Here is a 51,568-nt window from a genome sequence, read left to right on the forward strand (position 1 = left end):
TTACCCGGAACTGAAATCAGGAGCGATGCTTCCCTTCAGTATTTTTCTGAAAATGATCTAATCCGAGAAGACCAAAGTGAAGACAGATTGGAACCAGATTGGGAATTAAGGAAGAAATAATGGAACAAACAGAAGCCGATACTCTAGCTGATGAGTTGGTTCCTGCAGTTTCTCCTCCACCTCAGCAGCACCAACAACCGACTTCTGTCATGTCAGAGCAGGATCTCGAATTTTTAAACTCTGATAATGTCTGTAGTAAGTTCAAAATTTTCAAAATAATCTACTTTAATGATCCAAATTGTTTTATAAAGAAGTCATGTTGTTTCCTTCAACTGCAGGCCATAAATCACCTACATTAGAGATCCATTCAACTCCACCACCTCAGCAAACAATGCCGGAGCAAAGGATCCAAAGTCATCATTATGATCACATAACAATATTAAGCAACAGGTATTGTCCATGTTTTTCTTTCAAAATAGTTGAAAACAGTCCTTTTAATTCTTTTTTTGGTTTTGTTTTATGTGTTTCAGGCTTATGAAGAAGAGGATTATTGATTGTAATGGCATACTCCGTACCAAAAAGGAACGCCCCCGAGATGCTCTTGCCAGCTGGAGGTTGAACAAGAGGCTAAAAAAAGATGCAATCTTTTTTGAACCTTTGTTGACTGGTGGCTCCCTTTTTTTAGTTTCTTCACTTAAATTTGTTGGGCATCTTTTAATTAGATCTCTAAATGGATGTCTTCTGGTCCTGATGCTCCAGAGCTGAGGAATTCTGATGATGGAGTAAGTTTATAACTTTTGCTAATTTGTTCCTACTGCAGCTTTAGCGTTTTTGATCTTGAATTCGGAGTTGAATTCTCTCAATTTCAAAATTCATAATTAATGTAGGTAACAAAACTAAATATATAGAGGGCTTTGGAGAGCCATGCAGGGTAACAATATCTATATAGGTCAATTATATGTGATCCATTAAGATTTAGATTTGCAAAATGTAAATTGGTTATATTGAGTTTTGTGACCTGCATTTTCATTATCCCGGTATTTTTTTGAAGTGATTTTTATATATTTTTCTCCTGATTCGGATATTCTTTTTTTTGGTAGGATTTATCTTTTCTGGCTCAAGATAATAACAATTCAACTGGTAGGCTGATTAGTATTTTGGTTAATGTTGTTACATAATATCACTTTGTTACTTAGACAGTGTTACACATATTCAAACAGGGCTGCAGGAAAGTACTCCAGACTGTTTTTTACACGAAAAATCTGGAAAATCCGAAGTAGAACCCTTATCTGCAAGGACAAGGTAACATAGTAAAATAAAAAACCCTTTCGCCATTATAATATTTCCATTTTTTTATTTACTTTCCTGTGTTTGAACTGGTCTGTTGTCTTCATGGAATGAGTGCAGAGCTGTGGCTAAATTTCTTAAAAATAGATCGTCCACCACTCCCGTTGTAGAAAGCCACCAGTCAATAAATATCAGCTTGAATGCGATCTTGGAAAAAAAAAGAAGAAGAGTATGTGCTCGAATGGTCTTTGAGACACTTGTAAGTCATTGTGCTTTGAAGTCAACTACTTATCAGTTAATTGATTTGGTAATCGTTGGGAATTATGAGTTTCAAGTATTAATTTTAATGTTTCGTAACCAGGTCAGTATCTTACAGAAGTTGTTGGAAGTCCTTATTATGTTGCGCCTGAGGTGTTGCATAAATATTATGGACCTGAAGTTGATGTATGGAGTGCTGGCGTTATTCTATATATTTTACTATGTGGAGTTCCTCCTTTCTAGGCAGGTATTAGGAGTTAAAAGTATCACATGTTGAGCTTAAGAGTTTTTACCTGTGTGTAGTAATTGTGGCAGTTGATGATATTCCTCTTTGTTCGTATAATTTTTGGCAGAAACCGACTCTGGAATCTTCAGAGCGATTTTGAAAGGAAATATAGATTTTAAATCTGAACCATGGCCATCGATTTCAGACGGTGCAAAAGATCTAATAAGGAAGATGCTTGACAGGTCTCCTAAACAGAGAATAACTGCTCACGAAGTCTTATGTGAGCCATTGATATGCTTGATAGTTAGTATACTTTCGTGAGATTTATGTAGAAACTCTTTGTATTGATGTGATTTATGAACTTGCAATTGAATTCTATTGCAGATAATGGTAGCTTATGTTTATATTGCATTGTTTGGTATTTTTTTTGTTTGTAAATGTAATTGGTTCATTGGATGTGAACAGTATCAGGATGGCATGCAATATACAAAATATTAACATCACATTGGTAAATATAAAACGATGTAAAAAATATAAGTTAGACATCAGGTAAAATAATATTAAATGAAAAAGAACTAAAAAAATTGATGTGAAATAGTCATTTGACATCGGTTCTGAAAAGAAACTCAATGTATTTTAAGTCAAATAACATCGGTTAGAGAAACTGAATGATGTTAAACAAAAAGATTTAACATCGGTTTCGTGAAGAACACCCATGTCTTATCCATCATTTCACATCGGGGGCTAATTTAACCGATGTCTGATTAAACATTTCACATCGACCAACTTATCTAACCGATGTCTGATCTAGCATTTCACATCGGTTTGTTCGAAAGAATTTTAATAAATGGCTTTTAGAGCTTGTAGGTTTCATGTTTTAATGGATAAATACCTCATTATACTCATATTCACCTTAAAATAATGTAATATAAGATGAAATTTGTTGCAAAGACATCATATTTAATCTTAAAACCGATGTATAGCACTGTAATAGACATCGGCTATTAACTGATGTCAAAAGCTAATGACATTTAACATCACACGCGAAGACATCGGTTCAGATTTTTTTTAACATCGGTTCTGAACCGATGTCTGATCCCGTTTTTTAGTAGTGGTGGTTTTGTTTTTATTACCGAGAGGGACAAGAAGTAGGGGATCAAATTTTCCAGTAAGATTCATTTGAGAATCTGTTTGGAGGGTGGTTATCATGTTCCGGATGGATCTACGCATTATAGTAGCGATCTTAGACCGACTGCAAAACAGGTGTGGAAGTCCACTATCGGGATTCTTGAGGTGGGAACTTTGAATGTGCAGGGACTATCACCAATGAAAACAAAAGATGGCAGAGCAACAACTGATGCTTATTGTGTTGCCAAGTACGGGCAGAAGTGGGTTCGCACAAGGATAATCATAGGTACTTTTGTAATGTCAAGGTCATTCCGGTAGATATTTGTGTACTTGGTCCAGCTCAGTCGTCTACCAAGGCTCCACAGCATGAATAACAGCTCAATCATAGATATTTGCTTCTTTGTATAAACACGCAAAGAAGAAGAAAATGCATTAGACAACATATAGGAAGCAAAATAACATTATGTCTCCGCCTCCCAGGAAAGTATACCAGCGTCATCTTGTCCACCACCACCTCCACCTCCTTCCATCTTCCATAAGTTGTTCCGAAAAGCAACTAGAGCAAAGCGTATTCACTCTGAAGCTTCCGGACGCTGGATTGATTTTATGAATGATATAAGACTATGGATTTGAAGTTTGTGGAGTCCGTTTGGTGGGTTTTCTCCCGGTTGCATAAGAAAGGGCTTGTTTATCGCGGGTTTAAGGTGTGTTTTGTTAGTAAGGTTTTATACAAACATGTTGTACTGATGTATTGATGAAAACTAAATCAGCAGCTTGATGAATTACACAGAGGAGGAAGGGGGCTGCGTGAGTGAGGGAAGGGAAGGGAAGGGGTGGGGTGGGGGGTTTGGTCTAAAAGTTTTATAATTTCTTTTTGCTTTGATTCAACATGTTTTCTAAAATATAAATTCTAACCATAGGATTGTTGTTTCAGTGGTTTTGGTGTTTGAATCTGCTCCGTCAAATTTAATTGACGCGGATCCATGATATGGCACTAATTCAATTGTATTAGGTTGAATTTAGGAGTGTTAATTTTTTAACTTCCAAAATTTCATGTTACAAAAATTGAAATACTTTATAATTTCTACGACATAAATAGTATAATTATTTAATCCTTTTCTTAAAATATTCTAAATTTATATATTTTTTTAACAACTCATTATAAATTTAAAATAGTATAATTATTTGACTAATCTATCTTTACTATATTATAATAGACGAAATATTAAAAGTTTGGTAGTTGTCGGTCGGTACTTTCTGAAATTACTTAAATAGCCTTACTTAATTATTCTAATTCTAATTATTCGGTCGATCAATTCTAATTGATATTGAAGTGAACTTCCTCTATTATTTTACCAATTTTAATTCTATTTTATATCGAACTCTATATCATTATAATTTGTATTAAATTCAACTTCTTCTACCAATTTAAATTTTAATTCATATCGAATTCTATATTTTTCTAATCTGTTACTTCGGGCTAAATTAAATTTAAGCAAACTAAATATAATTATTAAGATTTAGTTGATATAATGTGACATGGGATAAGATTCGACTAACAAAAACAAAATCATTTATTCTAATTATTCATTCTAAATCAAAATTATCTGATTGATCCAGATTTTTTTAAAAAAATAAACTAAAAATAAGTAGTTTTATTTGGTCGGTGATTGAGCATCGGGCTAAAAAAAATAATGTAAACCATTTATCGGAGATAAATCAAATTGATATAAAACTAAGTATAATTCGTATCCTATTGATGAGAACTTAAAAATCAAATTTTTATTAAAACATAAATATTATTTTTTAAAAATATACATAGAATTATCGATAAAATTATATCTTTCAATCGATAATAAAGTCAAGCATCAGTTTGACTGGTACAACTAACTAGTGTTTAGTCCTGAATTGGTATTTTGATTTTTTTAAAAATATTTTTTATCGATCCAACCGTACGGATGTCAATAGATATTTATATTGGTACAACTAAGTATGATTTTGGCTGATTTTATTATAAATTCCACCAATATTAGTGTAGTGAAATTTAGTATAAATTTTTATATCTTATTGGTGAAAATATTCAAGGTTTGATGATTAAAAAATCTTTAAAAAATATTTTTCGTCAATCCAACCTTATGGATGTCGATAGGTAGACATATTAATGGTATAACCAAAGTTTCGGATCAAAACAATTTTATTTGGTTTGCCATTTTGAAAGTCAAACATCAGTTTGACTAACACAACTACCTAGTGTTTGATCTTGAATTGGTGTTTCGATTTTTTTTCAAAAAGTATCATCGATCCAACCATACGGATATCAATAGATATACATATTAGTGATATAACCAAAGTTTCAGATCAAAATAATTTTATTTGGTTTACCATTTTAAAGTCAAACATCAGTTTGACTAACAAAACTACCTAGTGTTTGGTCCTGAATTGGTGTTTCGATATTTTCTTAAAAAGTATTCATCAATATAACTGTACGGATATCAATAGATATACATATTAATGATATAACCAAAGTTTTAGATCAAAGTAATTTTATTTGGTTTGTCATTTTAACAGCCAAACATCAGTTTGACCAGTACAACTACCTAGTGTTGGGTCCTGAATTGGTGTTTCGATTTTTTTTAAAAAATTATTCATCGATCTAACCATACGGATATCAATAGATATACATATTAATGATATAACCAAAGTTTCAGATCAAAATAATTTTATTTGGTTTATCATTTTAACAGTCAAACTTGAGTTTAACTAGTACAACTACCTAGTGTTTGGTCCTAAATTGGTGTTTCGATTTTTTTTAAAAAGTATTCATCGATCCAACCGTACGGATATCAATAGATATACATATTAATGATATAACCAAAGTTTCAGATCAAAATTATTTTATTTGGTTTGTCATTTTAACAGTCAAACATCAGTTTGACTAGTAAAACTACCTAGTGTTTGGTCCCGAATTCGTGTTTCGATTTTTTTTAAAAGTATCCATCGATCCAACCGTACCAATATCAATAGATATACATATTAATGATATAACCAAATTTTTAGATCAAAATAATTTTATTTGGTTTGCAATTTTAAAAGTCAAACATCAGTTTGACTAGTACAACTAACTAGCATCAATTTTATTTTTCTAAAAAATAAAGAAATTTGAAAATTCTTATAGGCATATAAATTATTTTTTTCAGATATAAATTTTTTTATCTGGAAAACTTTAATTTTATCCCATATTCATAATTTCAAAATATTCACTAACAATTGAATAAAGTTTTTATTAAAAAATAAAATTCTGAAAAATCCTATATATAAAATTCTATTGAAATATAACTTCGAAAATGGCGGGAAATTTCCCTCACTTTCTTTTGAAAATTTTAAAAGTATGGGTCAATTTCCCGCCATTTTTAAATATAAAATTTGACTGGTTATCATTATATTCATTTAACTCATATATATACAACCTTAACTCAAATATTATAACTCTAACTCAAAATATACATTTGACTCAAATGTTACAACTTTAACTAAAATTTATTTCCTAATAGTTAAACACCTACACCTTTAAATCTACAACCCTAACTCAAATATTATGATTAAACAAAATATCAAACTTTAGGCTAATCAAAGTATAAAAAGTACTCCCTCCATCTCATATTATGCGTCTTCTTTGGATTTGTGTCGGTCAAATTGACTTAAGTTTGACTGAAATTTATTAATAATTTATAATTGAACAAAATAAAAAAATTACATCACCGTAAGTAAAGTACATTTAATCTACTTTAATATATTTTTAGTTTTTTGAAATAATATACGAGTAATGTTTAATCGTTAGTCAAAAGTTGGTAAATTTGACTTCTGTAAAAGGAAAAGTGACACAGAATATGAGATGGACCGAGTATATTACACAAACCCACAACCCTATATTGCTGCTAGATAAACTATAAACGGTTAAGGTTTAATAAAGTGTAAAAGGGAACTAAACAAACAAAATATTTACTATATCAATTTTAAAATAACAGTTAATTTAACTTAATATATATTTTTTTCAAATAAAAAATATGTAAAAAAAACCAGGCACCTAAACAAACAAAATCTTAACTACATAATTATTTCAAGAGAAAATTACATTTTGCACCCCTTAAATTTGTCCAAAAATCAATTTTGTATACCTACTTTCAAATATTGTAGTTTGCATCCCTTTCTTTGAAATCCCATTCAAATTGCACCCTTTTTGCCAAATTTTGTCAAATTTTTAGCCCAAATTCTTGTCTTCAATAACATAGTTAATCTATTCTTGAAAAGGAAATATGAGATATATTGTAGGAGACAACAATTATGACTAAATGATTTGGTAAAAATGCTGCATGTTGAATCGGATTTCAAAGTAGGGGATATGAACTGTAATTTGTATAATTTAATTTAATTTCTACAATTTTAGAATAAAAACAGTAATATATATTTGAGAATAAATGTTACTATATTTGAATATAGTAAAATCGCAAAAAAATTTAGAAAAGTTAGTATTTTTGGTAATTTCTGATGTTACAATTACCTCAACTTTAAATTGACAAAAAACTTGTGATGTGCACTTTTTAGGGCAACATGCACACTGTATACAAAAACAAAAACAATATGCACCTTCCTTTTTCTTTAAATTTAGTTAAAAACACTTTCACTTTTTTTTGGGAAACATGCCCAATGTATTGTATACAAAAACAACACGCAACTTCCTTTTTTTAACCTGTCCTTGCACAAAATAATTTCAACTTAACATCTTGGCCAACTTAAAATAAATATTAAAAATGTCATGAAGATATTTTTGGGTCAAGAAGTATTCTCAACTACCCAAGGTTCCGAGGCAAGGATGTGGACGGGGAGCCGCCGTGGTTTCTCGAGAGGGAGCCGCCTTGGTCTCTCTTGAGACAGGCATGAGATATCAATTATTACATATAAGAGTATTCTAAAGAGTTCTATTCATTTAGCTTATACTTGAAAACTTGTATATTATTACATTTACCCTAATTAAAAATGAAAAAAAATGATACATAAACTTGTAGGCCAATGATCCTTTGATAAACGACTTTCTTCTTGAATTACTCAGTACAAGTGCTTTCGAGAATAGTGCTCCGGTGACTCATATTATTGAATGTGTCAGCAAAGTCAAGACAATTATAAAAGAGATAAGGATATGAATCTATTTTTGACTTATTAACATTTTTAAATTTGTATGCAACCCATGCTATAAGCTGTGACTTAAGTGTGACTATACTACAAGTAACATGGCCTTTATCGGCCAAAAGTAATTTAATAAAAATCAGCCGGTATTACCCACTAGAAATTGTAGTCATTTTTTTGGTTTATTAATCGCAAAAATAGTTGCTATTAGTCATAATCTACCAGACTTATTTTTACTGCAATTCGTGTAACCCTTATGCCATTGCGTACATTATTAATGCCAATCATCCAAACATGTTCATATCACTTACAAGCCACAACACAAAAATATTAAACTAAATCAAATCATAAACAATAAAACATACTATCAAACTATTAGACTATTAATAACCCACATAACACTACAACAAATCTGGCCATTTACGACGGTTTTTTAACTGAAATCGTCGTAATTGAGCCATTTACGACCGAAAAAAATCTTCGTTTTTGGTCGAGTAGTAAGTTCATTTTTTCGTCACAAGATAAAATTGCGTCGCAAGTTAGAAAGTAGGGGCCCACATACTCTATAAAATAATAAATCTACTTACGACGGAATATATCGTCGTAAGACCCCAAAATACGACGAAAAATAACGTCATAAGTTTTGTACTTACGACGGAAAAAACGTCGGATATTACTTTACGGGACCCACTTTTTATAAGATAAAATGTAATTTTACGACGGAAAAATGCGTCGTAAGTTAGAAATTTCCGACAAAAAAACTCGCCGGAAACTAGAAATTTACCAAATCCGGTGAGATTTCCAGTTTCCGGCAGCATTTTTCAAGACGTTTCTGCCCACCAAACAATTTTAAACTACTCTGACAAATTAGAAATGACCATAACAACAAATAAACCCCAAAGTCAACAAAAATAAAAAATCAGAAAAAGGCCTTAACAAGGTTTAAGGCCATTATGTGCACATTGGTCCTTTGTCTGTGCTTGTTGTAAGACCAAATTCCTCCCGCAGCACAAGCAGCTATAAGCTGTTCCAAAACAAGTTATTAAAGCATGCACTAGAACCTCTTTGATATTTTGAAGTTGAATTTTAGATATCAATTGAAAATAGGAAGTGATCTTCCTAAACTTACTGGAGATAGCCATAAGTCTGCAGTTTGCATATCAAACTTTGGAGCATAAAGTACTGTTTCCCCGTAAAATTATAGCTGGAGGAAGTAGCAAATATGCAAGAATAATGCTCCGCCAGTCCCTGCAAATACCATAGGTCGGTTGAAATGATGGTTTCAGCAGTTGATGATGCTATAGTCAGAGCAGTGGTCAGCCTATATATATGATTCAACAATGTGTTACGAATGACGATAAACATGCTAATCAATTTATCAACAATTAATGATATCATCCTGCGAAGAAATGACGAGTTTCCCCTAATTCTTGAACTTCTAATTTACTTTTCAAGAACATTAGTTTTGTCAAAATACAACTCAACATTGTTTTTGAAAGACATACAAAATTTTTACATGGCCTTAATCCTGATAATAACACACACGCCTGCATTGAGTCTCAAACACTCAACTTCTTGTTACTACCAAGAGAAAAGGGATATTCGATGTACTCGTACTATAATGCTAGCGATATTTCAAGATCAGAGCTCCATACAAAAAGCACAAATTTCTAATACATTAAGGATATACCATGTAGCAAGCTTGATGAAAATTTGAAAGGAAAATATGAAGTTCCTAATGCAAAATATCAAATCGAAAGAAAATTGAAAACCTTGGCAGCAGTTTCCATATCAAATCCAGAGCTTTGCATTATTGCTTCTTGAGCTTTCTTGGAAGCTTCTGAAATTGTAGGAAAAGCATACTTCCCAGCCTGGTCTCCAGCTTGCTGCAAGATAGGCAATGCTGCATCAACCCCGGGATTTACCGCTTCAGAAACAGCTCCAAAAACTTTGCTTAAAACATCGAAAACACTGGAACCCACTTCTTGCACTTGACCAATTGTATCTTCAACCTGCAAAAATAATCAAGAATGCCAAAATCATCACAATGAGCATTATATTTCCCAACAGCCCTTTACATAAATTCAAGAAACTAAACAAATTATTAAGTAAAGTTACTAACTTGAGTGATGGATGACACAATTTATTCTTTGGCGTTTATTTGAAAATTTCCCTACTGTGGTTAGGTTAGGACCACAGGCCACAGATTGAAGGTTCATTCAGTGACCTACAAGCCGGTGATTTATATCAATCTTATAGTCTCGTACATACTTGAATGTTCACATATCGATATAGTATATAGGATTAGAGGGGTGTAATTAAATATAAAATTTATCCCTTCTACAATAATGAATTGTATCTTGAAAGAAACTTTGATTATATAAGCCATAACCAAAACTCAAGTACATTCTGTAGACTAACCGAAACATGTTTACAAAACAAGAAACTAATATAATTAAGGCACTGTGTTATGTACAAGGTACTGCACAAACAAATGTAACCTGACCTTGTATTTTAACAAATGCTATGAAAACAAAGGATCGTAAGACTTGTGATGAAGAGGAAACCACGTTCATGCTTGTTGCTACCTCTTCGTCGTCTATATACACACAAATTAAAATCAATACACACATATAAGAATACACATACGTAACAACTGATCATCATTACCATCACCAAATTAAGAGATTTGAAAGATTGAAATAGCTAGATTTTGAGAGATTGGGAATACGTATATTACATACGGTGTTGGTCAGGATTTGAGAGATGTAATTGAAGGAGAAAAAGATAGAACTCATAAAAGAAGAGAAGAGGGATAGAGGCGGATCTGAACAAAAAAAGAAGTGGATGAATGAGATAATAGGGTTTTTGACTGGATTTGACGCGAGTTATGGGCTGGGTCGGCTTATTAATCTTGGGTTGGGCTAAATGTATAACATATCTATTACTATTATATAAAAACATTAAAAATTTACGATACCTATTTTTTGATACACACTAATTTTATAAAATTACCCGTACTTATATAAATTATATATTATCTAATTACCCTTAATTGTAAATTTAAAAATATTTTTCCCCTTTTAGTTTCATACCATATACTTTCTTGTTCGACATAATTTCTATCCAGCAAAAAACCCTCACGGAAACAATTGTCCGTCTAGAAATAAGATTATAATATTTTTTTTGGGAAGATATAAGATTATAATTTAATTTAATAGATTCCAGAAAATTAAATTCAAAAGCATGGATTTTGATAACTAGCATCAATATTGATATTTACAATCTTTCATTAATTTTACCAAATTACACGTACTTATAAATTATATATTATCTAATTACCCTTAATTGTAAATTAAAAAAAAATCCACTTTTAGTGATATAACCAAAATTTAATATCAAAATAATTTTATTTTGTTTGACATTTTAACAATCAAGCATCAGTTTGACTAGTCCAGCTAACTAGTGTTGAATCTTGAATTAGTGTTTGGATTATTTTAAAAATATTTTTCAACGATCCAACCGTATGGATGTCAATAATATATATATTAGTTATATAACCAAAATTTTATATCAAAATAATTTAATTTGTTTTGACATTTTAATAGTCAAGTATCAGTTTGACTAGTTCAGCTAACTAGTGTTGAATCTTGAATTAGTGTTTCGATTATTTTTAAAATATTTTTCAACGATCCGACCATATGGATGTCAATAGATATATATTAGTGATATAACCAAAATTTCATATCAAAATAATTTTATTTGGTTTGACATTTTAACAGTCAAACATCAGTTTGACTAGTACTGCTAACTAGTGTTGAATCTTGAATTAGTGTTTCAATTATTTTAAAAATATTTTCAACGATCAACCATATGGATGTCAATAGATATATAATTAGTGATATAACCAAAATTTCATATCAAAATTATTTTATTTTATTTGACATTTTAACAGTCAAGCATCAGTTTGACTAGTACAGCTAACTAGTGTTTAATCCTAAATTGGTGTTTCGATTGTTTTAATAATATTTTTAAAATATCCAACTGTATGGATGTCAATAAATATATATATTTGTGATATAACCAAAATTTCATATCAAAATAAGTTTATTTGGTTTGTCATTTTAACAGTTAAGTATAAGTTTGACTAGTACAATTAAATAGTGTTTAGTTCTGAATTTATGTTTCGATTATTTTAAAAATATTTTTCCACGATCCAACCATATGGATGTCAATATATATATATATATATATATATATATTAGATAACTAAAATTTTATATCAAAATAATTTTATTTGGTTTGACATTTTAACAGTCAAGCATCAGTTTGACTAGTCCAGCTAACTAGTGTTGAATCTTGAATTAATGTTTCGATTATTTTAAAAATATTTTTCAACGATCCAACCATATGGATGTCAATAAATATATATATTAGTGATATAACCAAAATTTCAGATCAAAATAATTTAATTTGGTTTGACATTTTAATAGTCAAGCATCAGTTTGACTAGTTCAGCTAACTAGTGTTGAATCATGAATTAGTATTTCGATTATTTTAAAAATATTTTTCAACAATCCAACCATGTGGATGTCAACAGATATATATATTAGTGATACCAACTAAAAATTTCATATCAACATATTTTATTTGTTTGGCCATTTTAACAGTCAAAACCCGATGTTTGACTACTACATCTACTAGTATTCAATCATGATTGGTGTCTCGGATTATTTTAAAAATATTTTCAACGATCCACCATATGGATGTCAATAGATATATAGTATTAGTGATATAACCAAAATTCATATGAAAATAAATTTATTTGGTTTGCCATCTTAACAGTCAAACATCATTTGACTAGTACAACTAACTAAATGTTTAATCCTGATCAGTGTTTCGATTATTTTAAAAATATTTTTCAACATATATATTAGTGATATAACCAAAATTTCATATCAAAATAGTTTTATTTGGCTTGCCATTTTAACGGTCAAACATCATTTGACTAGTACAACTAACTAATGTTTAATGCTGAATTAGTGTTCGATTATTTAAAAATATTTTTCAAAGATACAACCGTATGGATGTGCTAATTTACGAAGGAATCCGTCATAAATTATTATCTGCAAAAAAATTCAAAAAAGTCAAATTTACCGCCAAATTTTTGGGGGAAAAAGTTAAATTTCCCTTTTGATAACTTACGACGAATTTTAATTTCCGTCGTAAATTATATGTCCAAAATTTTCCGTCACAAATATTTCGTCGCAACTTTAGATGAAATTTTATTTATTTAATTTCAAGTTAAAATTTTAAAAAATATATTTAACTTACGACGAAATGTTTAAATCGTCGCAATTTCAAATTATTTTTATTTTCCCGCCAAAAAATTGGTTAAATTTCCCTCTTGATAACTTACACGATTTTTAATTTCCGTCGTAAATTAGATGTTCCAATATTATCCCGTCACAAATATTTCGTCGTAAATTTAGATGAAATTTTTTATTTATTTAATTTCAAGTTAAAATTTTAATAAAAATAATTAACTTACGACGAAATGTTTAAATCGTCCGCAACTTCAAATAATTTTCATTTTTTTTAATCGTGGCGTGCATAATTTTATTAATAAAATACTAAACTTACGACAGTTTTGGATTCGTCATAAAATAATTACGACGGTTTACTTTTTTTTTTCCGTCGTAAGTTGGGCGCAAAGCATTTTTTTTCCGTCGTAAGTTGGCCGTCGTAATTGGCCTATTTTTTTGTAGTGGTAATACATAATGATATATATTACAGATTAAAACCTTAATTCCAATAATTTAAATTCCCATCATAAACAATAATAAAATTAACAAAGTTTAGAACAAACTAGCGACCTAAGCGCCACCGCCGTTGCCTACTACATCGTCACGTCTCCCTCCACGTCTTTGGTTGTCGCCCTCTATATCCTCCCTATCCTCCTCGCAGCTCCTGCTGGTATTTTTTGCCACAGCCTTGTCGTGTCATCTCAGACGCCTATGTCCGTAAGTTAGAAACTTTGTAAATAACTAAAATAGCTAAAATTTGTAATACAAAATATGTAAATATTATAAAAAATATCTGAAATGATAAGTGTATAATTTATCTATTTGTCTTCCGCCTCATAACCGGGGTTCATATTGTCCAACCAAAGAGGTAGCTCGCAGCCGCTACCCTTAGGGGTGCACACTGGGTAAGATCCCACAAGCTCACGCAATAGCCTGCAAATCACGTGAACCAAGATAATAGCCTGCAAATCACGTGAACCAAGATAAACTACACTTAAGCGTTAGACTCTGGTTCATGAGCTAATCATTAATTTCCTCCCGTAGAATTCGAACTTGTAATCAAGAGGATAATTATCCCCCCTTTAAACCAACTGAGCCAACCGTGCGGGCGCATTTGAGAAGGCTTCAACACTGCCGGAGAGATCACGCTGCATCTCCCTTGGCCATGGGTCGCTAAATCGGTTAGATAAATCCATGCGACTACAATGTCTCATGTTAACATGCAGTGTGGAACCCATGTTGATTGTGTGTCGTTAAAAGTATATGACAAACAGATTTATGTCCGCGGTCGTTGTGAGATAAAAGATGATGATATAATTTAAGTTACAAAATTGAAACATGTGAGAAATGTGGTGATAGCTAATTTGAACAAATTTTTTCTTCTTTTGATTATGTTATTGGTCAAAATGAGTTGTCCTATATGCATAAAATCGAGGACAAAATGACATAATATTTCTATTATTCTCTAAATATATTTTAATGTAGTACTAATCTCCTAAACTAATAAATTAATCATTTTTGCTAATAAAATAATTAACTTTTACTATTGTTTATTTGTTAATTTTTTTCAATTTATATTGTGAATAATTTTTTAGGGGCCATTGAGTTAGAGATAATTGCCTATGAATCATATAATTAATATCAAAATCATATGTCATTTAAATATATCTTGTAATTCAAAGTTACAAGAATGAAACTGACCAAGACATTCAAAAAGTAATAGAAAATCCAAAATCCAGCTGGAATCTATATAATAAATGACAAAAAAAAAAGTCAGTGGGACCTCATTCCTAGCTGCAAATGTGGCCAAAGGGGCGTGCATAATCCATAACATTACCATTACCTTTCACCACCTTCCTGTTTACTACCTTCCTGAATACAATTAATATGGTGAAAGAAATGCTTTTAAATATTTTTTTAAAATTAATTGTGGCTAGAATTAACCCTGGAAGGTACCTGAGTCAAGTGACCATGGTTAAAATGTTATTATAAATTTGAGAGAGGATACAAATAGATCACATACATCCCAGGCTTTGAGTATTCTTCTACTACAAATCAATTTTAGTTTCAAGAAACACCTAGAGAAATGGCTTCATCTGCAAACTTTATCTGTTATGGCTTCTTCTGCCTTACCAAATGCTGCTGAGAGAAAACAGCAAAAACGTCGAGGAATTAATTCAAGTAAGATATTATATATACAGAGATATACGTGAGGTGTGAGTATTTTGGTCTTAATTTATCTTTGTGTCTTCAAGGATATATATTTCAATAAATATAATGTCCGGGTCAGAAAGTTTGTGACATGGTTTTTTAATCTGTTTATCTGACGTCTCTATATATGTGTATGTATGTGACAGGCCCAGATGCTGAAATTGTCGCACTCGCACCCAAAACTCTGTTGGCCACAGATAGGTTTTCGTGTGATGTGTGTGGGAAGGGTTTTCCAAGGGAGCAGAACTTGCAGCTCCACAGAAGGAGACACAATTTGCCAGGGAAGCTCAAACAAAAGACAAGCCATGAAATCCGGAAAAAGGTTTGCATTTGCCCTGAAATGGGTTGTGTCCATCACGATCCATCAAGGGCCCTTGGAGATATTACCCGAATCAAAAAACACTTTTCTAGAAAACATTGCGAAAAGAAATTTAGCTGCCATAAATGCAACAAGAAGTATGCCGTAGACTCTGACTTGAAGGCCCATAATAAGATTTGTGGTACTAAAAAATATAAATGTGAATGTGGAACTACCTTTCCGAGGTGATGGTCATACCACAAGTCTCTCTTTTAATTCTAATTGATTACATAAATAGTTTTCTGTTTTCGTGTTAGTTGTGATGTATCCAATTAATTAGCATTGGAGTTTGTGCTTAGCACTGCAATTTAATAGTGGAAGTGATTTCGTAAAGTTCTTTTTTCTGGTATCTCTTGATATAATCTCTGTGTTTGGAAATTGCAGAAAAAATTGTTTTAATATGAACAAATTATAATTTTCTATCTATAATTAACTAAAGGTTAAATAATTACTTGCTGCAGGCGTGAGAGTTTTACCTACCATCGTTCCATGTGTGATGCTGCTTGTATTTCCGCAAATGCTAGTAACCCTGGCTCCATGTACCTGGGCCCAGCTGCAGATTCACAAATTCCAGGAAGCCATCAGCTACTCTTGACTCCGGCTAGGACAAGGGGCCTCAAATCCAAATTCGTTTACTAGTTTGCTATCTGGACAATCCATAGGATCTGCTTTTAATAGCTATGGGAGAGCTCTGGGAGATAGAATGAGCAGTGTTGGAGTATATGGAGGTGGTCGCACCTTGGAAGAAATGTACAAGAATTGGAATGTGGGTGGTGGGAGTTATGGAAGTGGTGGAGGATATGGCGGTGGCATGGAACCTTTAATTGATCAGATGAATGCTCCACGTGGAGGAATGATGTCCGATGTGAAAAATGCTGGTGGAATGTTGGTTGGTCCTGAAGTAAATAACAATGTTTTGGGGGATCCACAGATGAATGTTGAGAGTGAGTATCGTAATAGGCTTACCAGGGATTTTCTTGGCTTGGGAACTGGGATGAACAGCCTGAGTGGAGGTGGAATGGGGGGTGATGATCACAGTGGTAATGGGACGACCAACTCGTGGGACAGGGAAGCTACCACATCAGCTGAGGCCAGGCCTTTCATTCATCACCGTAGCCCTGGGTTTTCAAGCCATCCATGCTTCAGGTCAGGCCCCTGTCTCCCTTTCTATCTCAATGCTTATATGCTTTGTGCTGTTTTTATAGCAATATGTACGCTATGTGTTTGCATGACCGTATAAATCTACATAAAATAAGGTCTATGTAGCCAAAAGGGGAAAAATATGGCAGATTATTTTACCATACATATACCAACTTTCACATTTTTTTTGAAAAAGAAGGAGCTAGTGTTATTATTTCATGTTTAAATATATATCCACTAACACGTTGGTAAATTGCCGCTGAGGAAAATAGTCACCTCTCTTTTTAATTACTTTTTATCATAATAAAAAATTATTACTATATATTGTAAGTAGCTAGTCTAGGGTAATATGAATGTAAAATTTTATAGAACAAAAAAATAATTGCATTACTATTTATTTTCCATGTGCAATCAAATATACTTAGTATTTTGTACAAATATTTGATCTATATATGTTTAAAGTGGCTACTATTAGCTTTTTGTGCAGGAGATCTTAGCTAGTTGGTGATCAAGGCAGGTGTATGGAGTTGATTTCCCTGACAGAACATCCATAAACTTATCAAGCTAATCATTAAAGTGGAATATTATATTTTGGGATATTTTGGGATATCAAGCTAATCATTAAAGTGGAACATCCATAAACTTGTCAAATAATGGTGTTTTCGGATATTTTCTTCTTCTTTGTTTCTAATATTCTCTAATTTGAAATGAAAAATGGTTAGTTTAAATCAAAGGCTAATTTATATTTTTTTTTCATTTTGTTCACAAAGTTGCATTTATGCTTTGAAAGTTGATTTGAATCTTTATTGATCTCAACTTTATATATAAACTTTATTTGAAAGTTGCATTTATGCTTTGAAATTTAACAATTAAGCCTCTTTCCTTATTAAATTTACAGTAAACACTTGTACAATTAAGAACATATATATACACACTTAACTTAAATAAAGTTTCATTTAAAAGTTATTTTAAACATATAAATTTTGGTTGTATATTAAATTCATAATATTCCACGTCTAGTTTGTTTAATTGCATATTTTTTTTGACAACAAAATAGAATGTATTCATTAAAATACGCGAACATAGTCCGAACAAACCTCCAATTGATAATAATGGGAAATAAATAAACTAACTAAATAAATAGTCGTCTTATTTTCACATTGCTTAACAAATAAAATAATATTTTTTGAAATAAAAAGATTATAATAACTTTCCCACCAATTCAGCGATCACAACCCTTAAGATAACCTTCACATTAATGGCCCAATATTCAGAATTTTTAGTTATATCAACTAAAATCGGAGGAAAAAATACCCCAAACTATTAATAATCTTTAGTTGTGAAAAATTAAGCAGTTGAGATATTCACCGTCTCAGTTTAGATGCAAGAAATCCAGATCCTAAAAACCATATAAATTGTTTCTAACGGAACCACTGCAAAAGACACAAATACTTTAAACAAAACATACTCACACCCAAAAAAGATTTGGAACAAACTTGATAATAAGGTACACGAAAGATCTCACCAAAAAGAATTAGCTCACACCCATAAAAGATGTTTATTCTAAATTTTGAAAAACAATAAAATAAAAGAGAATATGGAAGAGTGAAAATGATTAAACGGCGATAGAGTATTGTAGATATACTGAATGAATGATAGAATGGGAAAGAGCGAGCCGCCTACTCTCATTGGAGAGAGTACGAGGGTAGAGAGAAGATGAAGTAAAAATATGAGTTAGTTAATTTGTTGATTTTGTGAATATTTAATTGCATATTTGAATATAATGAGTTTTATACTTTGTTATGTTGGAATTATTTTTAATCTAAACTTATTTGGGTTGTCTATTTTGTTTTGGTCCTTGAATAAATCTACGTGTCTGTAGTTTTGATAGTGCTGCAGACTTGGTCTCAGGTAGTTGCAGTGTTTTAGGAGTCTAGTTTAATAAGCTGGAGATTATCATGGTCACGTACTCCTGTTTGTACTCGTGTTCTTTAGGATCTCAGTTAGCTGTAGTCTTTATTATGTAATCTTCCTTTCCAGAATGTAATCCCAACAGTACCAAGTTTCTTTATTTTTCTGCAATCAAAGTATATAACTTTCTCAGTATTTAATCATATAACTAACATCTGGTATCAGAGCTTCAAACACACACCTGGGAGACACACTCGAGTTGTCACTCAGATGGAGTTAAGCAAGAGCAAGGAGGGTTCTTTTGGGCTGAGTTATCCAATGCTTACAAAGACCAACTACACTACTTGGGCCATGAAAATGAAGGTGTTTATGCAGGCACATGGGGTGTGGGATGCAATAGAGCCAAAGGATCCTAAAGATGCTGTAGAGGACAAGATAGACAAGCGTGCTTTGGCCGTTATTTACCAAGGACTACCAGATGATATGTTGCTGACAATTGCTGAGAGAAAGACGTCCAAGGAGGCGTGGGGGTCAATCAAACACTGTGCCTGGGTGCAGATAAAGTGAGGCGAAGGCGCAAACTCTTAAATCAGAGTTTGAGTCACTAAAAATGAAGGACTCGGAACAGCTGGACGACTTCTGTATGAAATTAAATGGTTTGGTTACAAAGATCAGGCCACTGGGGGAGAAAATCACAGAAGAATATGTGGTAAAGAAACTGTTACGTTCTGTCCCAAGCAAGTTTCTGCAGATTGCCTCTGCAATCGAGCAATTTGGAAACTTGGAAGTCATGACTGTAGAAGAAGTCATCGGGTCTCTGAAAGCACACGAAGAACGCTTACAGGGACCAACTGAGTACAACGAGGGACAACAACTTTTGCTGACCGGAGAAGAGTGGCACAAAAGAGAGAATGACGACGGGAAACTGCTTCTTACAAGAGAAGAATGGTTGAAGAAATCTGGTAAAATGGGCACGTCTAGTGGAGGAGATTATCATACTAAAGACAACTGTATTGTTCGTGACAGAAGCCAGGTTAAATGCTTTAACTGTGGTGGCTATGGCCATTTCGCAGCCGAGTGTCGAAGGCCAAGAAAATTTAGACAGCAGAAAGGTGAAGTGAATCTGACACAAGTGAATGACGATGAGCCTGCATTGTTGATGGTTATATGTGATAGTAATGCAGATGATTTAATTCTTTTTACTGAGGGCAACAGTGTAAGTAGTGCAAAAGGAATTGAAGAAAATACGTGGTACCTCAATAATGGAGCGAGTAACCACATGACAGGACGTCGAGATAAATTTGAAAAACTGGACAGAACAGTAAAACGTGAGGTAAAGTTTGGTGATGGGTCACTAGTAAAAATCGAGGGAAAGGGGTCGATCAGAATTTTTTGTAAAAATGGAGACACCAGAATCCTAAATGGAGTGTATTTTATTCCCACACTTCGAAGCAACATAATCAGCTTAGGACAACTATCCGAGGAGGGAAATAGAGTCGTGATGAATGGAGAAAGCTTATGGGTATACGATAGCTGTGGAAGACTGCTTATTCAAGTCAAGAGGTCAAGTAACCGACTTTATAAAATTCAAATTGAAGATACACAAGAACGGTGCTTGCTGTCAAAAGGCGAGGAACAGGCATGTTTGTGGCACCAGCGTCTCGGGCATGTAAACTTCAAAGCTATGCATCTAATGTCAACAAAGAACATGGCTCGTGGAATGCCTTACATCAATCAACCGAAAGAATTGTGCAATGGCTGTCTCTTGACAAAACAAAACCATAAGTCTTTCCCATCTCAGACAAATTACTTTGCTCATAATAGTTTAGAACTGATACATTTAGACCTCTGTGGACCAATAACTCCCCATACACCAGCTGGAAATCGTTATTTTATGTTGTTGGTAGATGATCATACACGCATGATGTGGGTATATATGCTTAAAACCAAAGATGAAGCCTTGCCTGTTTTTAAGAAATTTAAATTGTTAGTCGAGAATGGTAAAAATCATAAAATTCCGACTTTGAGGACGGATCGGGATGGTGAATTTTGCTCCAAAGAATTTCAATCCTTTTGTGAGGAACATGGCATAACAAGACATTATACGGCACCCTACACACCTCAACAAAATGGTGTCGTAGAGCGCCGCAACCGTATTGTAGTTGCCATGGCAAGGAGTCTGTTAAAGGAGAGAAACGTTCTATCAAAGTACTGGGGGGAAGCTGTTCAACATGCTGTCTACATTCTGAATAAAATGACCACTCGAATAATGTCAAATATCAGTCCCCATGAAGCTTGGCCAGAAACCAAGTGTTCACTCTCTGAAAATCTTTGGCTGTACTGCATACATGAAGATACCAGCTGTACACAAGAAAGAGTTAGATGACAGAAGTAAATTAGTTGTGCATTTTGGCCGAGAACCAGGGACAAAAGCGTATAGATTATACGACCCTGTTTCTGGAAGAATACACGTTAGTAGGGATGTAACTTTTGATGAAGCTAAAGGTTGGCAGTGGGGAACAGAAAACAACCTTGAGTCTGGTACTCCTGGACAATTTTATTTGGACGAAGTGTTTACAGCTGCACGAGGTGTTCATATACCAGCCACACCAGCGTCTCCAAACACGCCAGTATCATCAACACAGTCTGAGTCTACAGCCTTAATGTCAAGCCCATCCCAATCTGGTTCGTCTACACCACAAACTCACACACAGAGTAGTGTTCAAACTGGAAACGCAGACACGGAAAACTTCAGCATTTCTGGTGATAACAGTGAACAGCCCAGGTATTTTCGATCTCTTGCAGACATTTATAATAACACGACTGAGATTGAACTCGCAGATGAGTTATTGCTTATGAGCATCGATGAGCCTGTCTGTTTCGATCAAGCAGTCAAGATAAGGTCTGGACAGCTGCAATGAACAAAGAAATCGAGCAAATAGAGAAAAACCACACTTGGGAACTGGTGACTTTGCCTCAGGGTCATAAAGCAATCGACTTAAAATGGATTTTTAAGTTGAAGAAGGATCAATATGAAAAAGTAACAAAACACAAGGCCCGTCTAGTTACAAAAGGATATGTACAATGTCATGGTATAGACTACGAAGAAGTATTTGCTCCAGTAACGAGGTTGGAAACCGTGCATTTACTTTTGGCTCTAGCAGGAAAAAACGATTGGGAGGTTCATCACCTAGACGTCAAATCTGCGTTTCTCAATGGATTCATTCAAGAGGAAGTGTACGACTCTAACCAAAGGGCTATGTTAAAAAGGGTCAAGAACACAAAGTTTATAATTTACTAAAAGCTTTGTATGGCCTTCGTCAAGCCCCGAGGGCCTGGTATTCTCGTCTTAATCAGCACTTACTAAAACTTGGTTTTACAAAATGCCCCTACGAGTATGTTGTTTATACTAAGAGGGATGGTGCAGAAAGTTTAATTATAGGCGTTTATGTTGATGATCTGCTTGTCACAGGTACTAGTTTAACAGCCATTGCCAAATTCAAGGGGGAGATGAATGGTGAATTTGACATGTCTGATCTTGGAAGACTAACTTACTATCTGGGTTTGGAAGTAACACAACACACAGGATACATTGAGGTGTGTCAGTCATCATATGCTCAGAAAGTCTTGGAAAAGGCAGGTCTGGCAGACTGCAATTCTGCCAGATTTCCAATGGAGCACAAGCTGACTCTCCATGCTGATCATCTGGGAAAACCTGTAGACTCTACTCTCTATAAAAGCATGGTTGGTGGGCTGAGATACCTGGTGCACACGTGACCTGATATTGCTTACGCTGTGGGCATAGTAAGCCGCTATATGGAAAGGCCTACTGAACTTCATCTAAATGCCGTAAAAAGGATATGTCGTTACGTGAAAGGAACCCTGCACTACGGTTTGGTCTACAAACGTGGACAAGGAAACTACATTTTATCTGAATTCTCGGACAGCGATCTAGCAGGTAGCACAGATGATAGGAAGAGCACTGGAGGAATGGCCTTTTATCTTGACGAGAACTTGATTACCTGGGTATCTCAGAAACAGCGGTGCGTAGCCTTGTCTTCATGCGAAGCAGAGTTTATGGCAGCAACAGCTGCTGCGTGTCAAGCTATCTGGCTTTAGCGTGTTCTCAGCTGTGTTATGTATGTCAAACCAGGACCAGTCATATTCTATATTGTTAACAGGTCGGCAATCGATTTAGCACGCAATCTGGTTTTCCATGGGAGAAGTAAACATATCGACTTGAGGTATCATTTTATTAGAGACTGTATTGAGCAGGGTCTGATTGTTATAAAACATATTAATACCAGTGAATAGCGCGCAGACATTCTTAATAAAGCACTGGCAACAGCAAAGTTCGAAAAGATGAGGAACTTGTTGGGAGTTAAAAATCTCGACGATGTTTAGATTAAGGGGGAGTATGTTGGAATTATATTTAATCTAAACTTATTTGGTTTGTCTATTTTTTTTGGTTCTTGAATAAATCTACGTGTCTGTAGTTTTGATAGTGCAGCAGACTTGGTCTTAGGTAGTTGCAGTGTTTTAGGAGTCTAGTTTAATAAGCTGGAGATTATTATGGTCACGTACTCCTGCTTGTACTCCTGTTCTTTAGGATCTCAGTTAGCTGTAGTCTTTATTATGTAATCTTTCCTTTCCAGAATGTAATCCCAACAGTACCAAGTTTCTTTATTTTTCTGCAATCAAAGTAGTATAACTTTCTCATTATTTAATCATATAACTAACATGTTATCAATTGCAAATTGTAACATGGACATGTTATCAATTGCAAATTGTAACATGGTATCAAAGCAACCAGAATCGATTATGAGCATTTTTTGATGAAGATTTCAAGTAAGTATTTTGACTTTCTTTCATACATAAATTTGAGGTATTTCATCCCTTTTTCAAGCTTTTTGAGCGATTTTTCTTCATATGTTTTTTGTTGATTGATTATTGTACACATCATCAATTAGATGAGTTGAGAGGATGAATTCTTTTGATGATTTTTAAGTATTAATTGCGAGAGCCTTATTTTATAGAGCAAATTAATGTGTTTTTCTTGGATATCCTGCTGGTCATAAAGGATATAAAGTTCTTAATATGTAGACATGACATATATTTATTTCCAGAGATCTAATATTTTATAAGCACCATTTTCCTCTCCATCACAAGCAAATTTCTGGGAATGCACCTTCTTTCTTATTACCAGTATCTACTGATCACAAATCTCTTCATGATACAGAATTTCCAGATATCTTTCAGTTTTTCGACACTCCTGAAGTCACCATACCTATGGGTTCTTTGGATGATTCTTCACCTGACACTTCAACAAATTTTCATCAAGACAATTCATCTAATGATCATTGTACACACAATGCATCTTCAATTGATAATTTGAATCTAAGAAGGAGTACTAGAAATGTGAAGTTAACTTATGTCTTGTGAGAATAATATAAGATCCTGTAAAGGGCCATTCTCTAAAGATTTTTAGAGTAACTCGTTCCTTGACATGGTATCAGAGCTCAGGATGGCAGAGGATTCAGGTTCGATCCCTGCCACCCCCAACATTTCTCACAATTTATGAGGGATACGAAAGGAAAATTTAAGCCCCAAAGATGAGCGCCCGTCATCCACTATTTGACCCATAAATGGGCTTTCAAGTGAGGGGGAGTGTTATAATATAAGATCCTGTAAATTCACCAAAATAACAAAGATTGTCTACTCATTGATGTAACCTGGAAACATATTCTGCTTTACCATCACCTTTTCATGCTTTGGTGTAACCTAGAAACATATTCTGCTTTACCATCACCTTTTCATCCTTTGATTAGCCAAACAAGTTCTTTAACAGAACCAACTACATAAAAGCTGATGGCACTGTTGAAAGGTTTCAAAGAACGTTTGGTTTCTAAGGGTTATAATCAGAAATGGGGAATAGATTTAGAAGAACCATTTTCTACCGTGGTGAAGATGACCACAGTCAGGTGTATCATTGTATTAGCATCTCATAAAGGTTGGAAGTTACATCAATTAGATGTTAACAATGCATTTCTGCATTGAGATTTACTTGAAGTGGTATATATGCTGGTTCCGGAGGGATTATCTAATTCATGCAATAAAGATTTTCTGCAATCTAAGAATGATTATTCATTGTTCATCTAGAAAAACCAATGATAGCATTATCATTGTTGCAATATATGTTGATAACATAATTCTCACTAGTAATGACGCACAAGGTATTCTTGATCTCAAGGTACATTTATACAAGACATTCAACATCAAAGATTTAGGGGAACTAGGTTTTTTTTTCTGGGTATAGAAATTGCTTATACTGCTTCAGGTCTCACATTAACCCAAAGAAAGTTTACACAAGAATTGCTGAAGGAAGCTAATATAACAGATTTCAAGACTAAAGCTACTCCACTGCCTTTGAACTTAAAGCTTTCAGCTGATAAAGGAGAATTATATACTGATCCTAGCTCTTACAGGTGCTTAGTAGGAAAACTTAATTTTCTTACTCACACAAGGCCATATCTTGCCTATATTGTCCAACATTTAAGTCAATATCTGCAGTCCCCTAAAGTCCCACATTTTGATGCACTTATGCATGTGTTGAATATGTGGATTCCACATCTGGAGTACTAGGGATTCCCTTGAAAGGAGGTGAGCAATTAACACTAAAAGCATACTTTGATTCATACTGGGGAGCTTGTCAGGATTCTAGGAGGTCAATTTCTCGCTATGTGCTGTTGTTAGGAAACTCACCAGTAAGTTGGAAATTAAAGGAATAAAGTGTTGTCTCTTGAAGTTCCTATGAAGCTGAATATCGTTCAATATCATCTGCGACTTCAGAGATCACTTGGTTGGTCAGATTATTGGAAGAACTAGGTGTTACAAATCTTAAGCCAGTTACTGTGCATTGCAACAACCAGAGTGCCATACACATTGCTAAAAATCCAGACCATCATGAGCGCACAAAGTATATAGAAATTGATGTGCATTTTACAAGGGATAAGGTGTTAGAAGGATTGGTGCAGCTATCTTATGTTCCTACTGCTTCACAACTTGCAGAGTTTTTCCCTAAAGTTCTTTATTCCGGATATTTTCAAGAGTTACTCTCCAAACTAGAAATGTTCTAATGCCATTCCAGTATGATAAAGAGAAGCAGCTGCTCGACAAAATCATCCCATGACATCAGCAGATAAACAACTCAGCATGGAGTTAATTATGACAGCTCAGCAAAATAACAAACTTCTTTCATGTATAAACAAAGACCAGTGCTAGTTGCTTAGTAACTAAGTTTTGCAGAAATGAGTTTTAGGAATGTAGATTGATCTCTCTCTCACTCTCTCAATCAGTAAACTCTCTCTCTCTCTCTAATTCATCACAGTATTGTATCAAAACATGGGTTCATATCTCTAATGAAAGTTTATACGGTAAGCTTCATTTACGATAACTATGTGAGTTTGTTTTGGTAGATTTCACAATTTACGGCTATACTTTGTTATCAATTGAAAATTTTAACAAAATGCTGGTAGAATGTTGGTTGGTCATGAAGTAAATAACAACGTTTTGGGGGATCCACAGATGAATGTTGAGAGTGAGTATCCTAATAGGCTTACCATGGATTTTCTTGGCTTGGGAACTGGGATGAACAGCGTGAGTGGAGGTGGAGGGGGGATGATGATCACAGTGGTAATAAGACGACCAACTCATGGGACAGGGAAGCTACCATATCAGCTGAGGCCAGGCCTTTCATTCACCACTGTAGCCCTGGCTTTTCAAGCCACCCATGCTTCAGGCCCCTGTGTCCCTCTCTATCTCAATGTTTATACACTCTGTGTTGTTTTTTATAGCAATATGTATGATATGTGTTTGCATGACTGTATAATTTTGTATAAAGTAAGGTCTATGTAGCCAATAGCCAAAAAATATGGCAGATTATTTTACCATACATATACCAACTTTCACATATAAAAAGGTGCTTAGTGTTGTTATTTTCATGTTTAAATATATATCCACTAACAGATTTGATGTACATTAGGGCCAAGGGGGTAGATTATGAAATAATCACCTCTCCTTTTGAATTACTTTTTATCATACTAAAAAATTATTTGTATACATTGTAAGTAGCTATTCTAAGGTTAGGAGAATGCACAATTTTATAGAACAAAAAATAATTGCATTAGTATTTATTTTTCATGTGCAAGCAAATATACTTAATATTTTGTACAAATATTTGCTCTATATTTGTTTAAAGTGGCTAACTATTAGCTTTTGTGCACCAGATCTTAGCTAGTTGGTGATCAAGGCACGTGTATGGAGTTGATTTCCATGACCTTAATTAGAACCAGAACATCGAAAAAGTAATCAAACTAATCATTAATCTTCTATCAAATAAAGGTGTTTTGAGATATTTTTGTTTTTTTTATTATGCTATGCTTTGAAATAAAAAGTTGTTGGTTATAAATCAAAGGCTAATTTTATAATTTTATAATTTTGTTTTGAAATTTGCATTCATGCTTTGAAAGTCAAAGGCTAATTTTATAAATTTTGCTTTGTTTTATAATTTTATAAATCTCGCCCATACATTTTTATCCTTAAATATAATTATAACCATACATTTTAATTTTACACTTCATCTCTTTCATCCACCTCTCTGCCCACTACACCCACCAACCACCCACAATCACTACCCATCACTACCACGTACCACCAGCCGCTGCTCCGACCCCATCATTCCGTCCCCGCATATCAGATTCCCTCCCTCCCTCTCTCTCTCCCTCTCCCTCCCTCCATCCCCCATCTGCATGGTCAACCTTAATCGCTTTTTCGGCCAAACAATCGTGCCTCTCCGTACCGACCGGAGTGTCCTCGTTTTACGATGATTTAGTCAAAATTTGTTCCTTCGTCATTTGAATGGTTGTCACCGGAGGTGGTGGTGGTTGATGGGTGGTAGAATTTGATAGAAGATGGAAGAATATTAAAATTTATAAATTTTAAATATTAAATTAACGGCCAGATATGAATATGTTGTATTTGAATGAGTGGATATGATTAGATCTCTTATCTCACAATACTAGAGTTCTGATTGGAGTAAGACCCTATATATATATTGTTTTGAAAGTTACATTTTTGCTTTGAAATTTAGAATTAAGCCACTTTCGTTATTGAATTTACACTAAACACTTGTAAAATTAAACTCATGTACACACTTAACTTGAATAAAGTTTCATTAAAAAAGTTATTTTTTACATATAAAATTTTGGTTGTATATTAAATTCTTAATATTCCATATCTAAATTGTTTAATTGCATATTTGAACTTCATAAGTAATATTTCACATCATCTCTTTAAGTTTGTAAGACAATTTTAGGATAGTGTTGATGAAATAGACAACTTGTTCATGTTTGTAATACAAGGGTACAATTGATATTAATAATATATGAAATAGACAACTTGTTTACGTGGGTAGTTAACGTACAATCGAGAACATATTTGATAAAATGGATAACGCTTGTTAAATAGGGTTGATATGAAAAATCAAATTATGACCCCGCATAAAAATATTCCATACCCTAGCAACCTTTTTTTTGGCTTCACATATATAATATTATGTCACTTTAATTAATTGCTTTCTATGTTTTAAGTATAAAATTATAAATAGTGATAATTTTTTTTTATTTTTTTATCTTTTAACTCATACCCAAATGACATTTAAGTATTTTTTTATCTAAAATTAGTTTGTAAATTTATCGTAACAATACAATGTATTATGTGAGAAAATTCAGACTTTTTTAGAATATAATGTACAACCATTTACTTTACCAAAGTCACAAAATTCACAATATAATATTAATTTGTCAAGAGGTAAAATCTTAAAAGTTCTCAATTTAGATTTAGTAGTGTTATTTTAAAGCGTTTTAACATTATATATATATTAGGCTATAAGAAAGGTTGAAGAAAGTGGCGATGAAGACATCAAAGCCAACCCTGGGACCAAACTCTTTGTGCTAACGAATGAGGGTATCGAAAAAATTGAACTTTGAGGGACAAATTTTTTGTTATATACATGAATGATCAAAAGAAAAATATTAAAAAATATAGGCATAAAATAAATGTTAGGGGCCTAATTTTTAATTTTTTTTGAAAAGATCACTTAAAAAATAAGATATTTTTAGTACTTAGTTGAACCGACATAAATATTATTGATATCTTACTTTTTATCATTCTTTCAATTTATTATCCCACCAAAAAAATCGCTTGGAGCTTTAAATATCTCTAGGTCGACTATGGATGACACCACCATCAGCGGCAACGAGGACGGAGATGAAGAGGATGTCGAGCTTGGCGAAGACGAGGAGAGTGGCACGAAAAGAAACAGTGGTGCGAAGAGCGCTATTCAATTTTATTTAGTTTTTGGTTTAACAATGCTTTGAGCTATTATTTGAATTTTCATGTATATTTAGTTGTATGTGTGCTTCGAACATTTGTCTATTAATTTGATTGCTTGCTTAATGTAGTACAATAAGCAAATGTAGTTACTTTAACGATTGGTTGGTTGATGTAAATCATTTTTATTATTTTTGGTTGTTGTTGACATTAATGTTAGTTGGTTATAATTGTGGTGTGGTTGGAGTTGATATTGCACGTGTTTGCGTAGGAGGAATGTCAATTGTAGAACCCAAAAAAGTTATTCTAGAGCCAATATCGGCTTATAATCAGAAATAACAATCAAAATTAATCATTTGTGGGCATGAAAAACCGACTGAATTAATAACATAGCGAGTGGATTCATACAAAAAATGATCGTCTCCTTATGAACGGTAGGTATAAGTTGGTCGTTTTTGAGTTTAACACTAAAACAATGTTGACACGATATCAACCAATTCAGGAGCTCATAGGCATTTTTCTTGTAATATTCAATTGTTATGGATATAAAACGACCTAATTATTGATCGATAATTCAGTTGGATTTAATTGACGTATAAGGACATGTGTTACTGGACTCATGTTTTTAATCTAGAATGACGGATTTGGCGTTTAGCCTGTTTCTTTAAGTTGGAGTTATCATGATATATATATAATCTACTTATTTAATCAATGTCATGAAATAAAAAAAATACAATATACAAAGACAAGGAGATCGGTCCCTCACCATGCATATATGGCCAAAAGGTAAGTGTAACGTCCAACATCCACACTACATTCCTCTTTATCGCTTCCTTGAACCTAAATTTTCATTAAATGTGACTTTTTTGAGATATTTTCTAAATATATTTACTTATAAAAGAAATGGTTTGTAAATTCATGTGTACCTCCAACCTTCAATAATTTGCAAAACAAATATATAAGAAATAATTATCTAATGTGGGGGTTTCATGATTGAAAAATTGTTATAAATATGAGAGTATGTACCTACAGATTTGAGCTTTTGTATGTTTTTCTAGTAAAAAAATAAAAATCAATTTGAGTTTCCATAAAATCTAGTCCTGCCATGGCTTCTTCTCCATCAGCTACGTCTAAAAGAAGAGGGAGGTATCTTTGGGGAAATCCAAGTAAGATCTGCTGTATATATTGTGGGTGCATGTGTGTGTATGTATTAACTGTCAGTTTATATAATTTTTTCTTTTACCGTTACTTGGAAATTTAAAGGGGATGAGTCAGACATATATGGTTTTTGAATTGTTTTTCGATTGTTTAATTTGTTCATTTGACGTTGGGATATGTGTATATATGTAAATGACACGTCCTGATGCAGAGTTTGTAGCACTTTCCCCGCAGAGTCTAATGGCAACAAATCGATTTTGGTATGAGGTGTGCAATAGAAGTTTTCAAAGGGAGCAGAACTTGCAGCTCCACAGAAGAGGACATAATTTGCCTGGGAAGCTGAAGCAAAAGACAAACGATGAAGTCAAGAAAAGGGTTTACATTTTCCCTGAAGTTGGTTGGGTTCATCATGATCCCTCAAGAGCACTAGGAGATCTGACTGCTATCAAGAAGCATTTCTCTTGAAAACATAGTGGCAAAAAAAAATCCGGCTCTGATAAATGTAAGAAGAAGTTTGCTGTGCACGGTGACTGGAAGGCTCATAATAAGATCTGTGCTACAAAGGAGTATATTTGTAAATGTGGAACTACCTTCTCGAGGTGATTGACTATATTTGGTTTATCTTTTAGTTGTGCTCTAGGTGTAATTAACCGAGTTTGTGCTTGAAATTGTGAATTGATCTAGAATTATTTTATGGAATCTCTTTCTCAATATAATATGTGTTTGAAAATTGAATGAAAAGAGTTTGAAAAATTCTCTTAAAATACACTACAAAAAAGTAAGCCTAAATTCAACTGATTTAAATTCGACCGATTTCGCTTGTTTCATTGGGCAAGCCTAAATACAACCGCCTGCAGTTGAATTTAGTAATATACCGGATTTTTTGTGCGGTTGAATTTGACTCCATCAAAAAATGGTCTGAATTTTCCTGCCAACTGAATTATTTAGCGCTCCTAAATTCCACCGCTGGCGAACTACCACATGTGTAGATATGAGTGTACGGAACACTCCAAGTCACACAAACTTCACTTATGATAAAGATAACAGAAGAGGAATGGATGTTCCTTTCAAGCCCCTCTCACTTGCATTTGAAAATGTGAATTACTATGTTGATATGCCTCATGTAAGTCACCTGTCCTTTAAATTGATATTATAATATGCTATTTTTCTATGAGAGCAGAACATATGGTGGTCAACGATTCTCACAGTAAAACCATTCGTTTGTTCAGGAAATGAAGAGTCAAGGAATCACAGAGCACCGTCTCCAATTGCTATGAGATGTGAGTGGTGCATTCAGGCCTGGTGTTTTGACATCATTAGTGGGAGTGAGTGGTGCTGGAAAGACCATGTTGATGGATGTATTAGTGGGAAGAAAAACCGGAGGGTATATCGAAGGAAGTATTAGCATTTCAGGTTATCCAAAGAACCAAGCAACTTTTGCTCGTGTCAGTGGTTATTGTGAACAGAACGATATCCATTCTCCACATGTTACCATTCATGAATCTCTTGTGTACTCGGCATGGTTACGTCTTGGTCCAGATGTGTCAAATAAAACATAAAAGGTTAATTCTCTTTTGCTTGCTGATTCTATTACAGATACGCCTCAAAACATTCACACTCTTGTTAAATACCTTATATGATTTTGACAAAAAGATGATGCTACAAAATCCCTGTTTATGCAGAGCATTATTAACATTGCTGATTCATTTGTATATAGTGAAGAAAGATCTGCAGGTTTCGGAGAATCTGGGAAATGGGTTGCTGAATATGTATGTTAAGTCTGGAGATATGGATTCGGCTGAGAAATTGTTTGATGGGATTGACATGAAGACGATTTTTTCATGGATGTCTATGATAGAGGGCTATATGCAGAAAGGTGATTGGGAAAGTGCGAGTGTGTTCTTTGATCGAATGCCTAAAAAGGATGTAACTGCCTGGAATGTGATGCTTAATGAATTCATCGCGGGGAATGATTTAGCTGCTGCTGAAGTTTTGTTTAGAAGAGCGCCAGAGAAAGATGTGGTTTTGTGGAACTGTATGATTGCAGGGTATGTTGAAAACAAGAACTTCACAAGATCTTTGGAGTTGTTTAAAGAGATGATATTAGCATATATCAGGCAGGATAGAATAACAATAAGTAGTCTTCTAGCTGTTTGTGGCTTTGCAGGTGTAGTGAATTTAGGTGAATCAGTTCATTCTATCATGAAGAAATAGAACATCATGGGCGAGGAAGTTGAAGTAGCTTTAATGGATATGTACAGCAAGTGTGGTGCTCCAGATGAAGCTATGAAGTCATTTGACGACATTTCCATAAAATCCATGTTGGCCTGGAGTGTCATGATTGTTGGTTTGGCGATGAATGGGCTTTCCAGAGAAGCACTAGACTCTTTTGCACAGATGCATCTTTAGTGATCTATGAGAACCTGATTAATTGTTGTTAATCAGCTTACAAAGTAATCATCGAAAGGACCCCAGAGAGATAACTCTTGAAGGTGATGAGGATGTATATATGCTTGCATACTCAGATAATACATTTTTTGTGTCATTGAATAATTATTATTGATGCAATATATCGACTAAAAAATTTGTCATTTTATAGATCATCACAATCTGATAGGACAAGATATGGTTATTTCTTTTGATCAGGTACCACTATTTACATATCCTTAAATTTCTAGTATTGATCTATATAATTAAGTTTTGCAATTAGTAATTTTGTTTCAATACAGAATGCAAGAAATTCTATAAGCTCCCCAGATTATTCTGTCCCTCGTGTGGGTGCAACTAGCAGTGCTGAACAACCTGATCCTTCTAATCAGGAGAGGCTTGATTTGCTAAGTGACAACCACGGTTCTATAAGTTACCCGGGAACTGAAATCAGGAGCGATGCTTCCCTTCAGTATTTTTCTGAAAATGATCTAATCCGAGAAGACCAAAGTGAAGACAGATTGGAACCAGATTGGGAATTAATGGAAGAAATAATGGAACAAACAGAAGCCGATACTCTAGCTGATGAGTTGGTTCCTGCAGTTTCTCCTCCACCTCAGCAGCACCAACAACCGACTTCTGTCATGTCAGAGCAGGATCTCGAATTTTTAAACTCTGATAATGTCTGTAGTAAGTTCAAAATTTTCAAAATAATCTACTTTAATGATCCAAATTGTTTTATAAAGAAGTCATGTTGTTTCCTTCAACTGCAGGCCATAAATCACCTACATTAGAGATCCATTCAACTCCACCACCTCAGCAAACAATGCCGGAGCAAAGGATCCAAAGTCATCATTATGATCACATAACAATATTAAGCAACAGGTATTGTCCATGTTTTTCTTTCAAAATAGTTGAAAACAGTCCTTTTAATTCTTTTTTTGGTTTTGTTTTATGTGTTTCAGGCTTATGAAGAAGAGGATTATTGATTGTAATGGCATACTCCGTACCAAAAAGGAACGCCCCCGAGATGCTCTTGCCAGCTGGAGGTTGAACAAGAGGCTAAAAAAAGATGCAATCTTTTTTGAACCTTTGTTGACTGGTGGCTCCCTTTTTTTAGTTTCTTCACTTAAATTTGTTGGGCATCTTTTAATTAGATCTCTAAATGGATGTCTTCTGGTCCTGATGCTCCAGAGCTGAGGAATTCTGATGATGGAGTAAGTTTATAACTTTTGCTAATTTGTTCCTACTGCAGCTTTAGCGTTTTTGATCTTGAATTCGGAGTTGAATTCTCTCAATTTCAAAATTCATAATTAATGTAGGTAACAAAACTAAAATATATAGAGGGCTTTGGAGAGCCATGCAGGGTAACAATATCTATATAGGTCAATTATATGTGATCCATTAAGATTTAGATTTGCAAAATGTAAATTGGTTATATTGAGTTTTGTGACCTGCATTTTCATTATCCCGGTATTTTTTTGAAGTGATTTTTATATATTTTTCTCCTGATTCGGATATTCTTTTTTTTTGGTAGGATTTATCTTTTCTGGCTCAAGATAATAACAATTCAACTGGTAGGCTGATTAGTATTTTGGTTAATGTTGTTACATAATATCACTTTGTTACTTAGACAGTGTTACACATATTCAAACAGGGCTGCAGGAAAGTACTCCAGACTGTTTTTTACACGAAAAATCTGGAAAATCCGAAGTAGAACCCTTATCTGCAAGGACAAGGTAACATAGTAAAATAAAAAACCCTTTCGCCATTATAATATTTCCATTTTTTTATTTACTTTCCTGTGTTTGAACTGGTCTGTTGTCTTCATGGAATGAGTGCAGAGCTGTGGCTAAATTTCTTAAAAATAGATCGTCCACCACTCCCGTTGTAGAAAGCCACCAGTCAATAAATATCAGCTTGAATGCGATCTTGGAAAAAAAAAGAAGAAGAGTATGTGCTCGAATGGTCTTTGAGACACTTGTAAGTCATTGTGCTTTGAAGTCAACTACTTATCAGTTAATTGATTTGGTAATCGTTGGGAATTATGAGTTTCAAGTATTAATTTTAATGTTTCGTAACCAGGTCAGTATCTTACAGAAGTTGTTGGAAGTCCTTATTATGTTGCGCCTGAGGTGTTGCATAAATATTATGGACCTGAAGTTGATGTATGGAGTGCTGGCGTTATTCTATATATTTTACTATGTGGAGTTCCTCCTTTCTAGGCAGGTATTAGGAGTTAAAAGTATCACATGTTGAGCTTAAGAGTTTTTACCTGTGTGTAGTAATTGTGGCAGTTGATGATATTCCTCTTTGTTCGTATAATTTTTGGCAGAAACCGACTCTGGAATCTTCAGAGCGATTTTGAAAGGAAATATAGATTTTAAATCTGAACCATGGCCATCGATTTCAGACGGTGCAAAAGATCTAATAAGGAAGATGCTTGACAGGTCTCCTAAACAGAGAATAACTGCTCACGAAGTCTTATGTGAGCCATTGATATGCTTGATAGTTAGTATACTTTCGTGAGATTTATGTAGAAACTCTTTGTATTGATGTGATTTATGAACTTGCAATTGAATTCTATTGCAGATAATGGTAGCTTATGTTTATATTGCATTGTTTGGTATTTTTTTTGTTTGTAAATGTAATTGGTTCATTGGATGTGAACAGTATCAGGATGGCATGCAATATACAAAATATTAACATCACATTGGTAAATATAAAACGATGTAAAAAATATAAGTTAGACATCAGGTAAAATAATATTAAATGAAAAAGAACTAAAAAAATTGATGTGAAATAGTCATTTGACATCGGTTCTGAAAAGAAACTCAATGTATTTTAAGTCAAATAACATCGGTTAGAGAAACTGAATGATGTTAAACAAAAAGATTTAACATCGGTTTCGTGAAGAACACCCATGTCTTATCCATCATTTCACATCGGGGGCTAATTTAACCGATGTCTGATTAAACATTTCACATCGACCAACTTATCTAACCGATGTCTGATCTAGCATTTCACATCGGTTTGTTCGAAAGAATTTTAATAAATGGCTTTTAGAGCTTGTAGGTTTCATGTTTTAATGGATAAATACCTCATAATATACTCATATTCACCTTAAAATAATGTAATATAAGATGAAATTTGTTGCAAAGACATCATATTTAATCTTAAAACCGATGTATAGCACTGTAATAGACATCGGCTATTAACTGATGTCAAAAGCTAATGACATTTAACATCACACGCGAAGACATCGGTTCAGATTTTTTTAACATCGGTTCTGAACCGATGTCTGATCCCGTTTTTCTAGTAGTGGTGGTTTTGTTTTTATTACCGAGAGGGACAAGAAGTAGGGGATCAAATTTTCCAGTAAGATTCATTTGAGAATCTGTTTGGAGGGTGGTTATCATGTTCCGGATGGATCTACGCATTATAGTAGCGATCTTAGACCGACTGCAAAACAGGTGTGGAAGTCCACTATCGGGATTCTTGAGGTGGGAACTTTGAATGTGCAGGGACTATCACCAATGAAAACAAAAGATGGCAGAGCAACAACTGATGCTTATTGTGTTGCCAAGTACGGGCAGAAGTGGGTTCGCACAAGGATAATCATAGGTACTTTTGTAATGTCAAGGTCATTCCGGTAGATATTTGTGTACTTGGTCCAGCTCAGTCGTCTACCAAGGCTCCACAGCATGAATAACAGCTCAATCATAGATATTTGCTTCTTTGTATAAACACGCAAAGAAGAAGAAAATGCATTAGACAACATATAGGAAGCAAAATAACATTATGTCTCCGCCTCCCAGGAAAGTATACCAGCGTCATCTTGTCCACCACCACCTCCACCTCCTTCCATCTTCCATAAGTTGTTCCGAAAAGCAACTAGAGCAAAGCGTATTCACTCTGAAGCTTCCGGACGCTGGATTGATTTTATGAATGATTATAAGACTATGGATTTGAAGTTTGTGGAGTCCGTTTGGTGGGTTTTCTCCCGGTTGCATAAGAAAGGGCTTGTTTATCGCGGGTTTAAGGTGTGTTTTGTTAGTAAGGTTTTATACAAACATGTTGTACTGATGTATTGATGAAAACTAAATCAGCAGCTTGATGAATTACACAGAGGAGGAAGGGGGCTGCGTGAGTGAGGGAAGGGAAGGGAAGGGGTGGGGTGGGGGGGTTTGGTCTAAAAGTTTTATAATTTCTTTTTGCTTTGATTCAACATGTTTTCTAAAATATAAATTCTAACCATAGGATTGTTGTTTCAGTGGTTTTGGTGTTTGAATCTGCTCCGTCAAATTTAATTGACGCGGATCCATGATATGGCACTAAATTCAATTGTATTAGGTTGAATTTAGGAGTGTTAATTTTTTAACTTCCAAAATTTCATGTTACAAAAATTGAAATACTTTATAATTTCTACGACATAAATAGTATAATTATTTAATCCTTTTCTTAAAATATTCTAAATTTATATATTTTATTTTAACAACTCATTATAAATTTAAAATAGTATAATTATTTGACTAATCTATCTTTACTATATTATAATAGACGAAATATTAAAAGTTTGGTAGTTGTCGGTCGGTACTTTCTGAAATTACTTAAATAGCCTTACTTAATTATTCTAATTCTAATTATTCGGTCGATCAATTCTAATTGATATTGAAGTGAACTTCCTCTATTATTTTACCAATTTTAATTCTATTTTATATCGAACTCTATATCATTATAATTTGTATTAAATTCAACTTCTTCTACCAATTTAAATTTTAATTCATATCGAATTCTATATTTTTCTAATCTGTTACTTCGGGCTAAATTAAATTTAAGCAAACTAAATATAATTATTAAGATTTAGTTGATATAATGTGACATGGGATAAGATTCGACTAACAAAAACAAAATCATTTATTCTAATTATTCATTCTAAATCAAAATTATCTGATTGATCCAGATTTTTTTTAAAAAAATAAACTAAAAATAAGTAGTTTTATTTGGTCGGTGATTGAGCATCGGGCTAAAAAAAATAATGTAAACCATTTATCGGAGATAAATCAAATTGATATAAAACTAAGTATAATTCGTATCCTATTGATGAGAACTTAAAAATCAAATTTTTATTAAAACATAAATATTATTTTTTAAAAATATACATAGAATTATCGATAAAATTATATCTTTCAATCGATAATAAAGTCAAGCATCAGTTTGACTGGTACAACTAACTAGTGTTTAGTCCTGAATTGGTATTTTGATTTTTTTAAAAATATTTTTTATCGATCCAACCGTACGGATGTCAATAGATATTTATATTGGTACAACTAAGTATGATTTTGGCTGATTTTATTATAAATTCCACCAATATTAGTGTGTAGTGAAATTTAGTATAAATTTTTATATCTTATTGGTGAAAATATTCAAGGTTTGATGATTAAAAAATCTTTAAAAAATATTTTTCGTCAATCCAACCTTATGGATGTCGATAGGTAGACATATTAATGGTATAACCAAAGTTTCGGATCAAAACAATTTTATTTGGTTTGCCATTTTGAAAGTCAAACATCAGTTTGACTAACACAACTACCTAGTGTTTGATCTTGAATTGGTGTTTCGATTTTTTTTTCAAAAAGTATTCATCGATCCAACCATACGGATATCAATAGATATACATATTAGTGATATAACCAAAGTTTCAGATCAAAATAATTTTATTTGGTTTACCATTTTAAAGTCAAACATCAGTTTGACTAACAAAACTACCTAGTGTTTGGTCCTGAATTGGTGTTTCGATATTTTCTTAAAAAGTATTCATCAATATAACTGTACGGATATCAATAGATATACATATTAATGATATAACCAAAGTTTTAGATCAAAGTAATTTTATTTGGTTTGTCATTTTAACAGCCAAACATCAGTTTGACCAGTACAACTACCTAGTGTTGGGTCCTGAATTGGTGTTTCGATTTTTTTTAAAAAATTATTCATCGATCTAACCATACGGATATCAATAGATATACATATTAATGATATAACCAAAGTTTCAGATCAAAATAATTTTATTTGGTTTATCATTTTAACAGTCAAACTTGAGTTTAACTAGTACAACTACCTAGTGTTTGGTCCTAAATTGGTGTTTCGATTTTTTTTAAAAAGTATTCATCGATCCAACCGTACGGATATCAATAGATATACATATTAATGATATAACCAAAGTTTCAGATCAAAATTATTTTATTTGGTTTGTCATTTTAACAGTCAAACATCAGTTTGACTAGTAAAACTACCTAGTGTTTGGTCCCGAATTCGTGTTTCGATTTTTTTTAAAAGTATCCATCGATCCAACCGTACCAATATCAATAGATATACATATTAATGATATAACCAAATTTTTAGATCAAAATAATTTTATTTGGTTTGCAATTTTAAAAGTCAAACATCAGTTTGACTAGTACAACTAACTAGCATCAATTTTATTTTTCTAAAAAATAAAGAAATTTGAAAATTCTTATAGCGCATAAATTATTTTTTTCAGATATAAATTTTTTTATCTGGAAAACTTTAATTTTATCCCATATTCATAATTTCAAAATATTCACTAACAATTGAATAAAGTTTTTATTAAAAAATAAAATTCTGAAAAATCCTATATATAACCGAATTCTATTGAAATATAACTTCGAAAATGGCGGGAAATTTCCCTCACTTTCTTTTGAAAATTTTAAAAGTATGGGTCAATTTCCCGCCATTTTTAAATATAAAATTTGACTGGTTATCATTATATTCATTTAACTCATATATATACAACCTTAACTCAAATATTATAACTCTAACTCAAAATATATACATTTGTGACTCAAATGTTACAACTTTAACTAAAATTTATTTCCTAATAGTTAAACACCTACACCTTTAAATCTACAACCCTAACTCAAATATTATGATTAAACAAAATATCAAACTTTAGGCTAATCAAAGTATAAAAAGTACTCCCTCCATCTCATATTATGCGTCTTCTTTGGATTTGTGTCGGTCAAATTGACTTAAGTTTGACTGAAATTTATTAATAATTTATAATTGAACAAAATAAAAAAATTACATCACCGTAAGTAAAGTACATTTAATCTACTTTAATATATAATTTTTAGTTTTTTGAAATAATATACGAGTAATGTTTAATCGTTAGTCAAAAGTTGGTAAATTTGACTTCTGTAAAAGGAAAAGTGACACAGAATATGAGATGGACCGAGTATATTACACAAACCCACAACCCTATATTGCTGCTAGATAAACTATAAACGGTTAAGGTTTAATAAAGTGTAAAAGGGAACTAAACAAACAAAATATTTACTATATCAATTTTAAAATAACAGTTAATTTAACTTAATATATATTTTTTTCAAATAAAAAATATGTAAAAAAAACCAGGCACCTAAACAAACAAAATCTTAACTACATAATTATTTCAAGAGAAAATTACATTTTGCACCCCTTAAATTTGTCCAAAAATCAATTTTGTATACCTACTTTCAAATATTGTAGTTTGCATCCCTTTCTTTGAAATCCCATTCAAATTGCACCCTTTTTGCCAAATTTTGTCAAATTTTTAGCCCAAATTCTTGTCTTCAATAACATAGTTAATCTATTCTTGAAAAGGAAATATGAGATATATTGTAGGAGACAACAATTATGACTAAATGATTTGGTAAAAATGCTGCATGTTGAATCGGATTTCAAAGTAGGGGATATGAACTGTAATTTGTATAATTTAATTTAATTTCTACAATTTTAGAATAAAAACAGTAATATATATTTGAGAATAAATGTTACTATATTTGAATATAGTAAAATCGCAAAAAAATTTAGAAAAGTTAGTATTTTTGGTAATTTCTGATGTTACAATTACCTCAACTTTAAATTGACAAAAAACTTGTGATGTGCACTTTTTAGGGCAACATGCACACTGTATACAAAAACAAAAACAATATGCACCTTCCTTTTTCTTTAAATTTAGTTAAAAACACTTTCACTTTTTTTTGGGAAACATGCCCAATGTATTGTATACAAAAACAACACGCAACTTCCTTTTTTTAACCTGTCCTTGCACAAAATAATTTCAACTTAACATCTTGGCCAACTTAAAATAAATATTAAAAATGTCATGAAGATATTTTTGGGTCAAGAAGTATTCTCAACTACCCAAGGTTCCGAGGCAAGGATGTGGACGGGGAGCCGCCGTGGTTTCTCGAGAGGGAGCCGCCTTGGTCTCTCTTGAGACAGGCATGAGATATCAATTATTACATATAAGAGTATTCTAAAGAGTTCTATTCATTTCGCTTATACTTGAAAACTTGTATATTATTACATTTACCCTAATTAAAAATGAAAAAAAATGATACATAAACTTGTAGGCCAATGATCCTTTGATAAACGACTTTCTTCTTGAATTACTCAGTACAAGTGCTTTCGAGAATAGTGCTCCGGTGACTCATATTATTGAATGTGTCAGCAAAGTCAAGACAATTATAAAAAGAGATAAGGATATGAATCTATTTTTGACTTATTAACATTTTTAAATTTGTATGCAACCCATGCTATAAGCTGTGACTTAAGTGTGACTATACTACAAGTAACATGGCCTTTATCGGCCAAAAGTAATTTAATAAAAATCAGCCGGTATTACCCACTAGAAATTGTAGTCATTTTTTTGGTTTATTAATCGCAAAAATAGTTGCTATTAGTCATAATCTACCAGACTTATTTTTACTGCAATTCGTGTAACCCTTATGCCATTGCGTACATTATTAATGCCAATCATCCAAACATGTTCATATCACTTACAAGCCACAACACAAAAATATTAAACTAAATCAAATCATAAACAATAAAACATACTATCAAACTATTAGACTATTAATAACCCACATAACACTACAACAAATCTGGCCATTTACGACGGTGTTTTTAACTGAAATCGTCGTAATTGAGCCATTTACGACCGAAAAAAATCTTCGTTTTTGGTCGAGTAGTAAGTTCATTTTTTCGTCACAAGATAAAATTGCGTCGCAAGTTAGAAAGTAGGGGCCCACATACTCTATAAAATAATAAATCTACTTACGACGGAATATATCGTCGTAAGACCCCAAAATACGACGAAAAATAACGTCATAAGTTTTGTACTTACGACGGAAAAAACGTCGGATATTACTTTACGGGACCCACTTTTTATAAGATAAAATGTAATTTTACGACGGAAAAATGCGTCGTAAGTTAGAAATTTCCGACAAAAAAACTCGCCGGAAACTAGAAATTTACCAAATCCGGTGAGATTTCCAGTTTCCGGCAGCATTTTTCAAGACGTTTCTGCCCACCAAACAATTTTAAACTACTCTGACAAATTAGAAATGACCATAACAACAAATAAACCCCAAAGTCAACAAAAATAAAAAATCAGAAAAAGGCCTTAACAAGGTTTAAGGCCATTATGTGCACATTGGTCCTTTGTCTGTGCTTGTTGTAAGACCAAATTCCTCCCGCAGCACAAGCAGCTATAAGCTGTTCCAAAACAAGTTATTAAAGCATGCACTAGAACCTCTTTGATATTTTGAAGTTGAATTTTAGATATCAATTGAAAATAGGAAGTGATCTTCCTAAACTTACTGGAGATAGCCATAAGTCTGCAGTTTGCATATCAAACTTTGGAGCATAAAGTACTGTTTCCCCGTAAAATTATAGCTGGAGGAAGTAGCAAATATGCAAAGAATAATGCTCCGCCAGTCCCTGCAAATACCATAGGTCGGTTGAAATGATGGTTTCAGCAGTTGATGATGCTATAGTCAGAGCAGTGGTCAGCCTATATATATGATTCAACAATGTGTTACGAATGACGATAAACATGCTAATCAATTTATCAACAATTAATGATATCATCCTGCGAAGAAATGACGAGTTTCCCCTAATTCTTGAACTTCTAATTTACTTTTCAAGAACATTAGTTTTGTCAAAATACAACTCAACATTGTTTTTGAAAGACATACAAAATTTTTACATGGCCTTAATCCTGATAATAACACACACGCCTGCATTGAGTCTCAAACACTCAACTTCTTGTTACTACCAAGAGAAAAGGGATATTCGATGTACTCGTACTATAATGCTAGCGATATTTCAAGATCAGAGCTCCATACAAAAAGCACAAATTTCTAATACATTAAGGATATACCATGTAGCAAGCTTGATGAAAATTTGAAAGGAAAATATGAAGTTCCTAATGCAAAATATCAAATCGAAAGAAAATTGAAAACCTTGGCAGCAGTTTCCATATCAAATCCAGAGCTTTGCATTATTGCTTCTTGAGCTTTCTTGGAAGCTTCTGAAATTGTAGGAAAAGCATACTTCCCAGCCTGGTCTCCAGCTTGCTGCAAGATAGGCAATGCTGCATCAACCCCGGGATTTACCGCTTCAGAAACAGCTCCAAAAACTTTGCTTAAAACATCGAAAACACTGGAACCCACTTCTTGCACTTGACCAATTGTATCTTCAACCTGCAAAAATAATCAAGAATGCCAAAATCATCACAATGAGCATTATATTTCCCAACAGCCCTTTACATAAATTCAAGAAACTAAACAAATTATTAAGTAAAGTTACTAACTTGAGTGATGGATGACACAATTTATTCTTTGGCGTTTATTTGAAAATTTCCCTACTGTGGTTAGGTTAGGACCACAGGCCACAGATTGAAGGTTCATTCAGTGACCTACAAGCCGGTGATTTATATCAATCTTATAGTCTCGTACATACTTGAATGTTCACATATCGATATAGTATATAGGATTAGAGGGGTGTAATTAAATATAAAATTTATCCCTTCTACAATAATGAATTGTATCTTGAAAGAAACTTTGATTATATAAGCCATAACCAAAACTCAAGTACATTCTGTAGACTAACCGAAACATGTTTACAAAACAAGAAACTAATATAATTAAGGCACTGTGTTATGTACAAGGTACTGCACAAACAAATGTAACCTGACCTTGTATTTTAACAAATGCTATGAAAACAAAGGATCGTAAGACTTGTGATGAAGAGGAAACCACGTTCATGCTTGTTGCTACCTCTTCGTCGTCTATATACACACAAATTAAAATCAATACACACATATAAGAATACACATACGTAACAACTGATCATCATTACCATCACCAAATTAAGAGATTTGAAAGATTGAAATAGCTAGATTTTGAGAGATTGGGAATACGTATATTACATACGGTGTTGGTCAGGATTTGAGAGATGTAATTGAAGGAGAAAAAGATAGAACTCATAAAAGAGGAAGAGAAGAGGGATAGAGGCGGATCTGAACAAAAAAAGAAGTGGATGAATGAGATAATAGGGTTTTTGACTGGATTTGACGCGAGTTATGGGCTGGGTCGGCTTATTAATCTTGGGTTGGGCTAAATGTATAACATATCTATTACTATTATATAAAAACATTAAAAATTTACGATACCTATTTTTTGATACACACTAATTTTATAAAATTACCCGTACTTATATAAATTATATATTATCTAATTACCCTTAATTGTAAATTTAAAAATATTTTTCCCCTTTTAGTTTCATACCATATACTTTCTTGTTCGACATAATTTCTATCCAGCAAATAAACCCTCACGGAAACAATTGTCCGTCTAGAAATAAGATTATAATATTTTTTTTGGGAAGATATAAGATTATAATTTAATTTAATAGATTCCAGAAAATTTAAATTCAAAAGCATGGATTTTGATAACTAGCATCAATATTGATATTTACAATCTTTCATTAATTTTACCAAATTACACGTACTTATAAATTATATATTATCTAATTACCCTTAATTGTAAATTAAAAAAAAAATCCACTTTTAGTGATATAACCAAAATTTAATATCAAAATAATTTTATTTTGTTTGACATTTTAACAATCAAGCATCAGTTTGACTAGTCCAGCTAACTAGTGTTGAATCTTGAATTAGTGTTTGGATTATTTTAAAATATTTTTCAACGATCCAACCGTATGGATGTCAATAAATATATATATTAGTTATATAACCAAAATTTTATATCAAAATAATTTAATTTGTTTTGACATTTTAATAGTCAAGTATCAGTTTGACTAGTTCAGCTAACTAGTGTTGAATCTTGAATTAGTGTTTCGATTATTTTTAAAATATTTTTCAACGATCCGACCATATGGATGTCAATAGATATATATTAGTGATATAACCAAAATTTCATATCAAAATAATTTTATTTGGTTTGACATTTTAACAGTCAAACATCAGTTTGACTAGTACTGCTAACTAGTGTTGAATCTTGAATTAGTGTTTCAATTATTTTAAAAATATTTTTCAACGATTCAACCATATGGATGTCAATAGATATATATATTAGTGATATAACCAAAATTTCATATCAAATTATTTTATTTTATTTGACATTTTAACAGTCAAGCATCAGTTTGACTAGTACAGCTAACTAGTGTTTAATCCTAAATTGGTGTTTCGATTGTTTTAATAATATTTTTAAAATATCCAACTGTATGGATGTCAATAAATATATATATATTTGTGATATAACCAAAATTTCATATCAAAATAAGTTTATTTGGTTTGTCATTTTAACAGTTAAGTATAAGTTTGACTAGTACAATTAAATAGTGTTTAGTTCTGAATTTATGTTTCGATTATTTTAAAAATATTTTTCCACGATCCAACCATATGGATGTCAATATATATATATATATATATATATATATATATTAGTGATAACTAAAATTTTATATCAAAATAATTTTATTTGGTTTGACATTTTAACAGTCAAGCATCAGTTTGACTAGTCCAGCTAACTAGTGTTGAATCTTGAATTAATGTTTCGATTATTTTAAAAATATTTTTCAACGATCCAACCATATGGATGTCAATAAATATATATATTAGTGATATAACCAAAATTTCAGATCAAAATAATTTAATTTGGTTTGACATTTTAATAGTCAAGCATCAGTTTGACTAGTTCAGCTAACTAGTGTTGAATCATGAATTAGTATTTCGATTATTTTAAAAATATTTTTCAACAATCCAACCATGTGGATGTCAACAGATATATATATTAGTGATACAACTAAAATTTCATATCAACATAATTTTATTTGTTTTGCCATTTTAACAGTCAACCCGATGTTTGACTACTACATCTAACTAGTATTCAATCATGATTGGTGTCTCGATTATTTTAAAAATATTTTTCAACGATCCAACCATATGGATGTCAATAGATATATATATTAGTGATATAACCAAAATTTCATATGAAAATAAATTTATTTGGTTTGCCATCTTAACAGTCAAACATCATTTTGACTAGTACAACTAACTAATGTTTAATCCTGAATCAGTGTTTCGATTATTTTAAAATATTTTTCAACGATATATATTAGTGATATAACCAAAATTTCATATCAAAATAGTTTTATTTGGCTTGCCATTTTAACGGTCAAACATCATTTTGACTAGTACAACTAACTAATGTTTAATGCTGAATTAGTGTTTCGATTATTTTAAAATATTTTTCAAAGATACAACCGTATGGATGTGCTAATTTACGAAGGAATCCGTCATAAATTATTATCTGCAAAAAAATTCAAAAAAGTCAAATTTACCGCCAAATTTTTGGGGAAAAAGTTAAATTTCCCTTTTTGATAACTTACGACGAATTTTAATTTCCGTCGTAAATTATATGTTCCAAAATTTTCCGTCACAAATATTTCGTCGCAACTTTAGATGAAATTTTATTTATTTAATTTCAAGTTAAAATTTTTAAAAAATATATTTAACTTACGACGAAATGTTTAAATCGTCGCAATTTCAAATTATTTTTATTTTCCCGCCAAAAATTGGTTAAATTTCCCTCTTTGATAACTTACGACGATTTTTAATTTCCGTCGTAAATTAGATGTTCCAATATTTCCCGTCACAAATATTTCGTCGTAAATTTAGATGAAATTTTTTATTTATTTAATTTCAAGTTAAAATTTTAATAAAAATAATTAACTTACGACGAAATGTTTAAATCGTCGCAACTTCAAATAATTTTCATTTTTTTTAATCGTGGCGTGCATAATTTTATTAATAAAATACTAAACTTACGACAGTTTTGGATTTCGTCATAAAATAATTACGACGTTTTACTTTTTTCCGTCGTAAGTTGGGCGCACATTTTTTTCCGTCGTAAGTTGGCCGTCGTAATTGGCCTATTTTTTTGTAGTGTAATACATAATGATATATATTTACAGATTAAACCTTAATTCCAATAATTTAAATTCCCATCATAAACAATAATAAAATTAACAAAAGTTTAGAACAAACTAGCGACCTAAGCGCCACCGCCGTTGCCTACTACATCGTCACTGTCTCCCTCCACGTCTTTGTTGTCGCCCTCTATATCCTCCCTATCCTCCTCGCAGCTCCTGCTGGTATTTTTGCCACAGCCTTGTCGTGTCATCTCAGACGCCTATGTCCGTAAGTTAGAAACTTTGTAAATAACTAAAATAACTAAAATTTGTAATACAAAAATATGTAATATTATAAAAAATATCTGAAATGATAAGTGTATAATTTATCTATTTGTCTTCCGCCTCATAACCGGGGTTCATATTGTCCAACCAAAGAGGTAGCTCGCAGCCGCTACCCTTAGGGTGCACACTGGGTAAATCCCACAAGCTCACGCAATAGCCTGCAAATCACGTGAACCAAGATAATAGCCTGCAAATCACGTGAACCAAGATAAACTACACTTAAGCGTTAGACTCTGGTTCATGAGGCATAATCATTAATTTTCCTCCGTAGAATTCGAACTTGTAATCAAGAGGATAATTATCCCCCCTTTAACCAACTGAGCCAACCGTGCGGGCGCATTTGAGAAGGCTTCAACACTGCCGGAGAGATCACGCTGCATCTCCCTTGGCCATGGGTCGCTAAATCGGTTAGATAAATCCATGCGACTACAATGTCTCATGTTAACATGCAGTGTGGAACCCATGTTGATTGTGTGTCGTTAAAAGTATATGACAAACAGATTTATGTCCGCGGTCGTTGTGAGATAAAAAGATGATGATATAATTTAAGTTACAAAATTGAAACATGTGAGAAATGTGGTGATAGCTAATTTGAACAAATTTTTTCTTCTTTTTGATTATGTTATTGGTCAAAATGAGTTGTCCTATATGCATAAAATCGAGGACAAAATGACATAATATTTCTATTATTCTCTAAATATATTTTAATGTAGTACTAATCTCCTAAACTAATAAATTAATCATTTTTGCTAATAAAATAATTAACTTTTACTATTGTTTATTTGTTAATTTTTTTCAATTTATATTGTGAATAATTTTTTAGGGGCCATTGAGTTAGAGATAATTGCCTATGAACATATAATTAATATCAAATCATATGTCATTTAAATATATCTTGTAATTCAAAGTTACAAGAATGAAACTGACCAAGACATTCAAAAAGTAATAGAAAATCCAAAATCCAGCTGGAATCTATATAATAAATGACAAAAAAAAAGTCAGTGGGACCTCATTCCTAGCTGCAAATGTGGCCAAAGGGGCGTGCATAATCCATAACATACCATTACCTTTCACCACCTTCCTGTTTTACTACCTTCCTGAATACAATTAATATGGTGAAAGAAATGCTTTTAATATTTTTTTAAAATTAATTGTGGCTAGAATTAACCCTGGAAGGTACCTGAGTCAAGTGACCATGGTTAAAATGTTATTATAAATTTGAGAGAGGATACAAATAGATCACATACATCCCAGGCTTTGAGTATTCTTCTACTACAAATCAATTTTAGTTTCAAGAAACACCTAGAGAAATGGCTTCATCTGCAACTTTATCTGTTATGGCTTCTTCTGCCTTACCAAATGCTGCTGAGAGAAAACAGCAAAAACGTCGAGGAATTCATCAAGTAAGATATATATATACAGAGATATACGTGAGGTGTGAGTATTTTTGGTCTTAATTTATCTTTGTGTCTTCAAGGATATATATTTCAATAAATATAATGTCCGGGTCAGAAAGTTTGTGACATGGTTTTTTAATCTGTTTATCTGACGTCTCTATATATGTGTATGTATGTGACAGGCCAGATGCTGAAATTGTCGCACACTCGCACCCAAAACTCTGTTGGCCACAGTATAGGTTTTCGTGTGATGTGTGTGGGAAGGGTTTTTTCCAAGGGGTACAGCAGAACTATGCTAGGTCCACACGAAGGAGGACACAATTTGCCCAGGGAAGCTCAACACAAAAGACAAGCCATGAATCCGGAAAAAGGTTTGCATTGCCCTGAAATGGGTTGTGTCCATCACGATCCATCAAGGGCCCCTTGGAGATATTACACGAGATCAAAAAAACACTTTTTCTAGAAACATTGCGGAAAGAAATTTAGCTGCCATAAATGCAACACGAAGTATGCCGGTAGTAGACTCTGACTGTGAAAGCCCATAATAAGATTATGTGGTACTAAAAAAACTTAAATGTGCATGTGAATACCTTTCCGTAGGTGATGGTCTAGCCACCACAAGTCATCTCTTGAATTCTAATGATTACATAATCGTGTTCTGTTTTCGTGTTGAGTTTTGATGTACTCCAATTTAATTAGCATTGGAGTTGTGCTTAGCACTGCAATTTAATAGTGGAATGATTTCGTAAAGTTCTTTTTTTGGTCTCTTGATATAATCTCTGTGTTTGGAAATTGCAGAAAAATTGTTTTAATATGAACAAATTATAATTTTCTATTATTAACTAAAGGTTAAATAATTACTTGCTGCAGGCGTGAGAGTTTTACCTACATCGTTCCATGTGTGATGCTGCTTGTATTTCCGCAAATGCTAGTAACCCTGGCTCCATGTACCTGGGCCCAGCTGCAGATTCACAAATTCCAGGAAGCCATCAGCTACTCTTGACTCCGGCTAGGACAAGGGGCCTCAAATCCAAATTCGTTTACTAGTTTGCTATCTGGACAATCCATAGGATCTGCTTTTAATAGCTATGGAGAGCTCTGGGAGATAGAATGAGCAGTGTTGGAGTATATGGAGGTGGTCGCACCTTGGAAGAAATGTACAAGAATGGGAATGTGGGTGGTGGGAGTTAGGGAAGTGGTGGAGGATATGGCGGTGGCATGGAACCTTTAATTGATCAGATGAATGCTCCACGTGGAGGATGATGTCCGATGTGAAAAATGCGTGGAATGTTGGTTGGTCCTGAAGTAAATAACAATGTTTTGGGGGATCCACAGATGAATGTTGAGAGTGAGTATCGTAATAGGTACCAGGGATTTTCTTGGCTTGGGAACTGGGATGAACAGCCTGAGTGGAGGTGGAATGGGGGGTGATGATCCAGTGGTAATGGGACGACCAACTCGTGGGACAGGGAAGCTACCACATCAGCTGAGGCCAGGCCTTCATTCATCACCGTAGCCCTGGGTTTTCAAGCCATCATGCTTCAGGTCAGGCCCTGTCTCCCTTTCTATCTCAATGCTTATATGCTTTGTGCTGTTTTTATAGCAATATGTACGCTATGTGTTTGCATGGACGTATAAATCTACATAAAATAAGGTCTATGTAGCCAAAAGGGGAAAATATGGCAGATATTTTACCATACATATACCAACTTTCACATTTTTTTTTGAAAAAGAAGAGAGCTAGTGTTATTATTTTCATGTTTAAATATATATCCACTAACACGTTGGTAAATTGCCGCTGAGGAAAATAGTCACCTCTCTTTTTAATTACTTTTTATCATAATAAAAAATTATTACTTATATTGTAAGTAGCTAGTCTAGGGTAATTGAATGTAAAATTTATAGAACAAAAAAAATAATTGCATTACTTTTATTTCCATGTGCAATCAATATACTTAGTATTTTGTACAAATATTTGATCTATATGTTTAAAGTGGCTACTATTAGCTTTTGTGCAGGAGATCTTAGCTAGTTGGTGATCAAGGCAGGTGTATGGAGTTGATTTCCCTGACAGAACATCCATTAAACTTATCAAGCTAATCATTAAAGTGGAATATTATATTTTGGGATATTTTTGGGATATCAAGCTAATCATTAAAGTGGAAACATCCATAAACTTGTCAATAATGGTGTTTTTCGGATATTTTCTTCTTCTTTGTTTTCTAATATTCTCTAATTTGAAATGAAAAATGGTTGTTAGTTATAATCAAGGCTATTTATATTTTTTTTTCATTTTGTTCACAAAGTTGCATTTATGCTTTGAAAGTTGATTGAATCTTTATTGATCTCAACTTTATATATAAACTTTATTTTGAAAGTTGCATTTATGCTTTGAATTTAACAATTAAGCCTCTTTCCTTTATTAATTTACAGTAAATAAACACTTGTACAATTAAGAACATATAATACCACACTTAACTTAAATAAAGTTTTCATTTAAAGTTATTTAAACATATAAATTTTGGTTGTATATTAAAATTCATAATATTCCACGTCTAGT

General features: G+C 32.9%; 4 protein-coding genes across 13 annotated transcripts; 2 read left to right on the top strand and 2 right to left on the bottom strand.

Annotated features, from left to right (window-relative positions):
• Positions 1-9,310: 9,310 nt before the first annotated feature.
• On the bottom strand, positions 9,311-10,877 carry LOC141704217 (calcium sensing receptor, chloroplastic-like; the record flags this gene model as incomplete). Its single annotated transcript, XM_074507514.1, has 3 exons — positions 10,730-10,877; positions 9,853-10,092; positions 9,311-9,328 (listed from the first exon to the last, which is right to left on the bottom strand). Coding segments are annotated over exons 1-3 (282 nt in total), but the record flags the coding sequence as incomplete, so codon positions are not given.
• An 11,945-nt stretch (positions 10,878-22,822) lies between these two features.
• LOC141704218 (secreted RxLR effector protein 161-like) lies at positions 22,823-23,125 on the top strand. The gene has a single exon (XM_074507515.1). The coding sequence runs from the start codon at positions 22,823-22,825 to the stop codon at positions 23,123-23,125; it is 303 nt and encodes a 100-aa protein (XP_074363616.1).
• Positions 23,126-24,874: 1,749 nt separating this feature from the next.
• LOC141704219 (uncharacterized) lies at positions 24,875-26,142 on the top strand. Its single transcript, XM_074507516.1, has 4 exons — positions 24,875-24,987; positions 25,166-25,239; positions 25,344-25,491; positions 25,812-26,142. Exons 1-4 carry the CDS (start codon positions 24,875-24,877, stop codon positions 26,140-26,142), a joined length of 666 nt encoding a protein of 221 aa, XP_074363617.1.
• Positions 26,143-41,365: 15,223 nt separating this feature from the next.
• LOC141704216 (calcium sensing receptor, chloroplastic-like) lies at positions 41,366-44,397 on the bottom strand. 10 transcript variants are annotated; one of them, XR_012567877.1, is made up of 6 exons: positions 44,192-44,397; positions 44,028-44,120; positions 43,644-43,748; positions 43,294-43,533; positions 42,650-42,769; positions 41,366-42,544 (listed from the first exon to the last, which is right to left on the bottom strand). XR_012567877.1 is itself a non-coding variant. In XM_074507512.1 (4 exons), the coding sequence occupies exons 1-3, from the start codon at positions 44,192-44,194 to the stop codon at positions 42,719-42,721; spliced, it is 315 nt and encodes a 104-aa protein (XP_074363613.1). In that variant the 5' UTR covers positions 44,195-44,391; the 3' UTR covers positions 41,366-42,544; positions 42,650-42,718. The 10 variants fall into 10 exon arrangements, 4 of the variants coding, with proteins under 4 accessions (XP_074363613.1, XP_074363614.1, XP_074363612.1 ...); XR_012567878.1 differs by having other exon boundaries at positions 44,266-44,388; XR_012567879.1 differs by having other exon boundaries at positions 44,262-44,369.
• Between the last annotated feature and the right edge of the window lie 7,171 nt (positions 44,398-51,568).

Source organism: Apium graveolens, unplaced genomic scaffold, assembly GCF_009905375.1.
Source record: "Apium graveolens cultivar Ventura unplaced genomic scaffold, ASM990537v1 ctg7576, whole genome shotgun sequence".
Taxonomy (NCBI): Eukaryota; Viridiplantae; Streptophyta; class Magnoliopsida; order Apiales; family Apiaceae; genus Apium; species Apium graveolens.

What these genes read in the sequence shown, in the direction of transcription:
- LOC141704218 (XM_074507515.1), top strand. Translation starts at nt 22,823, where the DNA reads ATGGAAAGGCCTACTGAACTTCATCTAAATGCCGTAAAAAGGATATGT.
- LOC141704219 (XM_074507516.1), top strand. Translation starts at nt 24,875, where the DNA reads ATGGCACTGTTGAAAGGTTTCAAAGAACGTTTGGTTTCTAAGGGTTAT. An exon ending in CACTAGTAATGACGCACAAG is followed by an intron (nt 25,240 to 25,343) that starts GTATTCTTGATC and finishes ATACTGCTTCAG; the next exon opens with GTCTCACATTAACCCAAAGA. An exon ending in ACTGATCCTAGCTCTTACAG is followed by an intron (nt 25,492 to 25,811) that starts GTGCTTAGTAGG and finishes TGTCTCTTGAAG; the next exon opens with TTCCTATGAAGCTGAATATC.
- LOC141704216 (XM_074507510.1), bottom strand. Translation starts at nt 44,319, where the DNA reads ATGAGTTCTATCTTTTTCTCCTTCAATTACATCTCTCAAATCCTGACC. An exon ending in CTCAAATCCTGACCAACACC is followed by an intron (nt 43,534 to 44,265) that starts GTATGTAATATA and finishes TTATTTTTGCAG; the next exon opens with GTTGAAGATACAATTGGTCA. An exon ending in ATATGGAAACTGCTGCCAAG is followed by an intron (nt 42,770 to 43,293) that starts GTTTTCAATTTT and finishes TGGTATTTGCAG; the next exon opens with GGACTGGCGGAGCATTATTC.